Raw genomic sequence first — 72,089 nt, forward strand, 5'->3', positions numbered from 1 at the left:
CATGCACACACGTACACTTTGTACTCAAAATTGTTCTCAGTGAGTGAAAGAAAGTAATGTCTTTCTTCAGTTTTACTTTGCCATTAGTCATGTTGCTTTTTATCTGATAGTTTTTGGAGAGACGTGTTGGCATCGATTCAGTTACGCAGGAGCAGTTTGTATTTTCTAACACAACTTGAAGCTATGTTGTTGTTGCTGTTGCAATGCGTGCTTCTCCTGGGTGCTGTTAGAGCTGCACACAATATTGCTTGTCTACTGAAACGGTGCATGAGTGTGGTGTTTTTGTGCTGGGAAAAAAAAAGGGAAAATGTAGTGTTTTATCTCCCGCTCTTGTCCTGTTTATAGTTGGGCACTGTCAGCTTCTGCTAAGCCTATAGTTGAGTTTCTGGCTTGTACTGTGTAAGTCCACAGAGCACTTCTCTATTCCTCTTTCCCCACTTTATGTTCTATCCTGTGGTGTTTCAAAACGCTTCCTTCCAAAGCCAGATTGATTTGTGATGTTGAGATTATCAACCATATGGTATAGCGGGTAAGTCGCACATATTTTCTCAGTAGCCAGTGGTTGCTGGCTGTGAAAGACATACATAGCATTACATTAGTTTCTGTCCTAGGAATTCTAGTCACGGTCTCAAAATTTGCTAAAAACAGCAAGAGGATGAAATGTTGTACAAGTCCATTTCAGACTGAATATTTATTTCATCACAATACTTCTCCGGTTTCTATTACAGTTGCTGTTTTGGCTCTTCATTTTACACCCATCCAATTGTGGAAGTTTCTCACAGCTTAATCTACTATGAATGTATTATTAGTTCAAGGCTCGTTATTACATTTCCTTTTCTAATCAAGGGAAAGAATCTGTTACTAACAATGTAATCTCTTTTCCTGATGGCTTGTTCTTATAGATACAACCATAAAAGCAATTGGCTTGAATGGTTCCTTTGCACTCAGGTTCTTTTTCAAAACACAGATTACTTCTAATTGTCATTTCTTATCTACAGTGATTTAGAATTATGTCTTTGAGTCATGATTTCTGCAAAACTATCCGCATTAAACAGTCTGGAGATAGTTTGGATATGATTGATTTTTCAAAGCTTTGCGGTGAAATTTGATTCATAGTTCTGACTAAATGAGCTGGTTGAACAAAACCCTGTGCAATCATTTGAAAATGTATCACTTTCATCAAAATTTCTATAAATTATATTTAGAATGACATGTAGACTAGTCAGCTCTAAAAATGTTTCCTCTAAGATGGCGTGCTTCAAATTAATTTGTCAGCCATTTGTCAGGCAAGACAAGCAGATTACAAATGTTTACCAGGTTACTCCTCAATTTTTGAATTTTCTTTTCAACATATTCCGAATTATCCCCAGCATGATTGCTTCCCTTTGAACAAGAATGAAGTCCACTACAGCAAAGTTCCTTAATTATATTTGTTTGCTAGAATTAAATATTTAACTTCAGTTATGAGAAGATCTTCTTTGTTCTCTGTTGCCCTCATTTCTGGGTAGCTGTGTCTGATTTCATATTCTGTTCTTTCCATCTTATTTTGATACCAGAATATTAGAAAGAGAAAAATCCATTTCAAGTCCACATGCCTGCTGAGATGTCAAAAGGCATAGTGCAGAAATAGCTCTGCTTTGCAGATTTTATGCAAAGTATTGGCAAGTATCTGCGTTCCACGATCACTGATTCAGACAACTTCATACCAGCTGTCATCATCTTTGCTTCAGTATTCAGCTGAAAAACAATCAAAGTGAAAATTACTCTATTCAAACAAACTGTTCCAATCTATCTTTGATCTGATCATTCAGAATCTCAGTATTTGAAAGAAAATTTCACTTGCATTTCTAAGCATTTTCTTCAAGTTTATATTGTATTCTTTTAAGATAGTACTAACCATGGAAAGTAACATCATTAATTAAGTTACGTGAATTAAGTCAAACCTGTATCCAGGAGACTATGCATTAGCATTTGAAGATACTAAAAAATAATTAAAAAAAACATCAACTCCCTTCTTCTACCTTAAAGTCACTTCACTATATGTTTCTCTATCTTAAATAGAAAGTAGTCTTACTTTAGTTTATGAAGGCCACACTCTCTGGTGTAAGCCTGACATGGATTACAGCTGATACGGATTAGAGCCCTGCTTACCAAAGCAGAGCATCAAAGAAGTACTCTGGAAATAGGCTTTTCTTGAGAGAATCAAGGAATATAAGTTAAAATAGCTCAACCCAGAGGTATAAAAATGAGGATAGGAGAAAAGGCGTTGCTTTGGTGATAGCAGGAATTTTTATATGAACAGTTCTTTCATCCTGAAGCTCTTCTAATGCATAGATTGGAGCCCACTCTTGAAATCTGTCAAGTGTCACGACACTGGCACACACATGTCCCGTAAATACCCAAGCAAGGTTATAAACCTTCAAAAAATCTTACTTTTCATATACTCAGAGTTTGTATATGTGGTAGAGGTTACTACTGAACTTGATATGTAGTTTGATAATACCTGAACTATGAAATATTGTCTGCCCACCCAGAGTTAATGTCTCTTTGAGCTCTTCTTTTGCTTTTTTTACAAAGCTGCACACAGGCATGCTCCAGGCAAATTCTACCTGGGCCTAGTAAAGAGCAGCTTTGAGGGACTGGAGACATCCGCAAGACATAGTTTTCAGATAGAAACGTGCTATTTTATTAGAAAAATTGATAAAATTGAGCAGTGGACAAAAGAGAGAAACATTTGAATATTGCCAGCATTTTTTCAGTTCTGTTTCTTCAGTTACCCTTGCCAATAAGCACTGCAAGGAAAATCTACTTGTAATTTCATTGCTTCTTAAAGGATGATGTTGGACATAAGGGGGATTTCACAGCTCCTGAGGGAGTCCAATTGAGGCTAATGATTAAAATAGGGATAAGGAAGTAATCAAAAAAATACAGGTAGTCAAATACTGTGCATATGTCTAGGTGGGAGACACAGCTATAAGAGCTTGAAACAAACCATGTTTAGTATTTTTCACAATGACAGGTAGTTTATACAGAGAATATGGAGATAGATTGGAGCTTTGGAAGAAAGGAAAGAATTTGTAAATTTCCATGGTTCAGGAATAGTACGTGACATTTCCCTTCGTGAGAAAAATTATCTTCTGGATCCATTCCCTCCAGTGTATCAACAACTTTCTCTCAATTACCTTTTAGTTTGAGTGAATAAAGGCTGCAATCATCCTTTCTGACAAGCCTTTAAGACTGCTTTTTCAAGATCATTTTCAACAGTAATTTAAACTTATGATATAAGCATAGAAGTGCTTGAAAATAGCTCAGGTATTTTTCCAGAGAAAGTGATGTCATTCTTTGGAACAGTGGTAAGAATATTCCACTCACTCCTTAGTATTTGTTTGCTGATGAGTGGAAAGGGAATTAGACCATTACCCAGTATTTTGATGTTAAAAATGAATTATTTTCCTGTCCTCTACTGTCTTTGTCTGTTAGTTTCCATTTTCTGAAAGTATTTCAATAGCCAAATGTGGCCTCTGAGTGTATGGGTGTTCTGTTGGGACTTGCATTGTGTACTTGAGAACAGAATTTGATTCAGGTGTAAGTACTTCAATCTTCCTGAGGAGATGCACTGAAATATTAAAAAAAAAAAAAAAAAGATAATTCCCAAGCAGCTATCTAGAAACTGTCTTAGGGTATTTTTTCTGTGGAAGGAAAGAAATATTTTATAGTTATCAATGTGTTCCTGGTAAAAAACTGTGCTTCCCTCTTGCTTCCAGCACGGAACTGAGTAGATTGATAAAAATATGATCACTGGTGCACTTATGTGGTTATTATCCAGCTTTCACCCTAGTTACAATAGTTTATATATTTTTTTTTTCACTTTAGACCTTCCATTGTCTTAGATAAGATGGCAAACACAGTACCTTCTATTTCTGCCAAGGTATTACAAAGGACATGCTTTGTAGTCCCTTCTGGAAAAAATTAGTTGCAAGGTCCTTAATGAATAAGTAAACCTCCAAAAGAGTTGGAAGAAAGCCAGATTACTGTTTTGCAACTTAGCTCGAGTTCGTAATGATTTAAATCAATGTTTTGTTAATGCGGGTCACACTGAAGAGCACCTGTCTGCTCTTGTTGCTTAGAAAGATGTACCTGGTTAGAAGACTTCCTTAATTGATTGCCTATATTATCATGTAATGATCCTCTTCAGTACAACATAAAGTTGCTCGGAGTAAGAACTTTTTATAGAGATAAACGACCTATTATAAAATCAGACACTGGGGAGAGAAAGACAGCTTTAAAAGTTATGTTGTTTGCTGTACATATAAAATAAATGGGTCATAGAGTCTGTATAAACCTGGTAAGTTACCTTGTAAGTTACCTTGTGTTACCTTCCTGCATTTTTTCCACCAACATTGTGAATGGTGCTTGCTATGCAAGGTATGATCGTTCTCTGAGTTAACTGCAGCCCTTCCTGTGGCCTCTACAGACCTGCGAACAAAGTGAGGTCATTTGCAACCATACTATTTCTCAGGGTGGAACCCTGTCATCAGCTGTCTTCAGAGCAAGATTTTAGGCTATAAATCCTGCAGTTTACTGGCATCACTGCATCTGCTCTTCTGTCCCAGTGGTAATTGTAGGCTTATATAATAAGCAGCAAAACAATAATTGACACATGCATGCTTCAGCCTACAAAGTCAGTCGTGCTTTAGAAGTTCTTTCTCTATTCTAGTCAGGAAAGGAAACCATAAAATGCTAAAACTAAATGAAAAACAAAACAAAACAACCAACCAACCAAAAAAAAAAAAAAACACACACACAAAAAAAACAAACAAACAAACAAACAAAAAACCACCATTGTGTTGCCTTGTAGTTGAGCATTACTTTTGAAGGGCAAAAGCAAATGTTGATGTTCAGGGAACTATCGGAGAGTGACAGAGCATAGCAAACACTGTGCTGTTAAGAGTTCCTGCTCAACATACCTGTAGCAGAGCAGAGGGAGCCCAAATCATGGACCAAAACACCATTATGCTAAAATGGTGTACAAGCAAGAAATAAGGGACTTCTCCTTATCTAAACAAATAAGGAATGTGGATGGGGAATGCTGGATGGCCTGCCAGTGATGCTAACACACCCTTATAGACTTTAAAGAGAGCTGAGAATATTTTATCAATTCTGTGTTTTACAACTGAAGGCTTTAGCATTAGCTAACCCCAAAGCGGTAAGCAAGTTGGTAAGAACTAAAAGAAATAATCATAGGCAAGAATTGTAAAAACAATAAACTTTTTACCTCTTCAGCTAGCATGGGTCACAGTGTAAGAATATTGATTCAGGTGATTGTAGACTATAAAAGAGTAGATTTAATTTGCTCAGTGTTGAAATTAGAAATAAGTACCCCTGTATAATATTTTAAATAAGCAGCATTATATGAATGATCTGTTAGTTCCTGGTGCGTGTCTGAGGAGGTCAACACTGAAAGAGGCTCTGTTGCATTGCATTAGCACTAGACCGTGGTTTTCACGTTGCTGTTGTGGCTTGTAGTAATGGGCACAAATAATGGGAATTAAGCTAGCTAGATAGGGTACTATCCAAAACAAAAAGACTGTTCCTGGCCCAAGGATATTACAATCCAGGTGTAGGAGAAATGGTAACAGCTGATGTAGCTGGCACAATGCGAAGAGCCAGTGGGATGTTAATGGCTGCTAACCAGTGGATTTGGCTGACTAATGCTCACAACAGACTTTCACAACAAGTGAGCTTTAATTTAAGCCTCAGCATAAAGAACTTTACAGGTGTTTGGGTGTTTGTGGGGGGATGGATTCCAAAATGTAAAGGACAATACAGTTGATACAGAATGGAAAAGGGTGGGATACCTTGGTATCTTACAAAAATAAAGTTGGCAACATCATGTTTTTCAAGGTCAGAGCGAAGGATGTTGCAATAATCAAGATACAAGATGACAAGCAGACATGAAACACATACTTGTTCAAGACTATCCCAAACACATAATTTGGATGACAATGACTAGTTCTTTTGTTTTCAGGAAATGAAATGAGTGTACTTCGCAAGGTTCAAAGCAGAGTTCAAGTGCTCTTGCTCAAGCTCAAGCTTTTTAGACCCGTGCTGGCTCCGAGCAAAGCCAGCTGGAGCATCTCTGCGTCATCCTTTGTGAAGCAGAGCACTGGCCCAAACAAGAACACACCAGTGAATTTTTTCTCTATAGTCTGTGGAAAATATTCAGAATCAGGTCTGGAGTAAGGTCAGAGGCAAAGAAACTGCCTGTCACTCTGGCCGGTATTTTGAGTAGGATGCTGATGCTTACAGTGATGAGGTTCAATGACACCATGGAGGACTTGAAGGGCAGCAAAGGCTCAAGAGTTTAATCCTATTGAATTATTGCCAACAACAGTCCGGTTATTGGCAGGGCTGGAAGCCATGTCCTGTGAGGAGCAGCTGAGGACACTGGGTTTGTCAGGCCTGGGGGAAAGGAGGTCAAGGGGTGACCGCATGGCTCTCAAACATCCCGAGGAAGGGAGGTGGAGATGGTGCTGCTTGTCTTTTGTCCCTGGTGTTTCGTGACAGGGCACATTGAATGGCTCAGAGCTGCATCAGGGGAGGGCCAGACTTGACATTGGGAAAAACCTCTTTTTTAAGAGGTTTGTTTAGATGCTTGAACAGGCTTCCTAGAGAGGTCATTGATGTGTCATGCGTCAGTGTTCAAGAGGATAATGCTCTTAATGATAGGTTTTAACTTTGGGACGGCCCTGAAGCAGTCAGGGAGTTGGACTCGATGATCTCTGTACATTATAACTGCACGATTTGCTTCCAGCACGCTCCACTCAAACCCTGAAGTAAAACACAAACTACATCCACAGAGAGGAAGGCAGGGCTATCCTGAGAGCTCCGGCGCCTTCTCCAAGCACACATTTTCACTTTCACTTCGAGCAGCGCTCCATCCCCGCTCGGAACGAACACACGACGCAGACCAGCAGCACGACCCACGAGCTTTATTGCGCAAAAACAACCCCCATTCCCCTTCAGCCGCCGCCGGGGCCTCGGCGTCCAGGCCTGGGTGCCGGGGCCCGGCCACCGGGGCCCTTCCTCCGCCCCGCCCCGCGCTCGGAGGCCGGCCCGGCGGCTCTGTCGTCGGCGCTGACGCCTCGCCCCGCCTCGGGGCCGGGTAGCGGCGGCCGAGGGGCGCCGTTAGCTGCCGGGCTTCGCCCCGCGGCGGGCCGCGCCGGGCCCCCGCAGCTCTCGGCTCTTCCCTCCATGGAGAGGCAGCGGCCGGCCGGCCGGCCGCCCCGCCTGGTGTCCTCGCTGGGGCTGGGGCAGCGCTGCTCGGAGGTCACCTTAGACCAGGAGCGGGGGCTGCTGGCCTGGCGCCACCCGCGGCGGGGCGGAGGTGAGCGGGGAGCGGAGCGGAGCGGAGCGGGGCGGGAGGGCCGCGGGGCACCTGCCGGGCTGCAGCCAGGGTGGCGAGGGCTGGGTCGTGCCGAGCCCCTTCGCTTCGTGAGGGGGAAAGGCGGCCGGGCAGCGTGGCCACGCGTCCTCAGAGGGAGCGTCTGGGGGTCAGAGTCCGCCCTGGAGCGCTCGGGGAGCAGCGCGGGGCCGAGCCGGGCTCTTTGTGCCCTCACGGCTCGCTGAGCCCGGCGCCTTACACGTGGGTGCTGCCGGCTCTGCGGAGGGGGCGAGCAGGGAAAGGGCTTTGGGTAACCAAGGGAGAAAAGCCGGCCCTGTGGTTGGGTGAGAAAACCAGTTCAGTGTAAGCCCATTGTTCCCTGGTGCTGTGGCAGCAAGTCGGCTTCAGGTTGTACCTGCATCAGAGTACAACACCATGCACTCACCGAACTTTAAAAGTGACTTTTTTTTTCACCTACGTGACTTAGTTACAGCTTAAAAAACCACTTTCATCCCGAAACAGTGTTTCAGGTATTTTTTTCTTTTCCAAATTAGTTATTTCTGAAGCAATTCCCTTTCAAAAGGGCTTCGTGGAAACTTCCGAAGAAAGTTTAACTTTTCTGAGTTCCTGTTTGGGAAATTTTTATTGCAGGCTCATAGCTTGTAATGCGGTAATAAAGCTGTCTGTAGTTCCCCCTTTGTGCAGTTTGAATAGTGCTGATTTACAAAACTGCAACTGGGAGAGGTGACTGCCAAAATGCCCGAGAAAATTTCAAGATGACTTCTGAAAATGTCTTTGCATGAAGTAGATCAAGCTTCCTGCTCCCTATTTCTTTTATCAGATTCTTTAACCTTGTGGTTTTTATATACGTATTATTCCCAATAGTCTTATAGCCCTGCTAGCATGATAAGTGTATATGTGAAAATGTTTCATGTCCTTCTCTTCGCAGTAGCTGCTATAGAGTGGAAAACTGGAGTCATCTTCGTTTTAGAGGTGGAGGAACTGAGAGAGAGAGAGGAACTAAGTGAATGATAGAAAGGTTAACTAGAAGTTTATCTTAGGTTAAATGTAGATGTCTCCAGTTCCTGGGAAGTTCACAGACTTAGACAGTAAAGTAGTTCTTCCCTTCTTAGTATGTGCTTAAATATTTTCCTGCTTTTTTTTTCTTTTTTTGTGTCATAATGTCTTGTTGACTTCAGGCTTTTTGGAAAAAGATGGGGCAAAGAGGAGGACTTAGAAAGAATTGTATGAATTTGATGTTGCAGTCTACGTGACAGAATCAGTCCTGTTTTAAATGTATCTCTTATTCGTGATAACTTAAAAACACTTTTGGTGTTGTCCCCTTCCTGTTGTGCGTACACAATTTGACGTACTCTAGCATTTGTTCAGCAGTACTGCTGAAAAAGGTAATTTGAAACTTACTTTAGATGTACCACGAAACGAACTTAAAACTTTGCAGACAAATTAGTGGTTTTTTTTTTTTTTTTTTTTTTTTTAATCTGCTGAGTTTCATGGAATAAAATGCCTGTAGAGGAAGGTATCTGGATTTTGAATGCAATATACAACGTTTCAAAGCCTTTTGGGGACAATTGCTCCCACAAGGTAAAGTAGCCCCTGCTATGGAGAGAATTCTGTTGAATTGTGTAAAACCATTCTAAAAACCCTTTCTGAAGTTACTGGTTGCCTTACAGGCCTAGAGCAAGCTCAGTGGCAGCTCCATTCCATGGTATGGTAACTTCCCTCAGATCATGAATGAATGCCACAAAATCCCACTAGCTCTATTATTAGTCCTCTGAGGTTTACAAGTGCTTATAAACAAGTTCTCCTAATTTATTGCTGGTGGACCAAACCAAGTATGAGCCTGTCCTGAAGCCAGCTCCAGTGTGGATGTCGGAATGCTGGGAGTAGTAGAAGGAGAGTGGGACATAATAATAAAGGCTCTTTTTGAGCTGGTTTCTGAAGCAGTAGTCAGTTGAAGATTCCTTAAGTGGCAAGCCTGGTTACTGAGTGCAGTTGCTGTCCTGTAACACAGCTATTTACAAGATTTTGGAAAATGATATAGATGGAGAAGAGAAAAGGGAGAGTGGGAGAAGAAATAGAAATGCTTAAGTGTTCCGAAAGCACAGCTATAATTTATGTAGAGAACAATACAATAAATGAAGTAGTCTAAAAGCCTTGATTAATTCATGTGTTTCCCGAGCTTGCACTTTAGTACCATCAGTTCTATATTTTTGCTGCCTTCCTGTCTTTCAGCTTTTTTAAGACCTGGGATGGCTCATTGTGTTCTCTGCAATTATTTTGGAAACATGAGCAATGTACATGACGGTATATAAATAAGCTTTATAATATGGAAGATGGTTAGTTAGAAGCATATAATTTCAGAGGTGTAGCTTGACCAAGATTGATATCTTTCATCCATTTAGCCTTTGACTACGTTGACTGCTTTACAGTATGCCTAAATACAGACTTAATTATGCAGTATAGGCATTCTTTATTTTTTTCTTCTTGTTGAATAGGTAGTTATTGCACTGAAACAGTCTTCTTTAAACAGAACAACTCAGAGCTGCTTATATTTTGAGTGTTTATTGCTCATTTGCATTTAACTGCTTTAGTTAAAATGATTCAGCATATATTTTGTCAAGATTTTCAGGCTTTCACAGATAAGGAACTAGAACTGTAGTTAGATGTACTGTAGAAGTACTGAAATATTTACCTCTTCATCATTGCAACCAAATTCAGGAACAGATGAGAAACAATAGAGACTTTGTTCTGTTGTCTAGGAAGATGTGGTTTTGTAGAATATGGGGAGATTGTGCGGTTTTCCATCTTTGCACAACAATACAATTTTTTTGTTTTGAAAAAAACATTGTCAAGGTGTCTTTTGTGAAGAAATAAGTATTGATTGAGCAGAATTATTTTAATGCTGTCATTCAGAAGATAAAAACATAGCATGCTTATTCAAGCCATGGTATGTTTTTAAAACTAACTCCTAAGTAATGTTTACTTTCCTTCCTCCTGTTAGGCCTTGTTTAACAGCATCATATTTTCAAGTGCTGAGGTTCCCATTTCCTGTTGTTTGGTTAGACTCATTTGAACTTAGAATGAAAAGGTTTATCTGAATTTCTTCATGTGTTTCTCAGTTACTTCTAGCTATACACCTTTTCTTCCTAGACATGTCTTCATCTTCAAGCTTGCTGAAGAGCTTTCTTTTTCACCTTTGGAACACTAGTACATAAGACGTAGTTGGAAATCTTAAGTAGCTTATGCAAAGCTGCAGTGGTTAATTATTTTATATTGTTTTATTATTTCCTCATGTTGATGCCACAATCTGTGGGGTGGTGTTTTTTTTTTTTTTTTTTCCAAGTAACACAGTTAAAAAGTGGCATACTAAATTTTGTAGTTTATGTATTTTATATATATATACTTAAATGATTTAAGTCTTGGCTAGTTCTAAGGTAGTGTAAACAGAATAAGATTCATTAGTCATTTTTCTATTTTTTTTATTTGTGAAGTACAGGAAGGAAAGGGATGATCAAAGTTGGCACTGGACTGTGTACCTTCCTTTCTTGTGTGCTCTTAATCTTTCTGTTTTTTTCCTTCAGAATCCTCCCTTGGCCCATTTTTTTTCAGCATTTTTCCCAAAAGAACCGCTCGAGGAAGCCTCAATACTAGTGTTAACCAGACTGATGCCATTCTGATGATGTGGATTCTAGAGAATGCTCAGTTTGATAAACACAGTACAGAAACAACAGAGGTGGGCTTACTTGGAAACTATGTCTGTTAAGCACCTGTAGTGTGTTGATACATCCTTAGTCAAAGTCACCTTTCCTCAGTTGTTCCCAGCTGGCAGTAGGCATGTAAGGAAATCTGAACCATGTTTATTTCTTGGCAGTTTCACTGACTGAGCTGGTAGGATGTGGAGAATAACAGGCCTGACAGTCATTGTTTCTTTTCAGTCATTGTTTATATGTATATACACACGCGCGCATGCATGACTGTATTTTGTGAGATTGCGGCCTTCAGCTTTTTCAGTGACTTTTCCAGTTTTGAATTAAATCACTTTGAATTAAATCACAACTCCTTTTTTTGTTTCCTCGTCTTTTTTTGTTATTTTTTTTTACGGATGTGAATTCTATGTAATTATGCTCTCCATCCCTATGCAGCATCTTCACATATTCTGATCTTTATTTGACACAACTTTTTCTAGTGTATGATCAATGTAATGCAATTTACCTTCTGATGGAAAACTTTATTTTTCTTGTTTTCTGGCTTTTAGGTGGAAGGAAAGCTTAAACTTGGGATAAGATAACTTACTATTCATGCTGTCTTTCTGTAACAGTAAATAACAATAAATTAGTCTTCAAAGTGACTAAAAAAATACTCTTTCTTTTTAGTCATTAATATTTTTAAGTTAAAATAGTAGGCTTATTATAAAATTAATTCTGAAAGCCGGCGTATTCACGGGGCTGAGCTGATTACTTCGGAATAAACTAAATATTATAGTCGCAGACATTTGGTGGGTGTTTTTTTTGCATGCTGAAACACTAAGCTAACATGTTTTAGAGAGAATTTGACCTGTAGGATACATGGTTGGCTGTAGTGAATGAATAAATCTTGACTTGGGTTCTGAACGAGTTTGCTTGTAAACTCAGGAAGCGTTCTGGGGGAGTGACAGACAGAGATGACGCACTAAAAACCCATTCTAACAGACGAAAACACACTACAACTTTCAGTTCCTATTTTCACAAAGCAAACCTAGTCAGAGTGTTTACCTTACAGTTTTGTTTTTTTCCCCACTTGTTTAACGTGGGGAGAAGTAGTATGCATCTAACAGTATTTTGCTGATTTGTCAGTTTGCACTTCAAGAGAAGAGTGTTCAGACTGTAAGAGCACTGAGCAAGGAACAATGAGTGGCACAGACAGTGTGGTGGGAAGATTGTTGTCTGTCTGTTGTAGTCTGTTTGGCCAACAGGGCCAGTTGTGCCTTGGGGTGCGTCAGGTCCAGTACTGCCAGCTGGGCGAGGGAAGGGATTGTCCTGCTCTGCTCTGTGCTGTGCAGCCTCACCTCCAGCACTGTGCGCAGTTCTGGGTGCCACAGTGTAAGAAATTATCTCTAAAACTATTAGAGAGTGTCCAGAGGAGGGCTATGAAAATGGTGAAGGGTCTAGAGGGGAAGGTGTATGAGGAGCAGCTGAGGCCCCTTGGTTTGCTCAGCCCAGAGCAGAGCAGGCTGAGGGGAGGCCTCGTGGCGGCCTGCAGCTCCCTCACGAGGGGAGCGGAGGGGCAGGCGCTGAGCTCTGCTCTCTGGGGACAGCGACAGGACCCGAGGGAACGGCATGGAGCTGGGACAGGGGAGGGTCAGGCTGGGGGTTAGGGAAAGGGTCTGCACCCAGAGGGTGGTCGGGCACTGGGACAGGCTCCCCAGGGCAGTGGGCATGGCACTGAGCTACCAGAGTTCAAGAATTATTTGGACAATGCTCTCAAGACACATGACCTGAGTTTTGGCTGGTTGTGCGTGGAGTCAGGAGTTGCACTGGATAAACCCTGTTGGTCCCTTCTAACTTCTGTGATTCTATGATTCCCCTCTACTTGGCATTGATGAGGCTGCGACTAGAGTACCACATCAACTTCTAGGTCCCCTTGTACAATAGAGGCATGGACATGCTGGAATAAGTTTAATGGAGGGCTTCCAAAATGATGAAGGGATTAGTTAATAGTCTTCCAGCAGTGCCCAGTACCAGGGCAAGAGGCAGTGGTCACAAGCTGGGACACAGGAGGTGAACACCAGGAGCACTTCTGTGCTGTGCGGGTGACGGGGCGCTGACACAGGCTGCCCACAGAGGCTGTGGGGTCTCCTCCTTGGAGATCTTCAGAGGCCACCTAGACGTGGATTTGGGCAACATGGTCTGGGTGACCATGCTGAAGCAGAGGCTTGGACCAAGTGACCTCCAGAGGGCTCTCCCAATCCTAACCATTCTGTGATTTGGGCTGATAGGAATTCCTGAGCTCTGTTCAAACATAAATGCTGTGGCATTCAAGCCTTGTTTTCCTAAGCTGTAGGGAATGTTCTGAATAACATGTTTATATTTGAGAGAGCTTTGTATCTTTCTGGCCCCCTGCAATTACTGTATTATGGAGTGCATGTTTTTGACTAATTAAAATTAGTGAATTCTGTCAGGACAATGAAGCTGCTTGGTGTTTGCACAGTGTCAGATAGTACTGAGGGGCATCACTGGCATTCACAGAAGAGAAATTTCCCAAAGATTTTCTCCAAACTCAAAGATTTACAGAGGGAGGGTGAGGTCATGCTGTTTTTTGTTTGTTTGTTTGTTTGTTTTGTTTTGTTTTTCCTTTTTTTTTTTTGTGTGTGTTCAGGAACCTCTTTTTTAGTGGTATGTAATTCTTGTGGCGTAAGGTTAAAAAATGCACGTATTTAACTAGGACGTTTATTATTTGCATTTTTTGACACATCTGTGAAGAGATTTGCTAGAAAAGCAGAACTTACACAGTTGTGATTCTCAGGTGGAGAATGCATCTTAAGAACTAAGAGGGCTTCGTAAGACTGCTTTCAAGGTCCAGGGTTGTTAATATACGTTACGCAGTATGTACTAAAGTACATCCTCCAAAGAAATGCTTTCAGTAATACTGGTTTGGAGGTGTTTTTTAAAGTTTGCTATTTGTACAGTTGGAAACCTTTCTTTTTATTATTATTTTTTTTTAAATACAGAAAGTGCCTAATAAAACAATGACTTCTGTTCCTGCTCCTAGCATACATACTAATGAGTATCCAGCACATAAAACTGTTTCTCAAAATGTTCATTACAGCATTGTCATTTAAATGTTGATCTAATTGTTGTCAGTTCTGTAGCATATCTGTGAGCAACATCAAAATGAGCTACTGAAGTGCAGGCTTTATTAATGTAATGAGCTTTCTTTCATATTCTGATGTATGGATAGGTGACATAGCTGATAGAAAAATGAGAACTAAAAGCAGATCTAGAAAAAGAAAGGTTAAAGCACCTGCTCCTTCTTCTTAGTTTAGTGTTCCTTCTAGTCTATGTTGTTACTTGGATAAACGTTAAGTGGATAATCACATTAAGATTCCTAAAAACAAGCAGATTTTTGCTCTGAATATCAGAAAGGCCAATTAATTGTTAATATCCAATATTAATTACTTGATGTAGTCCTACATACGTACATGTATGTGTGATATCTACATATATGTTGAATATTTTGAGTGAGTTTGTCTTTGCTCTTATATCTTTATAGAGATTCTGTGTTTGTTGCATTTCCCTGTTATGCTTTAAATACAATAAATACAGTCATTATAAGCTGCAATTTCTTTTGTAAGTAGTGAAAACTATTTGAATACAGCCAGGTTCCTGAAGGAAGGTACTCATAAAATAGTTCACAGTGAAGGTGGAGACTAGTAAGCATGTCTTTGGACTCAATCTTCAAATCTCTGTGAGAATACAAACCCTAAAGGAATATACATTGAGTTGCATACTAAAACAAGTGTAAGGGAAATAAGCCTTGACCGTATAATCCCAAGCTCTCAGTAGAATGTGATGACACACAACAACTGAGAAGAGCTGTTGACAAATAGGACAGAGGGGAAAAAAAATGGTAGCAAAGGAATTGTAGTCAGCACAGTAAAGAGCTTGTGAAAAGTTTGACTTCTTTTACGTTCCTAACTACCACCATACTACTTGTGCAAAGTAGCAAGAAAGGTGAAATATAGGGTAAAAGCCAGTAACAGCAAGCAGTAACAAAAGTATTAGTGTTTGTTTTTTGTCTAATATCTCTTTACATCTGTCTACATATGGAAAATATAACAATCCCTTATATAGTAAAAAGTATAATACATAATTCTTTAGTTATATGTGTGTATATGTTTGTGCACCACTTGTTTGCATATAAATATACAGTGTGCTTTTTCAGTTCCTCTTCAGTTGTGGTGGTTTTTTTTTGTTTTTTTTTTTGTTTGTTTGTTTGTTTTTTTTTGTTTGTTTTTTTTAGATAAGAGGTAAAAGTAGAGAAATTTTGAAATTGGTAATGACAATGAGACAAAATTCTCAGTTTGGCAGGAGTCAGGAAGACTGAGAATGTTGAGGGATAATGAGAGGAAAAAAATGGCGCGTAGAAGAAATTCTTTCATATTTTAAGAACAAGAGGCCTTTACTTCTGAAAAACATTACTTTTAAAGTTTATGGAAGGGAAATATATTTAACAGTACATAAACATAACATCTAGAATTTGCTTCTTAGGAGGTCTTGAAGTTTGAAAGCCTGGTGGGATTTAAAGACTTAAGAATTCTTATGAACACCCTTCTTTCATAAGACAGCTACTTACTTGAAAATAACAAATAGCCTTTGTAGTTTCTCTGTTGCTTGATTTAGTTGCATGTTCTTTGAAATAGCTTGTGCTATTCACTCAACTGTCTGGATTAGGGGTCACTGAAGGGGCAATTTCCTTCCTCTGAAAGCAATGTTACTGGATTTTGGCTTCATGCAAAAACGTTTTTATACTCAGAACATCTAGCTTTCTCAGAAATCGTAGACACTTTAAGCATTAATTGAAGTAGTTCATAGGTGGTTATTGATGATGTACTTTGAGTAAACGAGAGGGGAAATTGGAAATGTTCAGCAAATTTCTAGTTATGCTCTTGATTGTGCTTAATAAGCAGCTACTCTAATTGTACATATACATCATATGTAGAAATAAACATTCAGGTGCTGTTTTAAGATGTAAATGTGTAAGGTCTTGTGTTCACACAGAAAACTATTTTGTACCAACCTCTGAGATCATTGCTGTAGAAGAAAGTGAACTGAACAAGAAGCAGCGTAACACTGGCAAATGGCACAAATTGGCAAAGCCGCATTCTTTCACAGGTAAGGCAGATACAGTCTCAGGGTGCATGTGCTAATTACCTTGTTGGAGATATTCTAGGGCAGATTGAAAAGTAAACTTCAGAATAAGTAATATTTTTAACAGAAATAATGTGAATAAAAAATCTTCCAGTATACATTTAAAGGTCCTTTGTTTGAGAACTTGAACCCTTCCTTTAAGAACACATGGTTTGGCTATATATTGAAGTGCCAGCTAATGTCTCACATCTCTGCTGATAAATGGATCTGCAGCAGGACACTTGCTTTATACTACTTGACTAGACAATCAGAAGAAAAGCTGAAAAAATGAGACCAAATGTTTGTTTTTGCTTTGTTTTTGTTTGTTTTTGTGTGTTTTTTCTTTTTTTTTTTTTATTATTCATAACCGTCAGAATGTGTGCACGTAAATGTTCTTTGTGTTATTGACTGCATTCATAAGGCAAAGTGCCAAAAAAACATTCTGATTGTTTTGGGGAAACAGTAGTAAATTCTGTCCTTCAAGCAGTCTAGTAACGATTGATGATACTGCACATGGAAAAGTAAGAGTGTTCTGATCTCACCAACCTAGTTCTTAATGTGCAAGAAGATTTAATCTTTTTTTTTTTTTTCCTCAAATTTCAGCTTTCTGCAATTAAAGTCACCCTGTTTTGTTGGTTAGATGGGAGCTACTATGACGTCTTGGCTTATCTTAAATTTATGGCCTTTTAGATCACGTAGGCATTGCAGATTTCAATATGGCTAAAAATAGCTATACAAGCTTGGAACTTTTGTATGTTTATAATCAATTTATGGAGAATGGATTGCCTTGGGTTTAAAAAGTGTTTATGTTTGAGTATCTGTGTCCTGGTTTCAGTTAGCACAGAATTAATTTTCTTCCTAGTAGCTGGTGGAATGCTGTGTTTTGGCTTAGAATGAGAAGAGTGCTGATAACACCCCGATGCTTTAATTGTTGCAGAGCAGTGCTTATACTAAGCCAAGGACATCTCAGCCTTTGCTCTGTCCTGCCAACGGGCAGGCTGGGGGGTGCAGTAAGAGCTGGGAGGGGACAGACCCAGGACAGGTGACCCAAACTAGCCAAAGGGGTATTCCATACCATCTGACGTCATGCTAAACAATATATAGGGGTGGCTAGCCGGGGGGAGGGGGCCGGACTGCTCGGGGTTAGGCTGGGCATCGGTCAGCGGGTGGTGAGCAATTGCATTGTGCATCACTTGTTTGTACATACTATTATTACTTTCGTATTATCCCCATTGTATCATCATTATTATTATTGTTATTATTATTTTTGTTATTTTTTTTTTCCTGTCTTATTAAACTGTCTTTATCTCAACTCACGGGCTTCACTTTCCATTTCTCTCCCCCGTCCCAGAGAGGGAGGGGGGAGGGTGAGCGAACGGCTGCGTGGTGTTTAGCTGCCGGTCGGGTTAAACCACGACAGTCTTTTTGGTCGTTCTCCCCGGCTTCTCATTCTAAGCCAAAACACAGCATTCCACCAGCTACTAGGAAGAAAATTAATTCTGTGCTAACTGAAACCAGGACAATCTGATATAAGGGAAGGACATAGAGCATGTTTTCAGTTTTTTTTTTTTGTTTCTACTGTTGATGCTCTGAATCCTTTTGTTAGCGGGGGTTAGCTAGCACTTCTTTAAAAAGTCACATATTTGAGAGACCTATTTGAAATGCATGTCATTTCACTAAACATTTGGTGAATTTTGTCTCGTTGTACCTCTTCTTTTTTATTATTATTTTTTTTTTTAATAGTGTATTATGTGAAAAAAGCCCGAAATCACCGCTGGTGGTGCAGAGATGTGACGTTTTGGTGCGTTGATGAGAACTTGTGTAACCAGTGGACACAGGCACTGAAAGAATTACTTGAAATGCAAAGTAAGTTTGAAAAAACACTAACATTTGCTACATCAATTTACAGGCATGTATGTCAATCAAGATTATTTTGAGATTTTTGATATCTTTTTTTAAAGTCTTAAGGCTAGCTTAAGGTGAGGCAGGTGGGGAATCTTCTTGTCACTACTTTGCATCTTGCTGTACTTACATCTGTAAGCTGTTCTGAGTGACTGTTTTATCAGTTATGACTACAGGTGTCTTATACATTTCTATTTTTTTTAATTATTTTTGCAAAATAGGGACATACTGGGAGCTTAGCAGCAGCTTTAAAAGATTCTAGCTTTGGGGAATGTAAAGAGTAGATGTAGACTCAGAAATCTGAGATACTCTTGAGATCCAAGGACGAGGGTTGTAGTAATTACTGGACTTGTGAGTGACTTTTTGTGCTTATGTGTCACATATCCGCTCTCTCAGTAACTATGTTCCTTATATAGTTAAGAGTTCCAGATAATAATTTCTGGAACTTTCAGGCATCTACTTTTTGGAAGGCTAAGAGTAGTTTTGCAGGAGTCATTCCTGACAGAGACAACTTGATAGATGTCAGGGAGCAGCAGGAGCAGGACGTGGCAGAAGGCAAATCAAGGGTGACAGCAGCACAGGCAGTGCCCTCGCTGGCCAGGGTACGGTCCCACTGTTTCTGAGCAGGACAGGGATAGCAGCAGGTCCCATTTACAGCCCAGACATGACAAAGAAATCAAGTCCATCCAAAGCAGTGGGCTGGTGGGGCTGGAGACAGGACTGGGGACAAGCTACCTACAGCATGGAGCTGAGCTCCATCTGAGAGAGAGAAAGAAATGGGAAAGGGACTGGAGGCAGTTACACCTACAATGTGGCTCAGGCAAGGCCTAAAAATACCTAAACCAAATACTTAACAAAAAACATTCTTTTAAATAGGCATTGGAAGCATGCATCTCACCATTTTTTTCTTTTGTATGTATTACACCTGAGGTATGTCTTCCAATAAAATCTTTTAGTAAATGGGTTTTGTGCACCTGTTCACTGCATCTGTGAAACATGTGGCCTGGTCAGACATCTCTGAGTACAAACTTTCATTCAATCAGTAACAAACAGTTTCAGAAAAGGTAACAGGTTCTCAGAGAGGATGGTGCTTTGGTGTGTGGTAGCTTTAAACCATTCAAAAATCTAGCTTGGGTGGATTTATTGTGTGTGTTGGTCTAATAACTCTGTTTATTCTTTTAAAATAACAGTTTAGAATGTCATCTGAGAAGGTACAAGTGTTATAACAGATAGATGTTCTATTAAAAAAAAAAAAAAAGTGTAGCAAGCCATTTCAGGTATTTATTGGTGCAGAGATATAATTGTTTTCATCACCACCGCCAATGTAAATCCATAGCAATTTGAACAAACCTGAAATAGTAATCTCAAAGGTCCTTTCTGAGGAGAAGGGCTTACATATGTAGGGCAAACTTTTGCTGTTGCAGCATGTAGTTTTGTGAAATATCCTCATTGCCTCTTTATAGCACAAAGGAAATTCACTTTAAATAAAACAGGAAGACTGTTTACATATTTTAATGTAAAAGTATTTGTATGTATGCCTCATGTGGAAGTTCCTTTCCTCCTGCTGTGCTTGTATTTTTTTTTTTGTCCTGTGTGCCTGTGCTACTAATATGTCATGGGAATGTACTGTAAAAATAATATGCGTGAGACTAGACACATGGAGTCAGACAAAAGGTCTGTATTGGCAAATATTTCGTAAGAGCATACAGAGCAGAGTGAATCCTACATCCTCTGGCACAGTAGCCTTAGCTTCCAGAAATGTCTTACAGCCTGTGGCTCAGGTAGTTTGTATACACTCAGTGATTTTTCTCCCGTTAGTTTTCTACTGTGCATGCATGTGTTTAATTCTTTGTAACTGATACAACTTGTGAAATTACAACATGAAGCAGAAATCCAGATCCCAGTTATGTATTATATGCTTATTCTTAAAGTTTTCTACGTAGTCATACCATTTGATGCACTGTGGTTCTGCTGGTATGAAGGAAAAAAAAAAATAACATTGCTGATCCTGAACTTTACCAGCTGTCTTATTACTCATTCACTCAGTTTTGTCAGTATACTTGGTACGATAAACAAGGTAGAAGAAGCATGTTATGTTTACTTTAGCACTTTCTGATTTGTTTTTGCATAGCTTGTTGATTTTTGTGTTGTTTTTTTTTTTTTTAATTTTTTTTTTTTTTACCTTACTGCAGAGTGTAGACCAAAGCGGTTGCTTGTTTATATTAATCCATACGGAGGAAAACGACAAGGAAAGAGGATTTATGAACAGAAGGTTGCTCCACTCTTCAGTCTGGCTTCTATCTCCACTGATGTTGTTAGTGAGTAATGAATATTTCAATATCTTAATAAGCTACTCAGAAATGTCTTAAAGAGTTGTTATCATGTTTAAGTTTCTTCTGTTATTTTACCTTTTCTTACTAAGTGAATGAAGCTAAGTGGTAGAGAAGGAACGTTTTCTAGTTGAAGTGTAAAGACTCAGATAAATCATGACCTTACGTCCATTTTCTGCTTACTAGGTACAAACTTAAAATAATTTGTAAGTTTGAGTAGTTCTGAGATATTTGATCTCTTCATCTTTAATAAATACTGTTTTTTACCCTCCCTTTCAGTTTTACTGTTTAAAAACAATTGTTCACTTGAAAAATATTTCGCTAAAAATTGTGCTATACATAGCCGTGTGTGTATACATATAGATACATATCATAGTGCCTGTCTCTTTCAATTCTTTCCTTGGCATAAAATCATTTGAAGCACTTTTTATGGGCAAGCTGTTCTTGTGGGCATACTGACAATAGAATCACAGTTATTAATAAATTAATAACAGTTTTAACAGCCATATCTTTTTATAACAGTATTTTTATAACAGTAATTTTTATGTGCTCATTTCTTCATAGTAACTGAACATGCTAACCATGCTAAGGACAACTTATTTGAAGTTAATATTAATAAATATGATGGGTAAGTAAATTCATTTGCTCCCTTTTTTCCCCCTCGCTGATCTATTCTGTATTCTGTCTCTTGTTGTCTCTAACTTAAAATAGTAGAGTTCATTGATGATTGGGAGGTGCAGGACATGTTCCCTTCTGTATGAGGTTATTCACGTTTAGGAGTATCAAAGGAAAACAGAACTATTTCAGTAAATCTGTTCGATATGTAACATATTCATGTGAAGTATAGTGATATTTGCATGAGATTTGTGTGCAGAAGATCAATGTAAGATTACTTTTGCTGATCCAGAAGCTGAGTATTCTGTGATAGCCTGAGAAATATCCTGCAGTGTTTTTTAGTATAGGTGATCTTGACACTTACATGAGTCCAAAAAAAAAATGTATTAGTGGTACTCTGCATGTGTGTAAAATCATGCACTATCTAGAAATGTTTAATATACCTCTCACCAAGTGCAAATAACCGCTGTCGTTTGGCTTTATTTTTTTTCACCAGTTTTGTTCTATTTGTGAAATTACTGGTTTAAAAGAAGACTTAGCTGAATAATAAAATTGCATTCCCTCATTAAATCAATTGTAGAAGCGGAGTATTTTTAATGAATAAACTAATCATTTCAGTTCTGTTTCATGACATGAAATGAGCCATATGATTATAAAATTGAAAATGTATGCAGAACCTTTGCAAATGAACTCTCATAACTACAGTATTTTAAAATTATATCTTACTATGGCTGTAGGCAGGTACTTTTAAGTTCATAAACTGAAAAAAACAAAACAAAAAAGCAATATTTGATTTACAAGAGTACTCTGAAAATATACTTGCATGGTATAAATCAAGTGAAGGCGTGATGTTGACAAATTGTGATAGTAAGAAACTACATTTGCAAATTGAGTTCCTAGGCTTTTCACAGATTGAGTTCCTAGACCTGCTTTAAAATAAGTTGACTTTATGTAAACTGTTTTGACAGTATTGGCATTTTCCTTGGTTTTGCAGATATGCAAGGAAAGTAACCTAGAAAAAAACATTTAAGATTTTTCTCCTTTTCATCTGACTTAAGTCATTTGAAGTATATAATACTGAGGATTGGTGAAATTTCAATACAGAGTGGGGAAAAAGAATCAAGCAAGCCAACGTCTAGAATTGGCTGTTGTATGAGATGGTGCCCAAAGTGGTAATCAATCATTCTGTCCTGCAGGGTTTGTCAAGGACTGTCAAAACAGGCAACTCTCATGTGAGATTCAAAAAGGTGTAGCTGAACTTGTTAGTGTGGATGGGAGGATTCCATTTCCACTGTAATATAATGTTTTAGCCTTTACCTTTATAGACTTAGTCTAGTAAAGTATTGGGAAGTGAAACTTCTACAACATCAAATTTCTAATGCTTTATATTGATGCAGATTATATGTATTACTGTAAGCTGTGCATATGTGTATTCTCATTAAGGCCACTTACTGTTTCATCAGAAAAATAAAAGTAAGTATTTTTCAGGAGGTTCAGAAAAATAGTTAAACAGAAGTTGGGACTTCTGGGGAAAGGAGGAAGACTACTTAGGAAATGCTGCAACATCAAAGTGGGAAGACAAGCAGAATCCTTGCCTTCCTAAAAGCAAGCAAACAAAAATGTATAGCTTAAAACCAAAACCACATGCAACAAAACAGCCTACTTAATCTCACCATGCAATATGTATGTATGTATGTAACTGCAGAAGTTGGATATTCTAGGAAGTTTAGGAATAAGAGGAACAACTTGAAGCTAGCAGTGATTTTAAAAAAGCATGGTGAGTTGGTCAGCTCTAAAGAGAGGTGATTGTACCACCTGGGGATATATGTCAGAATTAAAAGGAGGAGATGAGCCTTCCCATCCCCAAAGGTATGTTTTAAAACATGATAGATCCCCTCCTAGCAACTTGCTTTTACAACAAGTGGCAGTGACCAATTGTAGTGGTACCCAAAACGTTTTTGACAGATTGAAACAATCTCTAGTGTAGATGTACTTACTCATTTTAAAGGTTCTCTAAATCTCTCTTTGGTAGTTCCAGCTTAAATCTTGTTTTGGTGGGGGTTGTTTATGGTTTCCCTACCATGACTGAGAAAAACAGTTGGCCAGAGAAGTGCATCTTTTCAGAATCTCAGGGTTCTTCCATTCCCAGTCTGGGCCTGAATGGCAGGTGCCTTGAGAACTGCATGCTGTCTTTCTGAGCCTGACTTCTGACCGTTGTGTATAAGTATGTTTCTATGGCGAACGGTGACATTAGGAAGCAGTTCTTTTGCAAATTTTTAAATATCAGATCATGTGGTTAAATGGAAGATTTAAAAAAGAATGTTTCAATCGCATAAGCGTGTATTTCTCTCCTAGTTGATTCTTTTCACATAGAGGGAAAGCTTTGGATTCCTTCATCTAATTGTTGTTCACCTGTCCTCATAAGTCACTTCTGATTAAGTGACTTTTCCTTCATTCAGTGATGAGATTCTTCATTTAATCTACCAATTCCCAATTTGGGAAAGCTTTGCTTGTAATTTTAGAACTAGATACAGGATTCTTACTGATAATTGCTTCCTTACCTTCCAAGTGTATATGCTGAGGCGTGTTGTATAAACCTCTTGTGCATGTTTCCTGTTTGTTCTTCCCATTTCTCCTAATAAGAATTCCCCCAGTGAGTGTACTGATCCAATAGCTCAGTGATAGAGCAGCTTCCCCTTGAAGCTTAATTAAAGCAGCCAACGTAGTTACCGTATAGCAGGTTCTTGTACCTCGTTATGCAGAACTACATAATGGGATATATTAATGCTGTAATATTGTACAAATAATGACTGTTAAGAATAAATCTGATATGCATAAGGATGATAGTGATTCATATATATGCCTGTTTCACAGGTCTGTGGAAAACTTTCATTTTCTTCTTCTAGTTCTTGAATTAGTTTTGAATTAGTTCACAGAATTGCAGGTTGAGGTTGGAAGGGAGCACAGCTCTTTTAAAACTCATTTGTTTCGTGGAGATGCTACTCCTGAAGTTGTGAATATATTTTATTTTTATTATCTGTCTAACAAGTGAAACGCTACTCCATTAGAAAAATAAACCCAAAATGTAAGAAACACTTCAGGAAGATGTCTCTTACAGTAGTCCTTCACTAGGGGCCCTTCATACAGGTGCCTCATGCCTTGATGATCATCTGATGTTTGCAATCAATTTGGTCATATTAATTTTGTCTCAGTGAACTTTTTCATTTGTCAGTTTAAAAATTTACCCTTGGTAGGAATAGAAGTTCATATTATTCTGTTATCTCTGAGTCTGGATATACAATTTGTTACAAATAGAACATAGACCTTAAGCTGGAGTGGAAATTTTTGACCACTTCCTCTCTTTCTTAGAAGCTGCACAGAAAGATGAGACAGGTTACTGAAGTTGAAGAATAATGTATTTAAGCTTTGAGGAGATAAATTCATTATAGTGATGAAACACAAATCTCTTTTTCTCCCTTCTTGCACAGTCTCTTAGATGTTGACTTAGAGTTGGACAGCATAAGACTGTCTTCTCCATTAATGGGATAAAAAAAGATTGTTTATTCACAATAAGAGAATTCTGAAAATACAATAATAAATCTAAATCATCACTACTTAAAAACAAAATCAGTTAACTTGTCCTATGGGATGAGTGCTCATTCTGCAGTATCTATTGCTGACTATGTGGAAGAGTTGGTGTTTGTGCATTGGAAATGATTGCTATAGAAAACAGGAAATGTTCCAAATCATGTATGTATAATTTTGGATTTGTCATGTGTTCCTTCAAGATGTATTGGAAGTAGTCTTTCGGTTACAGAATGTTTATGCTTTTAGAGTTCAGAGCGTGCATTTTATTATTGTGCATTTTATTATTGTGCATGAAATGTATACTGCTGTAAAATAGTCTTTTACTTCCTAGTATTTGCTTGGGTGTGGACACTGCTGAGCTTTAACATATTGAGGATCTGTGTAGCTGCTGCACCAGCTCTGACCTGAATTAATTTTGCAAACCAAAGTTTTGCTTCTGGTAACATTTAGAACTCTGTTTCATTATGAGTGGTTATGTAGATACACGACTTCTGTCTGTTTGGGCTATCAGCACGTTCAAAAGAGCATGTGAGCATGCATTTTGCTGTTTTTGACTTTCATATCCCTGCTAAATGAATATTGTAAAATAGCATACTTCTGCTTGAAGCCACAAATACTAAACTTACCTCTCCCTTTTTGGTAAAGGTACCTTTTTTCCATTTTGCTTACTTAGAAAGCTGTGTGTGCAGTCCTGTTCGGTGCTTTCCTTGTATAGTGATTTTCCACTGATACCTGTCTGTCTGCATACAGCAATAGAGGACAAAGAATTTTTTTTAGGTTGCATTCCAACATTTTTCAAACGTTAGAGAACTGTCTAGGCGCATTTGTAGTTGTGTAGCTTGAATTTTTTTTTCTGCTTTTTGTTTAATGCCAAGTTGACTGTGAGCTACTGTATTCTGTAAAAACTGGAGGAGGAGATTAGAACAACTATATTTGATGTGCAGTGCATGCCCTAAGTAGAACACTTGCCGTGTTGTTTATTGACTGTTAGTGTGCATTCTAATTTGTGTTTCCTGGCAGTGTTGTTTGTGTTGGTGGGGACGGCATGTTCAGTGAAGTGATGCATGGTCTCATTGGAAGAATGCAGAAGGACTCTGGCATAGACCAAAATAATCCCAAAGCACCGTTAGTCCAATGCAATATAAGGATTGGCATAATCCCTGCTGGTAAGAAAGGGTTAACTTTCAGTTTACTTTATTCTTTCTTGTTGAAATTTCTTCTATTCATAACTTCTTGAAATTAGGCTTAAGTGTGAGATACGAGCAGTAGTGTTCAATAACGGCACCTAACTGTAGCTGTTTGTATCCCAGCGTAGTTACTGACCGTATGCACTATTTGGGAAGGATGCATTGCAAAGGAAAGCACGTCTTAAATGTGCAACTTCAGAATTTGTTTCTTTCTTGCTCTCTTAATTCTGTGGCTCATTTTATGTTAATACAAGATAAAATGTTGACAGTAATGTCTTTGCTCATCTAAACACATCAGTGAGGGAAATTTACTGAATGGAGACTTAACCTGTGGGGGGAAAAAAAAAGTGGTGTGTGTTTTTTGTTTTGTTTTCCTCCAGTTCCAAATGCTCCACAAATGTAGTTAGAATTGCAGTAAGACCATCCCACTGTTCTGGCAACAGGTTGGTTCTGGTTTGTGTGTTTTGTTTTGTTTTGTTTTGTTTTTCCCATTTCTTATCACAGAAAACATAAAGCGACTGCAGCTGGGGAACAGTCCTCAGGTTGCAGATAGCTACTACATATTCTGCGCAGGCTGCTTCTGGTGCCACGTGCTGTACCTTCACAGTTCAGCCGCATACTGTAATTGAGAGGCATTTGTGAAAACTGTCTCAGGATTCAGTGCTTCAGTGATAAATTTACTTTTTATTGACCACAGTCAGTGTTTGGATTAATCTTGCTGTTAAACCTAGTGGCCCACCTGTTACCTCATCCTTCCCAATTGGTGGGATGTCTAAAAAGTGGACTTAAATGACTCTCTTGTCCAAGATTGGATTCAGTCTTGCAACTCTTTAATGGCAATTATCTGCAATTTTATATTATTTATCTGCAATTTTGTGGACTGTGTGGAAAGACAAGCGCACTTTTTAGTGTCATTGGTATGCTGTTCTCTTTTCCTTGTCAGACGCTTGAGATTTGAATTAAAGAACTGATCTGAAATAAATCTGTGAGTTTCTAACTAGAACTGAAACACAGACTCTATCTGAAAATTTAACATCAGCAATAAAAATACACAGGGTGAAATAGAATATTTGTACCCTCAGGCTTTAGGTGACTAATTTTGTGTTCCTTGTATCTTAAAGAAGAATGCATCTAAACCTAAACATCTGAATTGTTGCTTGGAAAAGGTTTAACAGTTTCTGTTTGTAGATGTCTAACTGTTACTGTATTGCAAGTTGTAATGTGAATATCCCCTTATATTTTTTTTTTGTTCCTGTTAGCTAGCACATTAAGGGTTCTGTGTAACCCAATATTTAACTGTAATCTGTTTTTATTTGTTGAACCTTTGTATTTAAATCAGTTTGTATATTAAGCTTCAAAGAATAGAATGTGAAGTGCTCTACCCTTCATTTGCCTTATTAATGTTTATTTCTTGGATTAAGGAGTTCTGCTTACATGAGTTGGTTTCAGAAAGAAATTGCCTACTGGTGATATTAGTGACCATAAAAAGACAGTTTAAAAAAAAAAAAAAAAGAAACAATGTCAGTATTGAAAGCTATTTCTTTGCCCCTAGGAAAAGGAAATTAACTATTAGCATCATAAAATTGAAAGATTTAACCTTGCCTTTTCAATGATTTCTTAATGCATTTTTTCCAATCACAGCCAGGAAGTATGAGCTTCACTGATGTTTTAATATTGCTCACGTGTACCAAGCTACTTTCTTCTCTGGTGTACTTCAGTGTTTTTATTGTTATTTTTGCCTGCTGTAGCTGTTTGCTATCTGGATGCATAGTGTGTGCTGTGTTCCTGAACTACCATGAGGTACATCCAGCCTTGTAATCAGTGCTAAGACTCAAATATTTTCTTTAAGTCATTATTCTGATGCTTCAAAAGTTCTTTACAATAGTGTATAAGGAAGCTGGTCTTGAAGTTCTGTTAATTATTTTTTGGAAGTATAGAAGATACAAACAGATCGAGATACAAATTATGTTATACAATATTTAAAATGCTTCATTGCTGAAATACGTGAAAGTGCCTGTAGGAGTATTATTTTGATGTATTTATCAAACGCACTGAACAACTCTTAATGCTTTCTTAACACATCTAGCTATCATGGAGACCTGAAATTGTGTATGAAATAGCCAAGCCCATGCATTGCAGGATGCTTGGGAAGGCAGCAGGACTTTTCTTCCAGACTGGTGAAACTTCTAGTGAAGCATCTCTCTGTGGTGCTTACCTGACTGTTGTGTGGTTCTACGCTCCACTTGACGTGATTGAGCTGTGACCATATACTGACTCCAGCAGATCCCCTGGTTCTCAGAGTAGTTCAGGGAGTTTGTTCCAGAGTAAATGAAGTCTTTAAAAAGAATATTTTTAAAGCTAAACTGACAATCCTGAAATACAACAAGTAAAAAGGAATAAAGCAATGCAAATCCAGGAAAGCTTGATGCATAATGCTTTTTTAGTTCGTTACAACCAACATTTTCTTAAAATCCTAAGAACATGTCAGCTGATACTGAAGACAACCATTACCCAGGGATTAAGTTCTAAAAGTGTGTGTGTCTTCTGACATACGGAGACAATTTATTCATTGAAGACAGGTGCCTGGGATAAGGTGACAGTGTCTCAGTGGTTTTTCTTTTTTTTTTTTTTTCCTTTTAATCATTTAGTTCCTAACTTCAAGCTGCATTAGCAGAAACATGGCAGGTTGCTGCACTTTTGTTGCTGTGGTTAAACGCTGCCTGTATTCAAACTAGCACTCAATTCAGCAGGCTTAATCTTTGCTCAGAAACTGTCAATTTAATTGAACAGAGGTTTGAAACTACAAATGAAAGAAAGATTTAATGGTAAAACAGCCTCACCCGTATGATCTTTTTTGAGGAATTAGCTTTATTTCATAGGCAGAATCCCATTCTGCAGAATCTTTTTATAAACATAATGGTTCTTGTAAGTCATAATTCTTATTTTCTGAAGCAAGCCCCTACGTGGCTCTTTCAGGGTATCTGGAAATAACCCTAAGGAAACAGAATAGTCTGTCTTCTGTTTAAAACTGTCTGTTAATCTTACAATTTATTCTACATTTTTATGAAATAACTTGTTTTTTAAATGCCACGAATAAAGGCTTCTATTCAAGTGGCTTTTTTAACTTCTGAACTTCTGTATTAGTTGCAGGTGTTCCTAAATCTGCCAATGTAAATTGACTGACTGCTGTTGTAAACAGGTTTCTTGTTAAAAGTACTTAGAGGCTGTAGCAACCTGCCAGTTCCACACTTAGTTTGGTATCTACAAGAGAGTGCACCTAAAAAAACCCCTTCTCTTTAGGTATTACTTCCTGCTAGTAGCAGCTGCCCTTAAAGCACATTCAGCTGTGTTTTTTTTTTTTTCCTACAGCCAGAGTGGCAGTATGCCTAGCTGAAACCAGAGAGAACCTTTTATATTGGAACGTGGCACTGAGGTTTCATCCACGTGCTTTAGTATTAAAATGATACCCTCTAGAGTAAGCCAAAGTAATTCATTCTTCTTCCTAAACCTGGCACAGAAGAGGGGTACAAAGCTGTCAACAGCTGTTGGAAACTCCTCTAGTAAAAGAGAACCGATTGGATTAAATGCCCTTATGATCTCAGCAGGTAAAAAAAATCCTGCTGTACGCTGTGCTGTGGCATAATACTAGTGCAGGTTTTCTCCTTCCAGAAACCAAGCCTGCCAGTCTGCCCTGGGAACAGGGGAAAAATCTTTCAAGTACTGGAGAGAATTGAGTAAAATGCAGCAACAAAGTGTTAATTGCCATAGTGATTTAGGCTTCTAGTGCATCCAGATTCCTCTTGCTTTTGCTGCACTCAAGGATATGAACTCTTAATGCCTAGGGCGGAAGCATGCAGGGTGATTATAATCAGCGTGTTGATGTGTGCCTATTGAAGCTCATGCTAAAACCAGCAGAGGCTTCGTACGGGAAGGCTGCATAGGAAAAAGATTCATTCACAAATTTCAAAACCAGCTAGAAGTGAAATCATGAAGTGTGACTGGACTCCTATACTACTGCCATCTAGGCTGTAAAGTTTCTCTTGGAAAATGTGTTAAAGCATAGCATTAAAAGCTAACTTTTTTAAGGTTCCAAATGATGTATCTGCAGCCTTCCTGGTTACAATATTTGTAATATTTAATGACCTTTGCAGTTTAGTTAGCATCTCATTTCAAGGATGAGTACATTCAATTTGGAAGGTGAAGTCCAATGTTTTGTTCCACCTTCCTCATTTTAAATCAGTTCTACTCCTGGAAACGACTGTCTTAGAGCTAAACACTGCATTGGATACAGTGGGGCTGCTATGAGAACAAGTCAGTCAAGATTACTTTTCCCTGTAACGTTTGTGATTTTAATTTCATCTTTAAAATTTGCCATTATTACCATTTTTTATATACAATGGTACTGAACTTCTGCTGAAGTGATTATCTACAAGAATAAAAACCAATAAAAAACGCCCCAAATCCTTCTGAAGTGCTTCTTTTTAAGCTAACCTGCCATTCTGCAGATGTGAAACTGATTTCTTGGTTTCTAGGTGCCCAGACCATCCATCTCTCCCTGTAACAGTAACTTAGCCTCCTTACTTTTGAATGTGTCACATCCTTGTCCTTTAAAACTCACTTCCCAGCAAAGTCACCATCTAGATTTTTCAAAATACTAAATGCTGCTCAACCAAGAATAAATATGCAGTTACTCTGTCATTAGCATGGTATTTTGTTAATGGGTGACACAAAAAAAAAAAAAAAAGACTTCACAAAATTTTGGCTTTATAAAAATAACATAAATGTACAAGAACCATGATGAAGCTGTTCTTGTATGTAGTGGAAAACCCATTGCCATGGTAATTTCTCCTCGAGGATTCAGAGTACACTGTAGAAATACCTGTCCAGTTGTCAAGGGTATCTCACACTGAGCAATGCTCTTGAGTGCTAAGAGTGTTACTGTTTCTCTGTTAAACTCACTGCTTGCTCTAGGATCAACATCTAGCTGGCTGTTGCTTCTGTCACCTGCTTAGTTTAGTACTGCAGTGACAGTCGTCCAGTTCTTTGGAATTTGTTTAGTTTTCCATCAAAAAGAGTGCAAAAATGAACAGTCATAGCCTCAAAGAAAGAGCATGTATTCTTTTGAGAAGACTTAGTGGTAAGTTAGTAGTCTTAATCATATGAAAAATGTTTGAATGCTTTGCCTTTCCTCCCATTTATTTAGAATGGTAAATGCTGATTTTGTCCACAGAATCATCCATGTAACCAGTTAGAATGACATTTGTTTTTGCTTACTACTTTGGTATGCTATGACCTAGAGCTTGAAAAAAAACCTTGGTTAATTTTTATATTGTTAACATTAAAAAAGTTTTGATTTGTGGATGAGGAGAAAGTGGAGGAATTTGCCTATATAGCAATTGTGTGGCTATATAACACCTCCTAGTAACAAACAAACTCTTGGGAAAATGGGCTAATGAATCATACATGATGTATGGTAAAGACTCAAAGCAATTATACTTGTTTTAACAAGGGCCAGCTACTGTCAGAGTTGATGTGCCCTTTACACACTTACTATTCTCAACGGGCTCTTAATATCAAAATATCTGGGGTGAGAACTTCGGGTAGCTGGGATGCTTTGGTTTGGGATTCAGCTGTCTACATACATATAGTGACACAGTGCCCTTTGAAATGTGCTACCCTCTACATCTAGTCCACTAGGGTAGCAGTGGGAAGCCAAGCAGAGTAATCTGCAGCACTTGACCACTGGTGGTTGCTGCCATTTTAGGTAAAGCAGTTATTCTCCTTAGGGTGAGTTTCAGTTTGAACTTTAGACCCAGATTTTGATGCTACCTCTGTCTGTCTGCAGGTGAGGTGGATGTCTAAACTCACATTATAGCCAGGGGCCATCTGATCAGTCTTCCAGCTGCCTGCTTGTTCAGATGTTTTATTTCTTGAGAGGCCCCTCAAGAGGTGCAGGGTGCCGGTGTGTGGGTACCTTCAGTCGATCTCAGGCTGCCATCAGCTCTTCTAACAAGATCTCTTTGACCAGAGTGGGAGCTGTGACATACAGTCTACAGAGTCACACGTACATATGTAACTACTTTTAGGTGTCATAACTTGAAACTTAACCATTCCCTTGCACACTGATTTTCTTCTCCTCCAGCACAACCAATGCAAAAGCTTTTTTCCAATCTGAAAATCTTTTTTTAATTATTATTTTTTAGTGAATTAAAGCTGAATTAAACTGTTAAAAAGCAGTCTAACTGCTTCATATACACCTTGGAAGGGCAGAATACTTTTGTGTAATCCATATAAACCTTTTTTATTTTCCTTTACTCTGTTATACTCTGTCCCTTACAAATCCACAAAGAAAATCTAGCAGAACATTTATATCATTTTAATGCTGTTTTTAGAAGAAAAAAAATCTAACACCTAACATTAGTCAAGAATTAAGCTCTGTGTGAGCTTCTTGCCCAAACTGAGTGTTAATCAAGGGGTGTAAGTCAAACTACATAAAGGAGAAAAACTTTTTTTTTTTTTTTTTTCCAAAAATAATCTGGTTCCTGTTTAGTTCTGAAGTATTCAAAGAGATCCAAATCCTTACTAATTATGAACATTTTTGTGACCTTGAAACTAGCATTGTTAGGTTCATACTTGGCATGATGTGGTGTTAGTACCAGTTAGATTCTCTTAGAATGTACATGAGGAATGATACCGGTTTTCTTGCTCCATACTACTGGATCTGAGAAGAAAAAAAAGGCTATTTTACTGTTTCATAGGTCAGTTAATTTTAGTTTTTTCTTTATTATTATTTTTATTTTTGTTTTGTTTTGGTGGTGGTGGTGGTGGTGGTATTTTTTTACTCCACTGGCAAGTCTGAGAAAGAGGGATCATTTGATAGCTGGTAAACACTGTTGGTATTTTCCCCAGCCTGCCGTTTTAGACTCTTGTGAGTTAATTTCAGACATCAGGTCTAATTTTAGGCCTCCCTTGCTTGTTAACTGAAGAGAAATGAAAATAACTCCTGTAAAATTGCCCAGCAGATAAATCAGCTTTTAATTGACTACAGAAGAGGATAGGGAGCCTCCGATGTTTAAATCTAGCTTGTGTGGATGCCCCTCTTCTCCTCCCACCTAGAGCGTAAGACTACTTGGAAGCTCTGGCTGTTTACATCAGGACAGAAGTGGCTTTAAGGTAATTCTAGTAGCAGAATACAAATTTATCTCAAAGAAATTTGAAAGGCTGGATGAAATACTGCTTTTGTAAGTTTAGCAGAAAATTCAGGTCAAGTGTTCTAGCGGCCAATTTTCTGGGGTTTCTTTTCAAAAGTAGTAAGAATTTTCTGCCTAACTGAAATTTATGAGTTAGGTGGCAATATAAAACTGGAAAAAATAGCAATAAAGTGTAACTTAAGTATCTGAACTCTACTTACATTTTTTCTGCTATAAAACTCCAAATTAGGCACAGTAGCATCTTTTGTGTGCCTCATCTGTTGTGGTACTGAGAGAAATTGGAGCCCTGTTTCCTATACAACAACATAAGCTTGTAGTGGTACATTTGCACCATCATGAACATCAGCCTGTGTAGAGAGAAACCTCTTAGTCACATTTCCCTTTGTTCTGCCAGTTCTATTATATTTATCTTCTCTTTAACTGACTCACAGAGCTCCTTGTTCACAGTGGCTGCCTTCTGCATTGTGTTTGCTTGAAAGAGGCTTCTTCTGTGCACTTTATTGATAGGGGAAGTGATGTCCATTTCCTGAGAAATAAGTTGGAGGCAAAAGGATATACCATTATCAAAAGGAACAAAAAAATATGTCCTGACTCCTTTCAAAGAGAAAGAACCAAAAGATTTTAAATAGTTATTTTAAATAGTTACTGGTCATTCTTCCATTTTTAATTTTATATTTTACTTTGATTAGGCCTTTGGAATCAAGTGCTCTGTATATGAGCTGCTCTGATCTAGTATATCACTAGCAAATCTGAGAACAGATACGTGGACAAGTTAAGTTTTGGTTTTCATTTTTCGAACCTTGACTTTCTAGGACTTATTTCCAGGGAAGAAATCTGAGAACCTATGAGTTAGTTTTGGAGTTGCGTATATATATAGTTTAAATCCTTGTACTTTACATGGAGACAAACAAGTTCTGTTTACCTGAAAAAAAGTTATTGTTCCAATTTAAATCATAATATTTATATCTATATATTTAACTTTGTTCCATAAAATAGAAAGGGGCCAGCTACAAGAATAGAAAGCTTTTATTCAGAGATCCATACCAATAATACTTGCTTTGAACATATACAAAATAATCTCTTGGTCTTCATTTTTCAGGATCAACAGACTGCGTATGCTATTCGACTGTTGGCATTTCTGATCCGGTAACATCAGCTCTTCATATTATCGTAGGTGAGTGATCAAAAATCACTGTTTTGCTATGAAAATGTTTCCAATGTCCCAAAATAGTAAGTTCATTTGGTTATTGTTTTCCCCATGTCTGTGAAATATAACTTGAATATAATGACCAAGTTGAAAAATGAACTTCTTGTCTGGGATTTAAGTCTCTTTCTGATTTGAAATACAGGAGGTTAAAAAATAATTGCTTTCTCCACTGTAATTCATTGTTTTCAAGGGAATATAACTTTAGATTTGGTGCTTAAGATTTCATGTTCTCTGGCATGCTTTTTAAAATAATAGTAAGACATAATAAACAGCATAAATTATTGGATTATACATTTCAAAGTTGTCACAAGTAGCACGTACATTTGAATAGTATTATTTTAAACTTAGTTGCCTAATTTTCTTGTGCAATTTAATGCTTTCATACCAAGTTAGAAATGTGGCTTCTGCTTGACTGGAATTAGCTAATAATCCCCCATTTTGCAGTCTAAAAATCACATATTTGAGGGGGAGCTGGAGAGGAAAGCAACTGTTCTTCAGTAAATGCCTTTTGATATGTTGTCATCAGTAAGTAGAGGTACTGGCATTGCCACTTCTCATAGACCTCAAGTAAGGGAGCCCCTGAATTGCATGGGGGCTAAAGGAGACAGCTTGCATGCTCACTGCATCACAACTAGTGATGTCGTTCCGATCTGCCATATACTGAGGAAACACAGTCACCCAGTTCTTAATACTGAATTTGAAAAATTGTACGGGATTGTGTTTGATTACGTCCATTTTGTGTAAGCATAAAGGATGCAATTTCCAGCTGACTGTTCTTTCATTATTACTTGCTTATTGAGTGCTTAACAAGAGCAGTTTTAGGAGCTGCTCTTGCAAAGATTTACACATGAGCTTCTCTGTTGCTCTCCTATGGTTAACTCTGTTCAGCATACGCACATTTTAGCCCCATTGGACTGGAATTAAAGAGCTGCTTTCTAATATGTGCTTAGTATATCACAATAGCTTAGTTGGATTATTAAATGTGCATATAAACATATGTATTTAAATTTCTAAGTGTGTTTCTCAAGTGCATAAAAGGGTGCTTCATAGTGGTCTGTGGTGGAAAGAGGAGAGAGAGTGGGCATAAAGTTAAATAGTATAGGGTCGGGTTGGTGCAGATGTTTTTAAAATTAAAAACAAACAAATAAACAAACACTTCTGAGTCTTCCACTACAAGGACATCAGATAGGTTGTGTACTTCGTTTTTACATATATTCAAGGCCTGACTGGATAAAGTCCTTAGTAATCTGATCCAGCCTCATAGCTGAACCTGCTCTGAGTGGGAAGTTTGATGAGAAACCTCCTAAGGGCCCCTCTGGGTTGAATTGCCTATCCTCTGATACTATGAAATGTACAATTTATTCGTTGGACGTACAGTTCTGCTTTGATCTCTTTTGTAACATCCTCTCCCACTCCTGTATAGCCCTAGTGCAAATTCTTCATTATATACTTTTAGCATACTGACCTTTCTTTTCACTTAGTGCTTAATGCTTTTTAAATATTGAAAGAAATGAGTTGTAAAAAAATGATTTTCTCTTTCTCCATGTATAAGAAATATATATATATATGTACATTTGATTCATATGTATGTTGTACGACATACTTTTTAATGAAAAAATCTGTAACATTAAAGTTGTTACTATTTTTGTAGCTTGAAACAAAATAAACCTTAATGGAACCTTGTACTTTCTAACCTCTGTAGGTGATAGCCAGCCTCTGGATGTCTCCTCTGTGCATCATAACAATACATTTTTGAAGTATTCTGTATCACTGTTGGGTTACGGTTTTTATGGAGACATATTAAAAGACAGTGAAAAGAAACGGTGGATGGGTCCAATGAGATACGACTATTCAGGTAACTTGGAGGGTTATTACATTCTTTTGTCAGCATGTAAGCATACTGGAGCAGTTGATACCCTCTGTCCAAATCACGCTTCTCTGAAGCTTTTAATCAAAAGGGACAGACTGAACCTGATTGCATACTCCTTGAGGTACCAAGTGTGTTGAATCAGATTATGTAAAGCTGTGTAATTTAGGAGATAACATTAACGCTTTGCTTATTAAAGTTGTGTTGAATTTGGCTATATAACACAGTTAGCAAATTAACTGATAGTTAACACTTATGTGTTTTGTAAGCTTTATAAAGAACTAAAACGTGTATTTAAACTGTCATGAACGATGCTGAAAGCAACACTAATTCAAATTAATCAGCCTTTTTTTGATTAGTGAACCTGCTAGCGCTCTAGCACTGTTCTGTAGTGTTTGTGTCATGTGTTGATGTGTCTCACCTAGAGAGCGATGCCTAAAAAGTTATATTTATTCTGTGTTAATCATTGTGACTTCCTTCTCAATTAGTTGGACAGAGGTAGGCACTCTGCTGTCTTGGACTTGCATGCTGATGGAGAGAACTGTTGTGGTCCTTTCAGTACTGATTATAGAGTTAGCTGAGTGGTTTAGCCTGGGTATTTGATATTTGGGCAAATCTTATGTTACTGGAAAGTATGTTTTACATTTTTGATTTGTTATATGTTAGGAAAAGCAGAATTTAATTACCTTTTCTTAATGTAGGCTTCAAGACTTTTCTTTCTCATCATTATTATGAAGGAACAATTTCTTTTCAACCAGCAAAACACACACTTGGATCTCCACGAGATAAAGATAGCTGCAGAACAGGGTAGGCTAATATTTATTTCTGGATACTTGACATGAACTGTTGGAAAAGGCCTGTATGTAAACAGAGGTTACAGCAATGTTGCTTTTTAATATCAAAACACTTACTCTGAAAGAGACAAGCTTTTTAAAAAGAGGTTTATTGACTCATTAAAGAGAATACCTTATTTTATCAGGTCAGTGAACAAAAATGTAATAAAATTTTGTTAGCCTGCTTCCCTCCCCATCTCCAATTTTAAATGAAACAAAGTATAATACCACAGCACACAGTTCTGTGTTACTCCTAATAAATAACAAGTCTGGATACCTTATAGCTTCTGTAAGTAGAAATAATTATTCAGAAAGTTTCAAATGTTCGTGTTGTAATTGGAACTAGCAATTTTAAGAGTTGTTTTAGTGTAATGACAACAACTTGTCCTGAGTATAGATCCTTTCAAGAACCACTATTTAATCTTTTTTTTAATGGACTACAATTATCCTGTATAAATTCTGTGTGACCTTCACTTCTCAGAAGAAAAGGCTAAGGGGCACTGAGAAAGTGTCTGGAAATAGCATGGGAGTGTGAGAGCTTCACCTCTGTGTCATGTCAGCGTGACTGCATGTCTGTTTCAAGTGTCTGAATACAAACACATGCAAGATGTTGTGAAACAAAAAGGAACTGAAAATCCATGAATGGACGCAAAGCTAATGTCTCAGAGAGATTTTATAGATATGGTGTGATTGCTCACATGAGCACAGCATATGTATATGCTTTCCAGGGGGAGAAGTGGGGTTGTGCTCAATGCAAAGAAACAGCTCTGTTGCACACAGAATGAGGGAAGACCTCATGGATAAGGATCAAAACAGACAAACACAGATGACAGGGAGGTAGACATCTACAACAGACCTCTGATTAAGTGGGGGAAGTAGGTGAAGAAGCCTTTAGACAGTTGGAGGAAGCCTTCTGATGGCAGGCCCTGGAATTTATGGGTGTTTTTTTCCATCCTGGTAATTGCTGGAAGGTCACAAGCAATTCAGGAGATGCCTGGAGTGCGTTGATGATGATAATCGTACTGGTGATTGACAGACTGACTAGGAGAAATGCTACAGAAAATGAAGGTGGGGAATGTGATGGTTGAGGGCAGTCTTGGCAGCAGTGACTGTGAGATTATGGTTTAAAGTCTTGAGAGAAGGGAGCAAGGCAGAAAGTAGAATTACAGCCCTGAACTTGAGAAGAATAAGTGTTAGTTTATTCAGAAACCTTGGTGAGATCCTATGCAACGTTGCCCTGGAGGACAAAGAGGACAGGAGAGCTGGGTCTTTAAGGATGACCTCCTCAGAGTGCAAGAACAGACCATTCTACTATGCAGAAACTTGAGCTGCTTGAGCTGCTTAGTGGTGTGGGGGACCCAGTGACAAAAGATCTGGAAAAGGCTGGGAAATGCTTCCTTGACCTGTGGATGAGGGGGAAACAGTGGATGTTGCATACCTTAACTTTACCAAGATCTTTCCTGCTGTTTTCTTAAAATCACTTCAATGAGATGTAGACTATGTAAGAGGATGGGTGGAAAATTGGTTAGACTACATAGAAAGGTTTTGAGTACCATGTCCAACTGGCAGCCAGTTACTAATGGCATCCCTCAGGGATCAATACTGGGGCCAGTGCTGTGCAACATCTTTATTTATGACTGACATAGAGTGGACTCTTGGTGGGTTTATGGGTGATAGCAATTTGGGAGGAGTGGCTGGTATGCTGAAAGTCAGGGCTACTATTCAAAGGCATCTTGGCAGGCTGAAGAAATGGCTGATAGGAACCTCATGGAGTTCAGGAGAGGCATAATAGTGTGTACCTGGGGTATAACAGTCCCATGCAACAATAAGGAGTGAGCACTAAGCTGTTTGGGGAGCAGCTCCACTGAAAAGGTCTTTGGGGATCCAGGTAGACAACAGACTACGCCCAAATCAGCAGTGGGTCCTTGCAGCAAGAAGGGCCAACCATGTACTGGCTTTCTAAGCAAGACAGAAGCCAAAAGGTCAGGAAAAGTGATTTTTCCTATGAATTCAGCATTTGTGAAGTAGAACACTAGCAGCAGTATGTCAAGGTATTACACCATTACAGCAATCAAATATTGAAACAGGTTGCCCAGAGAGGTTGTGGACTCCATCCTTGTAGATAGTCAAAATTTGACTGAACAAGATATTAAGTAATACCCTGATCCTATCAGACCAGTTTTGAGTAGAGGTTTGGACCACATCCAGAGGTCCCTTCCAACCTCTGTGGTCTTAACAGCATCACAGAGCCATATTTCTGACCTCCAATACATTTGAATACTATGCCTAAGTTCCTATACTGTCTCCAGAGTTATCCTGATTCATGGTACATCAGGGTTGTTGGTGCCACACCCCATCTTATGGCGGGGAAAGTCCTTTAATGATGGGGTACAACGCACAAAAGTTGAGCTGAATAGTTTTATTTCCATCAACTCAATTGCATTTCTGTTTTCAGATGTTATATTTGCAAGGAAAGTGAGCAACAACTGGCAGAACAGCAGAAGAAATGTGGATTAAAAAATGAAGGTAATTTATCATAAAAAGTAAGATGTGATACTATGCAACTTACTGTTCTTCATTATATATCAGCTCAAGTATGTATGTTTGTTTTTTTTTTCAAACTGCAGATTACTAGAAAATCCAATGTATCTGTACGTTTAAAAATATGTATAAGTGAGAAACATTCTTCCACCCAAGCCTCAGTTTTGATAAAATTGTACTAATTATTTATATATCTTGTATCAATATTGTACTAATTACTTATTTTGGTATGTTTGGCTCCTTTTCTTTGAGAAGGAAAGCTGTGAGCTGAGTCCTGTGAGCTGAGATTTTGTCTTTTTTTTTTTTTTTGTGAGTAAGATTTAACAATTAAACTGTGAGCCAGTGTAGAAAGAAGCAATTCATTAAGATGACTTTCGGAATAGATGAGGACTCAGCTTTGTGTTTGTTAGCACAAAGGTCACCCTATGTGGAGTTGTTTATTAAATAAATATGAGGCAGTGAACTTAAGTATTTCTGTGCAACACATCACCAACAGCCAGTATAAATGAAAAATTAGATTTTTTTCTCCTCTTTCTTTAGTTGTGCTGCCCTTTTCCTCTTTCCCCCATTCCAAACCCTTCCATGGATTTTTACGTGAGCTTACCTTTTCCTTTCTTATATTAAAACAAATGTTTATATGCTGGATTCTGTGCAGTAGTTTCACTGTCTGTATCTCTTCATGTCTGATTACTGCCCCCTGACAGGAAGCACTGGTATTGGTACACTTTTGACCTTGCTGGTAGAAAATACAGAGCTTCAGTTGCCTGAGTTTAGCCTCTGCTCACAGTTCATCTTCTTGGATAAAACCCTTTTAAACAGCAGACAGACTTTCCATGGGTGCTTATTTTTACTTTCTTTTTTTTTTTTCCTTGTAGAGCCCAATGCATAAAACTGTAATTTTCTTGACACAGGCTTTGGACCTTTTGACCTAGATTGCCTTGTAATTACTGTTGTTTTGCACAGTATCTGTGCGCGGCTGTAGCTATTTGTTAGCAAAGAGTATCATCGCCCTGTAGAGATTCACTGGTAGCCTATAAAGCCTGTATATGGATTTCTATGCCAACTTTAATTCTCGTTACACATGCCTATATCTATATATATGTGTGTGTGTATATACACACCTAGCTATCCATAATGCTTTCATTCCACTCCTGCTTCTAGATCTTTGATATAGTTGACAAATGGCTGGATTAGAGTATTTCTAGAGTTTTCAGAACTGAATCTAGGAATAAATTAAATAAATTGCTTTACGTAGTATTTTCTTAGGAACTAAATCTGATAGCAGGGTTCTTTTTCATAAGAAAAATTCAGTGGGGGATGTCTGTGAGAAATAATTGTCTGCCTTTTTTGTCTGTTTGCTAGTTACTTTTATTTTTATTAGTTTTGGTTCAGCAACAGAACAAAGGCTGAAGAAAGTGAGTTACAGGTTAGTGAGCGATCAAGACTGCTTTAGTCAGCGTAGCACAAAACATTAAGCAGATGATTCTGTAGGACTTTGTCTTAAATTTTACTTTCAGTAGCAGTTTTTCTTTGCACTGCAGTCTATTCTCCATGCAATACTGGTAAGCAAATAATAACAATCCACTACTCTTGATTTGCAATAAGAAGGATTTTAAATTGCCGCCTTGTGTAAGCTTTTTACTCACCAGGGTGTATTGGCTGACTCATTATGCCTACTTGGTTTGTGTACAGTTCAGATGAGTTTAGAAGGATGCTTTTATTAACCATCACTGAAAATACTTCTTCGTATTTTATAGAGGTCTATGTGCATGTGCTGAGTAAATTTGGAGTGCTAACACTTTAGGCTGATTTCAGCAACTGGCAGTATATATACACAATAGACGATTGAAATGAGTGTCGTTTATTTTCTCACTTTTTTATGATTGCTCTATTGTATGGAAGATATTGTAGGCAAATAATTTGTGATATTACAGTGAGACACCCTGCAGAATGGTTGTGAGAACAGTTGGCCAACTAAAATGTGATAAGTACTCTGACTTTGTTCTTACTGAACAGTGAAGCTACTGTTGAACGACATGCTTAGATTTTCACTGAACAATACTTTTCTACCAGTTTGATATAGTCAATTACAGCGATGTATATAGGCATTCTACCCTAAGTACATTGAGACTTACTTAGCACAGTGAGCATGCTTCAAAAGCTAACACTTACCTAGGTATAGTAAATACTAAATTAATATTATTTAGATAAACAGCAGAAGGTTTCATTGTTAAAGGGTCTTGATTTCATTTTGTTGCTTCCATATCAGAGAACGTCTGTTTTTCTTTAAAATAGCTTGTATAGTTCTGGACACAGATGATGGGCAAGCATTGTGTATGAAGGAAAAGTAAGTATTACTGTTAGTTGAGATTCTAAAATGATGAATGTGGCCCATTAAACCTATTAAAGCCTGCTAGACTTTAAGACTTAGGGACATTCCTCCCTTCCCAGTGTGCAGGTTGTGAGGCTGCAGCTTTTCCTTTTCCCAGGTATAGCCAGTAACAAGGCTGAGCATGTTTTCTCATACAGGCGTAGACAAGACAGAGTACAGACATGGCTGGCTATGCAGACAGAAGGTCAGTATCTTTACAGGTACCCATGTAACCATGAACAGCCTCTGCATAAAACATGAGCACCACAGCTAGCCCAATCCTGCCTTCTCTCCTTCTGATGAGGATTGAAGTTTGCCAGTAGAACATAACACATACCTTCGCTCTCTTGATTCACAACCATGCTCATATTCAGGGATCCCTCAGGTATTAGAACGTACTTTGTATCTCCCATATCAATGCTCAGATCCTGTTTTTTGTTGTTTTGTTTTTTTTTTTTTTTATCCAGTTTGCTAACAAAACCTACAGCTACATTCAGCTATTGAACTCTGATGCATATGCATATTTGTGGGTACGTTGAACTTAAATCCAGAATCTGAGTCCAGACCCCAGGCTGTTTGCTAGCCTCCAGCTCTGACTTGGAGTCTTTACAGATTACGTGTTTACTCGATGGCTAGTGTGACTTGAAGTTTTCTAATACATCTTGTGCACATAGAGAGCAAAGGAATAAAGTTTAATAAGAATAACCTGCAATGATCAGGTGTAGGACTTGGCCAGACGAACATACTGACCAGCAGCCTCCTTACGCTCAAGTGATCAGTTATCTCCACATTCTCCATGTGTGTCCTCCCTTAATCAACCTTGTTTCATGGAATCATTCAGGTTGGAAAAGACCTCTAAGATCATCTAGTCCAACCTTTAACCTAGTACTTACAAGTCCACCACTAAGCCGTGCTACTAAGTTCTACATCTACATGTTTCTTGAAGACCTGCAGGGATGGTGACTTAACCACTTCCCTGGGCAGCCTGTTCCAATTCTGTACAACCCTTTCAGTAAAGAAATTTTTTGTATTATCCAACCTAATCCTACCCTGGTGCAACTTTAGGCCATTTCCCCTCATCACTTGGTGGCTGGGAGAAGAGCCTGATCCCCACCTCGTTATAGCTTCCTTTAAGGTAATTGTAGAGCATGATGATGTCTTCCCTGAGCTTCCTTTTCTGTAGGCTTAAACAACCTCAGTTCCCTTAGCCACTCCTCGTAAGAATTTTCTCTAGACCTTTCACCAGCTTTGTTGCCCTTCTCTGGATACGCTTCATCACCTCGATGTCCTTCTTGTTGTGAGGGACCCAAAACTGAACGCAGTACTCGAGGTGCGGCCTCACCAGAGCCGAGTACAGGGGGACGATCACCTCCCTAGTCCTGCTGGCCACACTGTTTCTGTTACAAGCCAGGATAATGTTTGCTTTCTTGGCCACCTGAGTACCCTGCTGGCTCATATTCAGCTGACTATCGACCAGTACACCCAGGTCCCTTTCCTCCTGGCAGCTTTCCAGCCACTCTTCCCCCAGCCTGTAGCACTGCATGGGGTTGTTGCATCCAGCACTTGACCTTGTTGAACCTCATACATTGGTCCAGCCTATCCAGATTCCTCTGCAGAGCCTTCCTACCCTCAAGCAGATCAACACTCCTGCTTAACTTGGTGTTGTCTGCAAACTTAGTGAGTGTGCCCTCTATCCTCTTGTCCAGATCATTGATAAAGGTATTGAAGAGAACTGTCCCCAGTACTGAGCCCTGGGGGACACCAACGGAGACAGGCCTCTGGCTGGACTTAACTTCATTCACCACAACTCTTTGGACCTGGCCACACAGCCAGTTTTTAATCCAATGAAGCATACACTCATTCAAGCCTTGAGCAGCCAGCTTCTTCAGGACAATACTGTGGGAAACAATGTCAAAAGCCTTACTGAAGTCTATGTATGCTACATCCAACAGCTCTTCCCTCATCCACTGAGCTTCACCTTGTTGTAGGAGATCAGGTCCATCAAGCAGGACCTGCCTTTGATAAACCCGTGCTGATCGGGCCTGATCCCCTTGTTGTCCTGTAAGTGCTATGTGATGCCACTCCAGATGATCTGCTCCATGAGCGTCCCCGGCACCGAGGTCAGACTGACAGGCCTGTATTTCCCTGGATCCTCCTTCTAGCCTTTCTTTCATATAGGTGTCATATTTGCTAGCTGCCAGTCAACTGGGACCTCCCCTGATAGCCAGGACTGCTGATAAATGATGGAAAGTGTCTTGGTGAGCACTTCTGGTGGCTCTCTGTATCCTCAGGTGGATTCCATCTGTCCCATTGACTTGTGTATGTCCAAGTGGTTTAGCAGATTGCTAACCATTTCTGCGTGGATTAGTCCTTCTGTGACTTTATGACTTCTTTCTTTAAGAGTGTCCAGCCTTCCTGGACTCCTTTGCCCTTCAGGACTGCCTTCCAAGGGATTCCACCAACCAGTATCCTTTACAGGCCAAAGTCTGCCCGCTGGAAGTCCAGGGTGGCAGTTCTGCTAACGTCCCTCCTTTCATTCCCAAGAATCAAAAACTCTATTAATTTGTGATCGCTCTGCCATCGATCCAGCCTTCACATCACCCACAAGGTCTTCTTTATTTAACAAGCAAAAGTTTCTTCCCCTTCTCCAGCCTTGTCTCCTCCCATATAAACAGCTGGATCTAGTTAAATTTCATCATTGTTTCCAGCTTTGCTACATCGATGCCCAAATTTGGAATTTCTAATAGGATCTATGTGATCCCATATGTGTGTGGTATTACTGGTATAGACACATCGGTGCTGTTGGCCTTGTAAGATGCAACTCCCCTAAAGGTGGTGGTCCCCTTCAGTTCTCTGTGCAATCTCTCACATAACTCGTCACAGCTGCCTGCAAAACCCAGACATCCTTTACAGCACTGTCTGTAACTTTCATCAGCTTCTCACACTGATAACTGTTAGGTTGAACTATTTCTTTTTTTATTTTTCCAGAAGTTTCTTATGTTCTGTTTGATTCCCTTAATCTCAGAGCAGAGTCATCATTTGCCTGCAGCCTGAACAAAGTCATTCTGTAGTTTGATGTATGTTTCTCTCTTCTCTCTTAAAATACATATTTTGAATCTAATTTAAATGATTTCTTTCTGTAATGTCCTTTTTGAAAGCAACATAAAAGATCAGCAGTAAAGCAAACATAATTGATACTAAAACCACTCTGGGAAATGATGTAAAAATGTTGAATTTAACAAAGCTACATTTCTTTTATTACTGATTTGTTTATCAGAATATAGAGAGAAAGACTAGATGCAAAAGTGATAGTTATTTTTAGCTTCCTTTAAGTCTTTTGTCATGTTACAATCCTTCTTTGTTTTCCCTGGAGTTCCAGTTTTCTGGGTTTTGTTACTGGAGAGGGGATAGTAAGAAATTCCAATAAATAAAAAAAAGAAGAAAAAAAAAAAGAAGATAGAAAACTTGAAAAGACAAGGTCTACAGGAACTTTTTTTTCCTCCTATTTTTCCTCTTTTCCTGGTGTATAAAGCTTGGAAGAGGTTAATTCAAAATGAATGTGTTACAGAATTTAGGTCCACAATTATCTAGACAATGTAGTAATCCTACAGTCACAGAATGGCTTGGGTTGGAAGGGACTCTAAAGATCATCTAGTTCCAACCCCCTTGCCAAGGACATGGATGCCACCCACTAGATCAGGTTGTCCAGGGTCCCATCCAGCCTGGCCTTGAGCACCTCCAGGGATGGGGCATCCACAGCTTCTCTGGGCAACACAGTCCAGTGCCTCACAACCCTCAGAGTAAAAAATGTCTTCCTGACATGTAATGTAAATCTCCCCTCCTTCAGTTTCAAACTGTTCCCCCTTTTCCTATCACTATCTGTCCATGTAAAGAGTTGCTCTCCATCTTTTTTATAAGTCCACTTTAAGTATTGAAAGGCTGTAATGCGGCTACCCTAGAGCCTTCTATTCTCTAGGCTGAATGTCCCGAGCTGTTCCAGCCCTCTGATCATCCCTGTGGCCCTCCTCTGGACCCCTTCTAACAGCCCCACATCCTTCTTGTGCTGGGGGCCCCAGACCTGGATGCAGGACTCCAGCTGGAGCCTCCCAAGGGCAGAGCAGAGGGGCACAATCCCCTCCCTCCCCTGCTGGCCATCCTTCTGTTGGTGCAGCCCAGGACGCAGTTGGCCTTCTGGGCTGCAGGCACACACTGCTGGCTCGTGTCAAGCCTTTCGTTCCCCAGAGCCCCCAAGTCCTTCTCTGTGGTGCTGCTCTCAGTGAGTTCTTCTCCCAGTCTATGTCCTGACCTGGGTTGCCCTGACCCAGGTGCAGCACCTTGCATTTGATCTTGTTGAACCTCAGTAATGATTCTCTAAAGTAGATGTAAGAACTAAGGTAGTAAGGCGTGAGAACTAAGCTAATAAAAATAACAGAATTTCAGGAAATGAAATAGATGGCTTGGTGTGCTATATATAATCTCATCAAAGAAGCACTGTGAATAATTAAAAACTAACCCCACTATGGACAAATGGATAGTGTTAGATTTCTAAGTCTCTATTAGTTAATATGCCTCAAAACCTCTACCTTACTGTGGTTTGATTATGAAACACATTAAACAATCTTAGATAAACAATTTTTTTTTGGTTGTTCCTTAATTTTTACCCCCCTATCCCCTACTGTGATACTTCACTCCTGAAATACAGCCCTAGAACTGTGAGTATCTCCACAGACTGTTCTGAAATCATTAGTACTGTGGAGTTGTTCATTTGAAATATCTGAGCCCGTTTATATTTGGAGGCAAAACAGAGTGTTATAGCTGCTTTATGGCTTTTTTATCGTAGTGGGGAAGGCAATTGTGTGTAATCTACAAATGCAAAGGCTTTTATTATCTGTTTTTATCCCTATAGATGAAAATACAGTTTAGATAACAACTCTGTGCAGCGGCTGCCAATGTAATCAGTCTTCGTTCCAGAAAATTCCTCTGCCTCTTGGTAGTGTTTATTCCATCACACATTTAAATTCAGTCCAGTTTTATTCTAACAGAACAGTTTTGCATTGTTGAAAACACTTTTATATTGTTTTCCAGGAGTCTCTGAATGTTTTTTTCGTGGAAAAATTCAACTCTGCTCATACTGTTCATCTGCAGACATTGTGGGGTGTCGTTAACAGATGTAGCAGCACTGCTGCATCCTGATGCTTCCTGAACCCTGAGTCATGTCCTCCCTCTTCAGATTTGGTTTTGTTGTTGCTGTGTTTGGGGCTGTTTTTTTTATAGTTTGTGGCATTGAGGCAGAAGAGGAATATTGGTTTAGAAACCAGACACTAAACCACTGTCTCTGCATTATTGTTTGCTTAAGACTTAACATGTCGAACAGCAAGAATAAAGTTAAAAGTCCTCCCAAAGTTTTAAGCTACAAGAGTTGCAACCTGCCTCTGTCTTCTCCCTGCCTGAGGCTTTGTGGTTTTACAGTAAGCAGTGTTAGTAGGTAACAATGGTCTGTGAAGGGAGGAAGCAACTTTTCTGTTAGTATATGAAAGACAGATTTTTTTTAAATGCAGTTTTTTTAGATGCGTAATGACAGTGCATAAACATGCCCAGTAAAACCTCTTAATCTGCCATTGATTGCTTTTTACTGTTCTTGTGAATCTATCAAATAATCTATCAAATATCCATGCCTTTATTCATGTGTTTCAGAAGATGAAGAAGAATGGAAGGTTATTAAAGGGAAATTTCTAGCCATCAATGCAGTAAATATGAGCTGTGCCTGTCCACGCAGTCCTAAAGGTCTTTCACCAGCAGCTCATCTGGCAGATGGTTCAGCTGACCTCATTCTAGTTCGTAAATGCTCCAGATTTGATTTTCTACGGCATCTTGTCAGAAATACAAACCAAGATGACCAGGTAGGTGTGTGTTCCCTTTGGCAGTGAACTCTCCAGGAGCAGCCTGAGTTGTAAATATTGACAATGGTATATGACAAAAAGAATATCTACAAAACAGGTTTTTAAAAAGTGCTTATACATTTTGTATGACTTAATCTTAGCATGTGTACCATCAGAAAAATCACTTAAACTAACTCAAGTCTTTGGCCTACAGCATTCTATATTATATTTATTTCAGCTTGGAGAAAAGGAGGCTGAGGGGAGACCTCATTGCAGCCTACAGCTTCCTCATGCCGGGGAGTGAAGGGGGGGTGACCTATTCTGCTTATTCACCAGTGATAGGACCTGCTGGAATGGTGTCAAACTGAGGCAGGGGAGGTTTAGGCTAGACATCAGGAAGAGGTTCTTCACCAAGAGGGTGTTTGCACACTGGAACAGGCTCCCCAGGGAAGTAGTCACTGCACCAAGCCTGTCTGAATTTAAGAAGCATTTGGACTGTGCACTTAGTCACATGGTCTAAAATTTTGGGTTGATCTGTGTGGTGCCAAGAGTTGGACTCGATCCTTATGGGTCCCTTCCAACTCGGAATATTCTATGATTCTAACCAAATTCCACTTTTATTAGTTAAATTCCTTCTTATAATATTTTGAGTATATTTACTATTTGGACAATATTTAAAATGTTACCAGATCTGTGCACACACTTCATGAAAAATTGTTCACAGCAATATAATGTAGCTGAGGTAGAAGACCTAGCAAGGAATAATAATTCTTGTAAAATGTATAAAAATATGATGTAGAAAAAACTTACTAGAACTACAGTTTGATTCTAAACTGCAGGCCTAGAGCAGGATTTTAATACATCTGTGTGACATGAGCTTTAGGCATTCAGCTTCAGAGTGCTTCCTTGCATAAGTTACAGCTGTCAGGAGAAACTGCAAGGGGAGATTGATCACTGCTTTGGAGTGTAATACCTGTTGAAAGTAGAGCTATGGCTATGAATGCACGCACTTTAATATTTGTCACAACCTGATATTATTAACAAGTTCTGGCAGATAACCGAACAATACACTAATGGCATATCTGGTTATAGCAACAACAAATCTCATTTGTTTGCATTGCTACTCTTCATCCTCTAGAGTTTGTATAAATTCTCCTTCTTGTATTTCCTTCTTACCATTCCCAGGCACATTGTGTTTGTCTGTGTTCTGTCTTCCCACTGTTCTTTGTCTCTTCTTCTTCCCTTCACTCCTTCTTATTCTCTCTGTTTCCTCAGTATTTTTGGTTATTTGAAGCCTTTCCTAGCTGCCTTTCCAATTGGCTTCAAGATTTATTAATCTTTATCAATCAATCTATCAATTTTAAATTAGTAAAACATATAAATGATAAAAACAAACTATATGAAAATATATTATGCAATAATAATTATTATAATATATGTAATTATATCATTACTATCATAAAATAAGAAATAATTATAATAACATTCTGCTTAGCCATGATACATGAGAGCATTCACAAGTGGCTCTATGCAGCCAGTGATAACCAGTTTTTGCAGCTAAACTTTTGGCCTGGAATGCTTCTTAGTGAATCTCAGACTCAAACCTTAGTTTTACCTGAATTAGCTAGTTGAAATGATTTTATTTTGCTGGAGTATAATAATATCTCCATATATTCGTATTTTCCTATACACACAGCTCTCCAATCTCTCTAATTCTTTGATTAGGGCAGTGGTTGGCTCATCTCAAGGTACTCTTCCAAAATTCAGAAGCATAAGACTTTCAGAAAAGTGTATGTTTCTTAAGGGCTGTAGTGAACAGGTCCTGAGGATGGTACAAGTTTCCAATCCAAACCTTTTTGACTTAAATTCCATGTTATAATTGTTTCTTACAGTTTATTCATAGTTCTTATACTCTATACTCATAATCTCAGAACCTGTAACCTCATTACCCTTAAAGTGGCAGTACTGCTGTTCCGTGAAGACAACCATCAAAAATAAGGTTTCAGTTCTGCTTTATGGTTTTTGACTTTTGCAGTTTCTTAAAAACAAGTATCACTCTATGCCTCAGGTTAAAGTCTCTAGAAAATTGGAACGGATGGACTTTATTGAATACCAAATGCTGCATGCTGAGTTTCTTTACGCATCAAGTATATTTAAGTAATTGTAATTGCCTTTTTTGATTATTTCTTTCTTTGTAGTTTGACTTCTCATTTGTAGATGTTTATCGGGTGAAGAGTTTTCAATTTACATCAAAGCTTTCAGAAGACAATGGAAGCAATGTTGCAGACATAGGAAAGAAACGTTTTGGCCAGTTCTGTAGAGATCACCCAGCCTGTTGCTGCAATATTGCTGACAGCACTTGGAATTGTGATGGAGAAACTCTGGATAGTTCAGCAATTGAAGTGAGGTGAGCATCTACTTCTCTCTGCATCTACCAAGAAGATATTAAGCCTTTTCATTGACGTAAAGGTGCTAATAAAGATACCCCAAAAACGTATCCCCCCAGCAAATTCGAGTCTTCTGATAATAAACTTAGATTATTGTTGTTAAGTTTTGGGTCCTTTCTAGTAAACACTCCAGCTATGTAATGTAAATGAAAATATATATTGTAAATGACCTCTTTAAGATAGATAGATGACCCTACCCTCAAAGTCCTGCTTAGTTCTTAGAAACTGGTGTTATATGCTTGAAGTGCTGAAGGGTGGAGGTCTTGGTGGAAGGATTCTTTTAGACAAATGCAGTATTTCATTAGTCTGAGCACTAGCTCTTGCAACTAAACAAAGCATTTTTCAGGAAAATAGTAGTATTTTTTCCTTTTTTTAAAAAAGTCATATAGAAGCCACCTGATGTGTTTAACTAGCGTCTTAACTAGCATCTTACAGAAATACTGAGTATGTCCTGTATTGTGTATATTTTGACGCACAGCACAGTCTTATCTCCAGCCTTGGCATATGGAGAAAGAAGATTGCAGTTCTACAAATGAACAAATTGGAAGGGAATAACAGCTTTGAAATTTTGAAGGGCTTTTTAATTTGTTTTGTTTGGTTTTGTTTATTGTAGATTAAAGGGAAATACAAATACAAAATATGTGCATCCAAGTTTGTTCCATTCAAATGCAATCTCACAACAGTCTGAGTGATTTATGTAAGAACAGTGTATGTTATACAAGGTCAGATCCTCTAAGTATCCCATGTCACTTAACTGTGTGGAAAAGAGTAGTAGCAAGAGTGATGTATGTGTGAAAACATCCAGTCTTCTTTGCAGGGGAGGATTGTATCAAGAATGAGGGCTATTTTTGTAGTCTGAAGCAAAGAATTTTGCCTAACTGCTTGAGATACACAGATTATTAAAACGAAATATATAGTACCTACTTATATTAAAAAAAAAAAAGTATGATTAATTGATTTCCATATTTTTCAGGGTTCACTGCCAGTTAATGAAACTGTTTGCAAGAGGAATCGAGGAAAACTGTAAAGATGAAGCTGCCTACAGCCACAGTAGCATTGAACACTTACTATAGACACTGTTCCTCCAATGGGGAGAAGAAAAAATAAAAGCTCAAGGAAATTGAGTATATATGCATTTTAGTCAAATTGACAAGTATTTTAAAAATTCAGTTGTTTTTTTTTTTTTTGTGATGGCTTCAATATAATTTTAGACATTTTATTTCACTGTGTATTTTTGTAACATTCTAATCATTAAAATGTCTTGAAGTCATGTAATCTAATTTATGTTAGATTGGCATATATGTATGTATTCCCAATGACTGATAAATACTCTGTGCTTTTCTAGAGAGCTAATTTAGCAGCTGTGTTGCAATAATATTTAAATATTATAAAACATTGAACTTTATATTGCCATCAAACCAAGATATCAGGACAAGATGTTTTCAGAGTCTGAGAGGATGTTTTCTGCTGGGAGTGTTATGTAGTTGCATGTGGCTTAAATGCTGGACAACGGTGTTGTCTTTTGCATTTTTTTTATTTTTTTTCTTAGTAAAATCTTGCATTTTCTAATTCTGACAATACCTTGCAACTTATCAATGCAATTCAAACACACATTCCTGGCTTTAAGTAATAACAATAACAATTTAGAAATATTTTGAAAAATAAAAGCACATCTGTATATAGACCATACCTTCTCTCATGTAATCTATTTATAAATGCTTCCTTGCATGCTGCTTTTTGGGTTTATAAAGGGTTTTATGACTGTTTGGATGATACCAAATACCACACACTGCAACTGAAATGTCTTGTCAGCGACTGGTAGTGATACATATGATACCAGGAAGGCATAGGCAAGGGAAGATATAAATATCTTGTAAAACACCAGCAAATTTTACATTTCTAAAAATAACTAAAATTAACATATGAAAAGCTTCCCTTTTCAGTACACAATTCTTTGGAGATTCTACTAGATACATTAAAATGTCTTTGCAAAATAAGTTGTTGGAATGTTGTTTAAAGATATGATTCAATGATTGAATGTTTTAAAGTAATATTTTTATTTAAATAGGAAACAATTTGTGTTGTGAAGTCAAGGGAAGAAACTGTTATATGATAAATCACAAATCACTGTGCTGACTCGTTTTTACAGCAAATACATAAGACTATCATGTACAGCTATTGAGTGATTATTTGTGTATGAATTTGTGTATTGTGGCACACACATATACTGTGTGCAGGCTTGGTGCTGAATTTTGCTCTTCTCATACAGGTTTATTCCTGTTTGGTGAGGATCAGAAGCTAGTCCCTGCTCTCTTCTGTAAACCTTACTGCATCTCAGATTTGTGTGTGTCTGAACAGCTAATGACTCTCTCTATTCATGTATATCTATTGGCACTTCTGTCATTCAGCTTATATTAGTTTCAGTCTCCTGTGTATTTGCTCTGTGTAAGCCATGGTGATCGGTTGGTTTATTACTGAAACACTTGAAATTTGTTTTAAGTGGCTGTTGTTTTTGTTTTTGTTTTTGTTTTTTCCATTGAAACATTCCAGTTTTGTGTAATATTAAAATGTTGTGCTATATTGTTGCTATAAAGTATTATTCATACTGTTGCATTCATACTGTATGACAAAAAAAAAAAAAAAAACCACTTGCAAATAATAATTGATTACAGTCATACAAAGTTTAGGATCTGTTTCTCATTATATAGAGTTTCAGGGAGATACTTGAAAACTTTTCCAAAAGTAGTACTGTACTTTCTTCAGTGATGCAATGAGTTGAAAAGTTGATTCATCCAATGTTTTTCAGACATTTGTTATGTATACTGTATTTTTTAAGCCATTTTTAGTAAGCGAAATAGTACTTTTGAACCAAGAACCCTGTTGAAAAATCAAATTATGCAGTCATACAAATGCAAATATCTTCTGAAAGTGTCATTTGTGTAAAAAGTTTTAGTTAGATTGATCTATCCAGGAATATTGTGAAAAAAATGAGATTTCAAATTACTGTAATTCTTGGGCAGGATATGACAGTATACACTCAGCTCACCAACAGACAAGGACTTTTATGAAGCATTACAGCTATCTAGATCACTTTCTTATTTATGAGAACAGAAGTAAATACTAGCCAGCTCTTTTCATTATTTTGCTAGCAAGTCATGAGACTCCTAACTCAAAAAACAGTGGATTAGTTACATTGTGAATGTATACTGAAGTGCTCTGAGTACTTTTTTTCTGAAAAAAACACAGTTTTTTTCTGAAACTGTGCACTTGGTATTTCCAAAAAAGCCCACAGTTAAGGCCCCCCTTCTGAGAAATGAGCTACCAGACAAGAAGGGAAAAAAGATCATTTGGTAGTATGGTAATGAAGTGTGAAGTAAATACTAAAGGTGTTGCAACATAATAAAATAAAATCTCTTAGAAAATAGAAAAGCTACATAGCTGCATTTGAATAATTCTACTTGTAGCATATTATACTAGCAAAGCATCATAGTTGAGTTGTATGAAATGTCCAGTGTATTTTAAGAAGAGAGCTGTATAAGTAATGTCTGCATTCGTTTTAATTCTAGTAGTTTGTGTTGTTTTTTGTTTGTTTGTTTGTTTGTTTTTTTTCTCTGAATGTAGTCTCAATATGAAAATCATTTATAGGAAAACCAAGTTCGATTTCCTTTTTTATTTCCCAATCTTGCTGGCTTCAAGATTAGAAAATGTGTTCTGTTTTATGAGGCTAAGGGAATTCATTTAAAAAAAATAAATAAATAATGTTGTGCAGCAGCAGTACTGTGGTTTTATTCTTTTCACAATTTGATTTAAAAAAAAAAAAAAAAAAAAAGCCTGTTGAGAGATTTCAGCCCCACAAAGGTAACGTACTCAGTGTAATGGACATGCCCATGTTAAACCAGGCCGAGAAGTAATTCATAAGGTTTCACTGATGTTGACTACAGCTGTATAGCAAGAGTGAGTGTGGGCAAACACTGAGAGTGAAGGAAAACAACTAGTGAAGCTAGATTTCTACTAAAACTATGTAACTCTATTAAGAGAAACTTAAGATTGAAGGAGGAGAAGTAACTTAGTTGTGAGGATTTAGAGGTTTTGGTTATGGAAAATTTTAAACTGTAACAAGTCAAAACCAACTACCATTGTAAGAAACACAGAATATATATTGTACTATAAGCAGTACCGACTATATGCCAAGAAGATGTTTTTAGAGTTTCATCGCAATAATTATTAGTGATACAGCACACTTCCAAGTAAGAAGTACGATGTGTTCTTTATAGGTGAGCAGTGGACACAGTAGGAATATGATTTTCAACACTTCAGACAGTTCTGCTTTTGAAGTTACCCAACAAGCCAATGTTTGCAGGATGTCATAAGACTTCTTCAATGAAAATGTTTATTCATGAATGGGAAGATGATATGTAGAACCAGAAATCTCCGTCTTGCTGTTCAAATATTATTTCCTTAGAACTCCTGCCTTAATCCCTATGAATTAAATGAATAATAGGACTTCATCATTTTTATTCTCACTAGTCATATTGCTTATTCCAAACTTTCAATAGGTTAGTTAAATACATTTAATAGGCTGATTTTTAAGTTGCAGTAAATGAATTCTGTCCATAATGAAGCAAATCTCCTCAGCCTTGTCTTACCCTCTGATATGCACATAGTGTACATCTTGCAAAGAGCTTATGTATGTTCTTAATGTGTGACAAGACCCATTATTTAAAAGGAATTGGGGTAATCTGCCCCAATTTAGTCCTTTCAAATACTCTGCAATGAGACAGCTAACACTTTTTTATTTACTAACACTTTTTTATTTAATTTCCCCCTGCTAAAAATAATTTCTAACATGTACCTACTGAAATTGCCAACAAGGGGCTGTCTTCAAAAGATGTTTCCTTCTTTAAGACTCTTCCATGTTTGAAATGATAGTGTGCTGGGTTAGGGAGCTGTTTCAACTACAGTGCATTTTTGTTTGTTACATGTAAAAAGTTTTTCCATGTCAAATGGAAAAAAAAAAAAAAGCTTTACTAAAATCTGGAAAGATTGCATCAACCGGTTTCCTTTGGTCAACTAGGTGGGTAACCTTGTCATAAAAGGAAATAAAGTTCCTTAAACAGGACCTTCCCCTCATGAATCCATGTCAGTTGTGACCAACGACTGTGTTGTCGTTTGAGTGTTTTTTGGTAACTCCCAGAATAATCTCCGCAATTTTACCAGGCACTGCACCGAGACTGTCAGGCCTGCAATTACTGGGGTCTTCTTTCTTGCCCTTCTTGAAGATTGGAACAAAGCTAGCTTCCTAAAAAAGCTTGCTAGCTTCCAGCCAACTGGGGTCTCTCCAGATCCCCAACAATTGAGAGAGGTCTTACAATGACATCAACCAGCTCTGAGTACTTTGAGTACCCTGGGATGAATCCCTTCAGACCCCATAGACTTATATGCATCCAGGTGGAGCAGCAAATCCCACACAAATTTGGAGTTGGCTGAAAGTTTATCATTTCCACAGTCGTGGTCCTCCAACTCAGGACTCTGGGGGTCCCAGGGCCCATCGTCAGCATTGAAGACAGAGGCAAAGAAAGCATTAACCAGTTCTGCTTTGTCTACATCCCTGTTTGTGAGCTGGTCATCCTCATCAAGTAATGGATCAATGTTATCTCTGGCCCTCCTTTTCATGTTAACATACTTGAAAACATTCTCTTCACTGTCCCCCACGGTGCTGGCCAACTTTAACTCTAACTGAGCTTTGGCCACGCAGATTTTCTCCCTACAATGGCAAACATCATCCTTGTAGTCCTTCCATGTCACCCAACCTCTCTTCCAGTGGCCATAGGCTTTTTTTCCTGCCTAAACTCTAGTAGATCCCTGCTCAGCCAAACTGGCGTTCTGCCCTGCCTCCTTCACTTCTGACATTTTGGAATTGCCTGGTCCTGTGCTCTTAAGAGGTACTTAAAAATTGACCAGCACTGATGGACCACAATGCCTTCAAAAGCAGTTTCTTGGGCACCTTACAAATTAGTTCCCTGATTAGCCTGAAGTCTGCTCTCTCCAAATCCTGAGTTGTTTTTTTGTGACAATTTTCCTCCCATCATCAAAGACTTTAAACTTGACTGCTTCATGGTCACTATGGCCAAGATGGCCACCCATCATCGCTTCACCCATGAGACCCTCTCTGCTCATAAGCAACAGATCTAGGAGGGCACCTTTCCTAGTCAGCTCCCTTAGTACCTATACCATGGAGTTATCAGCAGGTGCTTTGAGAATCTCCTGGACCTGTTTGTGTCAGCTGTGTGGTATTCCCAGTTAACATCTGGCAGGTTGAAACCATCCCTAAGGACAAGGGCAGCTGGCCTAGAGGTATCTCTTAGTTTCTTAAAGAATAATTCATCAGTCTGTCATTGTCCTGGCTAGGGATTCCTGGAAAGGATGAAAGTGAGCAAATGCAAAACAGTTTATATGAAGAAGGAGGGAAAGGGAAAGAAGGGAAAGAAGGGAAAAGGAAAGGGAGAAGGGAAAGAGAAAGGGAGAAGGGGGAAAGGAAGGGAAGGGATTAAATAGAAATAGGAAAATAAAATGCAGACATGCTAGTTTGTTGTTTCATATTGTTTTGTTTTTCTGGAAAGCATTGCCCAGTCATGTTTACTTTAACTATACAGAAAATCTGGCACTAAAAGCTTGAATAGATTACCAGAAATTTGAATATTTACAACTGGTAGAGAGAATAAACACTTCATCACTTGTGAAGACATATTTCTAAGTTGTTTAGTCGTGGTCTATATCCCCACTTGCAAACTTCAGCAAAATAGCAGCATCACTCGAAGAGGTGTTAAAGGGCAATTGTAAAAGCAGCTCCTCGTAGCAATGCGCAGTAATCTGAAATGGCTGCTGAATTTAATCTGCTGGTATTTTTCATGTTAATATTTAGCAACTGTATTTTAGGAAAGGGGGGGGGGGGGATCGGGCAGGAAGCAAGAAGTGCTATGTTAGTACCTCAGTGCTGCTGAGGTTAAAGCTGTAGGACAGCAACTCACGCCAGCTAAGGGGCTGCTCCATAAACCTTTTAACTTCAGGCAAACTTGCCAAGGAAAACGACTGCATACCTAAATGCCTCTGCTGTTGCTGGTAGATGTTCGTGTAAGCTGCTCTCCCAAGCCTGCAGTGATGTGGGCTTTGCAAAGCAGTTTAGCCACCAGAACATATTGCTTAAAGATTTTTATGGCTAGAAAACTTTATTTGCTTAACTGAATTGCCTTTTCGGTATTTAAGCTTCCTTGTTCTGGCCACAGCAGGCAGAGGGAATGGGTCATTCCCTTCAAGGCACTGCCCTTACCTATGTTACTGTCTTCCCTCTTAGTCTGCTGCTCTTCGCTTATGCAGCATTAATATTCAGACAGAGGGGGGGGAAAGATTTTTGAGCAGAATATCGATATCAAGAAAAACTGCTTGAAGCTGATTTCTATTTACCACCAAAGAAGTGACTCTGTAGAAAGAAAGCAAGTATTGACAGGCTTGCTACAGAAGAGGAATGCATATCTGCATAACGTCTTCAATCAAAGCAGATGCTGTTAGTTCCTGGAGATCATGTTTTCATAGAACACTGTCTGCAGCTTCGATGGATGTATTTAGAATAGATACCTCCCCTTAGCAATACTTATCAAAGAAATAACTACTCTGATGGTTGCAAGGCTGGTGGATTCTGCACCGCCCCTAGCTTAAGAACGATCAACCCAATAAAATAAGTAGCTCTCAGGTGTGCTCTGCTTGTCCATTTTTTCTTGTAATGCTGAAGCTTTTCAAGGGAAAACAGGCAAAACCTGAACATTTTGGCATTGATTTAGTTGCAAGTTCGTGCTAAAGGTTTTCAGAAAACCCTCAGCTTGTTGATAGCAGTGCCAGGAAAGAGCAAACATGGGCGTATTCTCCCACTGGAACTGCAGATTGTGCTGTTTGTTCTCCTCTGTGCGTAGGCAAAGCTTTAGGCTAACAAAAGAGTATGTATTTTCCCTAGATAAAAGCATTTACAGACTCAATGGAGGAAAGCACGCCAGGGAGGAAGCACAGACCTGCTGCTGTCTGTACTCAGGAGTCCATCCTCAGGCTGCTGAAGTGGGAACAGCAGGCAGAGGCTGTGCTTTGTTGTAAGGTTTCCTCTGAGTGGAATAAAGCAGAAGAGGGATGAGACGAGCACAGATATCAAAAGATGCATGGCTATGCACACTCAGCAGTCCAATCGCACTCTCACAGTCAACAAAAATGTTGTCCTGTGTCTGTGAAAACAGCTCAGGTTTGGGGACTGAAGGCTGTCTGCCCTGCCTTCATTTGTTGCAGGAAATTTCACTGATGTGGGATAAATTCAGTAACACTGCTGTGAAAAAGCTCAGCAGGAATTTGCTAGCAAAGTGGATTGTGCTCATTTTCTTCACCTGAATTTAAAGATGAAAAGGAAGATGAGGAAAGGGTTGCTGACTCACCCCATCCCTTACTGAGAGTCTGACACAATGCATCTTACTTTGCACTTGCAAGGGGAGTAGGAGACTACTGGTACTTCTACTAATTTCTACCAAGGCTTCTAATGTATGCCTCCTAAAAAAGACTGCTGAGATACCAGAACCCCTTTGCGTGCTTGATGTGGTTGGGAGCTAAGGAAATGAATGTTCTGCCCTTTGGAAGTACCAATAGCTGTACTTTGTTTGGATTCCCTTCAGTCTCAGGACACAGGATATGTCTCTCAGTGATGCTGGCCAGAGCTTCCTATGCAGTGGCAAATGCCTTCCTGGTGCAAGGCAATGACTGAAACACACTGCAATTACTGTGCTTTTAATGCTTCTCCTAATGCCACTCAGGTGGGGTTGGATCTCTGCTGTCTCCCTAAAGATTGGGAAGCACACATCAGAAGCCCACCGAAATGTCTCCTGCAGTGCTGCCTTGCCTCTCCCTCTCTGTTCCTCATGAGGGGCAGGCGCTGAGCTCTGCTCTCTGGGACAGCGACAGGACCCAAGGGAACGGCATGGAGCTGGGACAGGGCAGGGTCAGGGTGGGTTTTAGGGAAAGGTTCTGCACCCAGAGGGTGGTCGGGCACTGGGACAGGCTCCCCAGGGCAGTGGGCATGGCACCAAGCTGCTGGAGTTCAAGAATCATTTGGACAATGCTCTCAGACACACAGTCTGATTTTTGTGTGGTTCTGTGTGGAGCCAGGAGTTGGACTCAGTGATCCCTGTGGGTCCCTTCCAACTCACGGTATTCTATGATTCTATGATTTCTACTGCCATCAAAGTGATGTCTTACTAACAGGGTTTGGTCCATGTGAAGATGCAATCAGAAGACCTCTATCAGGAAATAAGGTTGCCATTATCACTAGGCTAAGACCACAGACATTTTAGCAGGAGAGGAGGACTCTGTGGTTTTCTTTCTCATATATGCTGAGATGTATGCTGAGAAACCCCTGGAATGCACCAGAAAAAATATGCGGGTATCCTCTATGGTTGTACAACCAGTCCTGATTAGCAGGAGTGGCCTGTAGCCATCAGGAGCACTGATGTAGAATATGCCCTGCACAGGACATATCATCAGATCAGGATGTGCTTCTCATTGATAGCTCTAATACAAATCATGCTGTGCCTCCAGAATGCAGAGGTTTCAGCGAGGAGCAACCAACAGGGAGCAGACAAAACAAGCTATACAAAATAGAGGAGTTCACAGAGCTCTTGTTAATGATGTCTGCAATGGACTTGCTGACTGTGAACTGCCGAGCTATGGAGCTGCAGGGGCTGAGCACAATCAGCTCACTGAAGGCACTGCCCACTCATTTACGTGATGGTGAGAGCCTGGCAACACACGCACTGGCACTCCAAATCTTGTGGCAGCTCTTGCTCAAATGTCTAAAAGTTTCTCACTTGTAGGTAGCCATGCTATGCCAGGAATCCCACTGTCTATGTCGTTGACAAAAAAAGCAAACCGTACCCGTCCCAAGACAGACCCCTGAGGGACACCGCTCATCATCAGCCTCCACTTAGCCATTGGCTGCCACTCTCTGGGTGTTGTCCTCAAGCCAATTCCTTAACTACTGAATGGTCCACCTTCAAATCCATGTCTCCAACGTTCTGTTGCATCAGGTGGTCTTGAACCTGCTCTTTGCTTACAGTGGGAGTGACTTTGCTCCCCTAGCCCTCACTTAAAGGTTCAGGGAAACAAGAGATGTGGAAAGCCTGCCTGGCAGTGAAGACTGAGGCAAAGAAGTTGCTGAGTACCTCAGCCTCCTCCATGTCTGCTGTTACCAGTTCACCCTTCTCATTTATCTCGTTTATCCTTGGCCTATAATATCATAAGTATCAGGCTGTTACAGCAGAGTGATGAGCAGGAAGAAGATTGACACTGAGAGGTTGACCAAGCACTGGCACAGGCTGCCCAGAGAGGCTGTGGGGCCTCCTCCTTGGAGACCTTCAGAAGCCGCCTGGACGTGGTCCTGGGCAGCCTGCTCTGGGTGTCCCTGCTTGGGCAGGGCTTGGAGCACCCAGCCTCCAGAGGGCCCTGCCAGCCTCACCTTTCTGTGACTCTGTGAGAGGTTACAACATCAGGACATTTTAAATAGGGCAGCAGGGTCTATGAGGTGTGTACAAATTAAGATGGAGAAGCAGCATCTTGTCCTTTGGGCTTGTGGCACGGAGAGGCCCCCATGTTTACAGTGAGACTGTGAACATAAGCAGAGCTCATTCACAGGGCTAAGGCAGCCGGCAGCAAAGACTGCAGAGCAGCCTTACTGGTGCTGCCCCAGCACTACAGCATATTTGCTACTGTTGAGTGTTTGGGAGTAATTTGACCTGAGGAGATAATTGCCATAAAGGTGTATTTTCAAGACCTCTTCATGCAGGCCCACTGGAGAAGATGCTCATCTCCAAATGTCTCAGACTTCTTTGGATGCACTGAGACCTGTAAATAACATCAGGTCTTTTGTTGTAACCTCATTTTTCTCTGTTCAGGCACCTGTCAAGGTCTTGTTTTTCAATCTTCGCTGACACTGCTGACACAGCAGTGTCAGAACAGAAAGGGCTCACCAACACAGAGGGACACTAAACATCTATAACTGGCACGGCGTTTCAAACCCTGCTAACTGGCCTATGCTGGTAGAGCAGCCTCTGTCGAAAAAAAGGATCAGTGCATGTTGAGTAGAAAGGATAACGTTTGAAAACGACACATCCAGAGAAAATTGCACACACACAAGATTTGCCTTTGGGTAGAAACAGATTATTTTGCATACAAATACAACAGGATGGAGAGAGCATATATAACTCTGCCTGTTGTTCTCCGGCGTGCACGTTGTTTGAATCTCTAACCCTGCAGTCTGAAGTCACCGTATTGGAAATATTGCCACTAACTTTCAATAAGGAAAGAAATATGGCTTTGTTTTGCTTTCAGAGCCTTTGTATCACAAATCAGTGCCTATAATCCAGGAAAAGAGAAGATTATTTCTCAGCAATATGTGAGACAGTGCCTTTGCATGCAGTTATATACATGTCACCCTTGTTTTCTCCATACCCTAAGCTCAAGTGGCGAGTTCCAGGGTTTAAATCACTTTATAATAATAAACTCTCTAGTACACTGTTTAAAAATTCTGCATTTTAATGTAAATACTTAGTTATCTACCTTACTGCAGTAACTGCTAGTCAGTGTTTTAAGTCTGATGGTCCTGCAGCTCCCTCTACTGAAAATTATTTCTCTGGAAAATAACCGCATTTCAACACACAGCATTCATTTTTAAGGTAGCCTGGCAAATCCATTTCCTGTGGGTTGCCTTACTGATGAGATCTGCAGTAACATGCTTCAGTTCAAATTACATGTTATTTCACACTGGTAATTTCTGCTTTTCATTTTCTTTTCAGGATTCACTGTGTTCAAACAGTGAAAGATGCTGCACAATTTTTGATGTTGCCGTTGTTTGTTTTGCTTTGCTTTGCTTTTGTCCCAAACAACAGAATGATTTGGACAATGTCTTCAATAAAAAAAGGATAGAAACATAGGTCAATAATGGAAAACTTAATTGTAAATGTTAGGATCTGAGATCCTTAGATTCTTTCTCAGGTACCAACTTTTTCAATCTGGGAGGATTTGCCTGCACTGTAAGCGTGCTGGGCACATGAATAATGGTAGCTAGAATTTTATTTTCTGTCTGCTCTTGGATAATTCCAGCTCTTGGTGAGTGAGGGTTCGCTGTGCTCTGCCCTAAGGAAGAGTGGAGGACTGTCCATGCAATATAAATAAAGAAAATAAGCTTCCACGTATGCTAAGCTGGTAGCCTGCAAGGACATACCCAGGAAATCACTCTCTCACTGTCTGTCATTGTCAGTCATTGCCACATGGCATACAGGAGGCTGGGGCAAAACTGGGTTAGATTTGGTGCCGCTTCTCCTCCCCCTCTCTGTTCCTGGCTCCCAGGCTCAGCCCACTGTTCCTTTAAGCCATAGCAGTATTTCTGGGTGCTAATTCTCCCCCAGCTTTTCCCCTTGCTCATCCAGCACACCCAGGCACACACTCACTCACCTCTTACACTTTTTCTCTTCTTCCCTTTGTCATTTCTCACCTGACCTTTTACTATTTCTACTGCCTTCTTTTACCAGTTTCTTTTTGAGTTCAGATGTGGTTCCTGTAGTTCTGGCCTGATGACATTTCTCTCTTCCTTTAATCTCCCTTGGTCCACCTTTGATACTCCCTCGGTCGGGCTGCCTGCTGCTCCAGCACGCAGACTATCAAGCTCTTCTCTGTGTTATTTCTATTCTGGAACTTTTCTGCTTGATTTTGTGATGCAGACATACATCTGAAACAAGGGACTTACTTGTATATCACTGAGAAGAGATGTGAAAGTTGTTTGGCATCTGAACGTGTCCTTGGGCACCCAAGTGTTTTATGTTACAGTATATCCAAGCCATACTGATCAGCTTTGGCTTTGTGGCTTTCTGAGTGTTTTCTGTCTTAAGTATTTGAAAATTCTTCAAAACTACTTTTATCAAGGGGAAATATTGATGTATAATAAATGAATGACAATAACAATATGAAAATATTATTCTTTATGTGGAAATCAGTTGCAAATAAGTGCATATTCTCAAAGGCAGCATTTAAATACTGAGTATCACTGACAAGAGGTTGCGCAGCATCACCACTGGGGTAGCATGTTGGCGTGTTCATACTCCTCTGTCTAAGAGACTGGGTTAAAAAAAACACGTCGCTGTGAACAGTGAGCTTTTCGTACTTATTTCTACATTAAAAGGGATCTCCAAGGAAACAGAAGTACTGTGTGGTGCTGCTAAGATGTTTGTTCTCTCTCTTAACCTTCCAACAGCCATCTTTATTGAAAGCCTTAAAAAAAATAATGATTCCTTTAACATGTACTGGTATGGACAATATAAATGTCAATACTCGTGCTCTACATATTTTCTCCTGTATAGCAGAGCAATGATACATGTGTAAAAAGCAATTTTGCAGAAAATCGGATAGAGTGATTTCGGTGCAAATGTTCCCAGCATTTATTGCTATGAGCTGGCTTGTTTACAATGGGATCCATAATCCACACAACACTTGATTGAAGTGCATCCTGATGTTTGTAACTGGATTTCATCAGAAACCATAAGCTTTATAAAAGGGAAATGGCTGTTCCCATGGCCAAAAGGGCTGTGTATTCTGTGCTGACTGTGGCCATCTTTTAAATTCAGGAGTATTAAGATCCCTGGGGCTTTCAGTGGAAAATGATGAGAGAGAACACAACACTATCAAAAAGGTAGCAGGAGAGGTACCAATCCTTCTGCCCTTGGGGGAGCAGCAGGGGAATGATACATCGCAGAGAAAAGCTCAAATCAAAAGCCAAACCTCTGCATGTTTGTATATACCAGTCTTTACAGAAGGCTCAGCCAGTGGCACATTGATTACAAAATCCAAGCCGACTGCACTTTGGTGCCTTTGGCATGTGACCATTCCACTTGAGCAGCCTCACATAAATGTTTTGAAAGTCAGTACTCACCAACAGAGCCCTCGGAGGTCAGCAGAAGTGCCTTGATGCTGAGCACCAGAGGGTTTCTTTTTCCAAAGGGCAATGGGGCCAGGCACAATGGCAGGTCAGCTACATCCCCAGCTGATGGAAATGATCACAACACCTCTGATTTTTAATAGTGCCACATCACAGCTTACCACAGGTGAAAATTTGCTACTCTGCTTAGACAATATAGGTGCTTAATCCAAGCACATCTCAGCACGCATTTCACCACAACTATGAACAGGTTTTTGTGTCTATGGTTTTGCCTCTGGAATTGTTTCCTGTGAGCACTAGCAAAAGAAGTAACTTTTTATTCCACTTTAATATACTCTGAGCCAGAGGAACCAGACTAATAGAAGTGTTAGGTTCATTTCCAGACGAGTCTCGAGTAAGGAAAATTTGCATTTTCTAGTGAATACCCAAGCTCATCTAAACAGAGAGGAGAAGACAGTCTATTGACATTATGTAAAGGAGGCATATCAGTTTAAAGGGTTCTGTTTGCCTAGAAGAGTGTGAAGGAGACTATTTAATTACCTGTCTAGGGTTGACAAAGATAAACACCCTGCTATTATTCTATGTATTTGCTTGTAACTCAATTAAGGATGTGTACTTAATTGTATCACCAATAAGAAGAAATAAATGTTGAGGTGTTTGAAAGCTACAGGAAATGAGATGTCCCTCAAGAAACATGAAAGGTCAGGAGTAGAGAAAGCAAGGAAGCATAAAATTATGGCATTGGTATTCAACTACGATCAGAAGTGAAGGGCTGTGTTATCTGAATTCCCAATTGTAAGGTTGAATTGAGGAGTTAACAGAAAAAGTACGGACTTACAAAGCAGAGCGGCACAGTGCAGCAGCATGAACTAAATCAAACACTCCTAGCTCTTCTGTCAGTTGTGAAGGAGAGCTTATGTTCTCCAGTTATTTCAGTTACATTGAATCTTCCCGACATATCTATAATGTATCCTGTCTTCTGCATGCAACGCTCCTCTTGAACGATAACATGTAATTTGTGGCACTAAATGATCAGCCTATTTCATTTGCTGCTTTCCCATATTAATCTTCCCATTAAAAATACAGAAACAACAAAGGAGATTAACTTAATGCTTTTTCCTTTTTTAATTTAAAATTATTGCATGGGGCCTTCTGACCATCTCAGCACATGTCCCTTTTAATGTGCTGAATCTTCAGCATGGATTATTACTGAGCGTAACCCAAATTGCTTAGCCCCACGTTTATCAGATGCCCACTAGCCGTAACTCTCTGCAGAGCACACAGGAACAGACAGCATTTCATGCGAGATCTCCCCCATGGATGTAACCAGGCCCTGGGGCTCTGGCTGTTCCTGCTGGCCATCAGCCAGGTGAGAAGGTCTCAGCTCACCAGCACGGAGCCCACCAGCAGCAGGAGGAGCGAGGTGCAGCTGCAGGTTGCCCTGCCTCACACCCCCAGGACAGCCAGCACCAGCTGATGGCACACACCTGCACCCACAGCTGTGCTTTTAGGGACACACTCAGACAAGTTATACATTAGGTGTCTTTTACTGTCTGTTTCTCCTCTTTCCACAGAAAGAAGTATCCTCACCGGTGAGAGTTTCAGGGAGACAAAGTAGGCATGGGATGTACTTGGCCATGTCACGGTGCAGATAGCACTGCTGGGACACTGTGATGGCAGAGGAGTGGGAGAAAGGAGCATCCCTGCTTTCCTCTGTCATTACAACATCCCCATCTAATCTTCCTTTTGACATGCTTGACAATATAAGCATGTTCTTTACACCCTCAGGAGACTTCCCTGGCTGCAATTTATCACTGAAATGGCTTGATTAAATTTAATTTTACTCTTTATAATTTTTCTTTTTTTTTTTTTTTTTTTAAATTACCTCAGCACTTTGAGAGGAAACTACTTTTTTTTTTATCAGTCAGTCTGACAACTGATTGTTTTGAGTTTTTTTTTTACAGCATCTGACACAGCTGACACCACTGTTCTTATCATAAATATCTGCCACATTAGTTTAAAGCTGTGATTAAAGCTGCTCTGCATTCTGCTGGCAAGGCAGCTGGACCTGCACGAATTACGATAATAACCACACAAGCTCCTTCCTGCGAAGAGTGCTGTTTCTGTAGCTGTGTCAGACAAGTGCTGCCTTTTAAGAATGATTGCTCAGCTCTAAGTGACATTTTTTGGCTTCCTTTTAGAAAAGTAAGTTATTTATTTGCCTGGTATTTTAACTAAAGAACACTATCATCCCTAGAGAACAATTCTGTTTTTCAGCACCGGAGCAATTACTTTCAGCTGTATCAAGTGCCTGATGTTTAAAAGTCTGTGTGGTTTCATGGATCCAAGAAATGCTTTCTCTAAAGGACTCCTGAGCTAACTTCTCCGTGGTTCTCACCACCCTCACGGTCTCCAAAGTACGTCACTGCGTATTGCTCACTCGTCGTTTATGAGTAAATGCACACCCAACTGGGAAATGTTACACCCGGAGCTGAATAGGACACAAATGCATATGGACATGATTCTGTCCTTTAGACCTTGTCTGGAAAAGCTGTCCTTGTTCAGGACAATGACAGAGAAGGAACTCTCTGGGGTTTTCTTCCAAGGGTCTAGCTGATGACAGGTGTGGATAAAATGATTTTTTTTCCATTTCCAATTTGACCATACTATACAATATTTACCCACCACTCACTGTTCTGTATAATTTTGCACTCTGTTGTTTCGGTCCGCCTGCATTTTATAGCAGCAGAAGGGCAGACATTTTGAGGCTGTAAAAGGGTTTATCCCTCAAGTTAATGCAGCAGTCTGAGGGCATCCCCCCACTGCCTGGACCAGGCTTGCTCTGCACAAGGGCATACACAGACTTTATCAGGAATCTGAAGATCTTGTTTTCTCAGGAGAAGGTAGGTTAAGGCAATAGTCATCTCTGGATGCAGGTGCCCATCCCACGTTACATGCCTTCACCATCCTTGTATGTCCTTGGGCTTTCCTAAGGAAGTCTTTGTGCTTACGTGACATTGCCACTGAATGCACTTTGGCTGCATGAAAACCACAACACCAGACACTGCATTTCTTATCCTCCCACAATCTCAGTGGACATAAATTTGGATCTGCACAAGGCAGCAGCACATTGTGCCTGCTGTTCTTTGTCATTGACATAATCCCCTTCTTCCACAGCTGAGTTGTGCCCTTCTGGAAAAAAAACAAACAGCAGGAGCATTTCCAGGCTCACTCATCCTCCTGCCCAAGACCGGGTTTCTCTAAACTAAGCAGAGTGTGATGCCGCCAGCTCCCCTCTCAGTGCCTGGGCTGAACATTAGTACTGCTCTGCCCTGAGCAACGAGGCAAGCAAGGAGACACTGAGCGGCCATGCCACATGTGGCCAAGACAGCTGTATAGGTAGTACATATATTTCTGAATAGGGCTAATCCTTGATGCTGGAACAATGGGAATAGGGCCAGAGAGCTGAAGGTAGGATGCCCTATTAATGAGAGAGCTTGCACCTGCACTATTAGTTTATTACTGGCATGCATCAGGTTCATATTGACTAACAGTCCACTGAGACAAAGTCTTAGAAGCCCAACTCATAAGAACAGAACACGTATATAGCTAGATCAATCTATAATTCATACTTTCACCAGAGGCATTTGGACACTCAATTCTTGCCATACTGAATAATTAATGTATTCTTTGTGCTGGAAGTAAATAATATACATGAAACATATCATCCACAAAATGGAATGTGTAAGACCCTGCTATTGCCGTATGCTCTTGCCAACATCTACCAAAAATAAAAACCAAAAAAGACCACCACCACCAAAAAACAGAATAGTAAACAATGACAAGGCAAAAAAAATAAAAATAAAAAATACTCATAGGGGTCATTCTTTGGTTCTCACAGTTGTTCAAACAAAACACATGGCTGCCATCTCTAGAGTCAACATTAGTGCCTTCACTCTGTTGCAAATCAATTTGTTTCCATGTCTTCCCATCCATTAGTAGTACTACAATTCAGTGCATACCTCTCAGCTCCACAGAACGTAGCTACTCAGGCCCAAAGAGCTTAACCAGGTGGAGTCTACAGCACTGGAGTCCACAGCTTTTACTATAGCTGCTGTTTTTATTTGAGTCCTGTGCTCAGATAAAATCTCAGTTGTCATTTTCATGATCTGTTTAGGTCACTTGGATTAGAAAGTATTGAAGAAAAAGTAAAACCAAACATTCTGAGCAAATTAAATCAATTAAGTCTGTGTAAATAACCTGCCTGCTTGCTGAATCCTTTGACTTTCATCTGCAATCCAACTTCCATGTCTTGTGGACAAGGCCTTTATCAAATACCTCAGGCTATGCACAGCATGTGCATTAAGCAGTATCTTTGCAACGATCTTTAGACAGGCTGTCAGCAGAATTACCATCATCACCTCTGCTGAGATGCTTGTGAAACCTACTGTATGGATTCTGGCCACTGGCTCTTTTCCATGCAAGCCCAGGCTAATGACTAGGATCAGCTAGTCTGGGGTCTCCAGGGGAATTTGTGAACACACTCTGCAAGCACACCAAGTAATTAATTTCGTAGCTTACCTTCCAACATGAGGCCAAAATTAGACCATGAATTCTTTCTCATCCCATTTAGCTGAGGCCAAGGGATGGAAGGTACCTGTGAGCTGGTCCCCTGGTGCTGCTTCCACCATTAGGCGCCATGGTGGAAATGGCCAGCTGCTGCCAGCAGCTCTGAGCACACAGGTACTTAAGGCCAGATACTTCCTACTGCCTCCTGTCCTGCAGCCATTGGTCTATGCCCACTCTGTTACCAAGTCAGAGTGACAGCCACGACTTCTTTTTCTTTGCCTCCATTAGCTTTTTTCACAGGTACCCTCTGAATCCTTGGCCCCTCACCAAGCTCCCTGACATCTTGTGTCATCCCTGCTTACCCATCCCAGAGCCTGATCTCCCCAAAGGTGGAAGAGCACCAGGGCCTACCCACCTAAATAGTCATGTCACACTCCCACCTGATCCCGCTGATCCCTGATCAGCTCTGAGACCTGCCACTGAGATGCCCTGCTCCTCCTGGAGCTATCTCCCTCTGCTAGACTCCCCCTGAAGCTGCCTTCTCAAAAATCCCCTCTGACCAAGACAAGTGCCAGGCTCTGTGGCTATGTTGCCTGCTGAATCCCCTTATTGTCACCACCCTCCATTTCAAGTCACTGTATTTGCACTGCATTCTCTGCACACTGCAACGCAGCGAGAGGCAGCCATTGCTCGATGTCTGACCTTGTGAGGACATGGAGCCCGTGCCCTCCTGAATCACCGCCCAGAACTGTGTGAGCTGTGCCTCGTTGTAATGAGCAGCCTGCTGGAAGCTGTGTGGTGGTTGCCCCCCACCTACCCCCCAGAACAGTATTCCAAGGCTGGAGGGGAGGCCTTGGGTCTTCCTGGGTCCTTCCTGAAGAGCACCAGTAAGGCCTGAGGAGCTAAGGGTGGGAAACTCTTTATTTCCTCCAGTAACTCCTTTGCCTAGTCCCGTCCTCCCCAGCACAAAAAAAGACGGGGATGTCCTGGAGAGAACCCAGAAGAGGGCCACAAAAATGATACAGGGCCTGGAGCATCTCCCCTGTGAGGAAAGGCTGAGAGAGCTGGGTCTGTTCAACCTTGAGAAAAGAAGACAGAGGGGATCTTATTAATGTTTATAAATACTTTAAGTGTAGGAGACAGAGGGATTTGGCCAACCTCTATTCAGTGGTTTGTGGGGACAGGACAAGGGGCAATGGCCAGAAAATGGAGCCCAGGAAGTTCTGCACCAACATGCAAAAGAACTTCTTCACGGTGAGGGTGACGGAGCACTGGCACAGGCTGCCCAGGGCGGTTGTGGAGTCTCCTTCTCTGGAGATATTCAAAGCACGTCTGGACGCCTACCTGGGCAGCCTGCTCTAGGGAACCTGCTTTGGCAGGGAGGTTGGAACCAATGATCTCTGGAGGTCCCTTCCAACCCCTACAATTCTGCGATTCTGTGATCCTTACTCTAGGACAGCTAAAGCCCACAATTTGGGCACGTTTCCATTTCATTCCAGCCTGAAAATATGGAAATAACAACTCAGGTGAAGCAGAGGGGGCCCAGAAACCCAAGCTGGAGGGTGTTCAGTGGTGACAGCTTGTCTCTCCCAGTAGTAGTGCTGGAGCTGGGAGGCAGAGGATGAGAGCACAGATTGATGGACTACGTATCTTGCAATCACCTCTCAGGCATGAGGGTGCTAGGTAGCAAATGAGCCTAAATGGGGCTGAGCTGCTTGAAATGAGTGCCTAGATATCTGTGGGGTTATTAGCAATCCAGAGGAATTAATTCTGTAGTCTGGGGCAATTGCATTGTGACTAAATGCAGGCTCATACCCAGAGGGAGAAGTTTACTCTACTTTGGAAGCCTAAACCAAGGCAGATGAAACTCAATCACCAGGTCTATATAGGATGAATAATGTTCCCAATACATTTAGGCAATTTTTTTCTTTGTCTTTTATTCCAGAACAGGCATTTTTATTATTGTATTCATTTTCTTATATTACTTAAAATAGTAATTCATGTACAGAGTAGATTGCTTGTGCTATTTTCTCACTGTCAATCCGACTTGATGAAATTGCTGTGAAAGGTATCCCATAGCTCAAGGAACAGCATGAGGCTGAACAATGCAGCTAAGAGGTGCCATAGGAAAATGCTGGTATCGGCCTGGTAAGTACTTAGCCTGAGGCCAATGTCTGCCCTTAGGAGGAACACAGTACAATGATATTCTCTCAAAAATATTAGAAATTCTACAGGCATTTATTGATTCTGTAAGTTCTTAAAAATCTGGCAAATAATTCAATTTCTAATACAGTACGTGATTTCTGAGGGGACTTGGCCATGTAAAGACAAAAGGGTCAGGATTTTACTACCTGTTTGGGGGGATATTAAGCCATTGTAGCTCGTTAACTTTCATTACTTTGTTCCTGTTCTTTAAAAACATTTTGTGTGGGTGTTTTGACCTCACAAAACAAGGGTCTTTACTACTCCTTATGGCGTCATGGGTGGGTGGAGGGGAGCTGTTTTCTGTGATTATTTTGGGAGTTTATTACTTGAGTGCAGTCCATGTCTGGCTAATGCACAGTTTACTCCACAGCCACCACTTCCATAACGTCTTTTGAATTTGTCAGGGTTCTCCTTCCCTAAGCAGGGTGCTCAAAAGTTTATTTTCATGCTTTCGGTCTCCCACTCACTGTTCAGGACAGTTCTCAAAATGCAGGCAAGTCCCTTGTTGGGCACAGTCTCCAATGGACTTACAGACCTCCAGCTGTGGGCTGTGTTGTGTAAGAATAGTCATTAAGGTTAGTCAAGAAAACGGAAAAACAAATCTTTCCTTTTCAGTTATTTTTTTTCACTACACCTGTTCAAGGATTTCTGCATGTACTAGATGGCAAGTCTAAAATTCAGGCTAAGCAGCCTATGAAGTCATTTCCCACAATGTCCTGACACAATAATTTGCTTTGTCTCTCAAGAAGTCTCTCCCAACAGCACCACACAGGCTGTGTCTCCCTTCACTCCCAAGGACACTGGGGAGGTAGCGATGGCTCCCACAGGAGCTGGCCGTACTCTTCCTGAAACAACTCACATGATAGCTTTTTAAATGGATAACACAATTGTCTCCCTCTGTGGATGAACATACTGTGTTACTCTAAAAATGAAATCTCTCTCTTCCAATATATATCTGGTTACACGTTAGGAAAGAGAGCTCATTTTGCTGCCACAGTCACACTCTCAGTTCCATTACAATGATAATTATGCCTTCATA

General features: G+C 39.6%; 1 protein-coding gene across 1 annotated transcript; it reads left to right on the forward strand.

Annotated features, from left to right (window-relative positions):
- Window positions 1–7,175: 7,175 nt before the first annotated feature.
- Window positions 7,176–54,039, forward strand: CERK (ceramide kinase). The gene is made up of 13 exons (XM_084292588.1): window positions 7,176–7,387; window positions 16,162–16,275; window positions 18,034–18,156; window positions 20,385–20,510; window positions 21,087–21,150; window positions 25,746–25,891; window positions 34,223–34,297; window positions 36,033–36,185; window positions 36,899–37,004; window positions 39,486–39,556; window positions 47,637–47,842; window positions 50,020–50,228; window positions 51,242–54,039. Exons 1-13 carry the CDS (start codon window positions 7,255–7,257, stop codon window positions 51,339–51,341), a joined length of 1,626 nt encoding a protein of 541 aa, XP_084148714.1. The 5' UTR covers window positions 7,176–7,254; the 3' UTR covers window positions 51,342–54,039.
- The last annotated feature ends 18,050 nt before the right edge of the window (window positions 54,040–72,089 follow it).

Source organism: Netta rufina (assembly GCF_964035555.1).
Source record: "Netta rufina genome assembly, chromosome: 1".
NCBI classification, from domain to species: Eukaryota; Metazoa; Chordata; class Aves; order Anseriformes; family Anatidae; genus Netta; species Netta rufina.

Coding starts and splice junctions, on each gene's coding strand:
- CERK (XM_084292588.1), top strand. CDS start 7,255: ATGGAGAGGCAGCGGCCGGCCGGCCGGCCGCCCCGCCTGGTGTCCTCG. Junction 20,511..21,086: donor TATCTCCACTGATGTTGTTA/GTGAGTAATGAA, acceptor ATTTCTTCATAG/TAACTGAACATGCTAACCAT. Junction 25,892..34,222: donor GATTGGCATAATCCCTGCTG/GTAAGAAAGGGT, acceptor TTCATTTTTCAG/GATCAACAGACTGCGTATGC.